This window comes from Emydura macquarii, unplaced genomic scaffold (genome assembly GCF_026122565.2).
Source record: "Emydura macquarii macquarii isolate MOO-44397 ecotype Brisbane River unplaced genomic scaffold, CSIRO-AGI_Emac_v2 contig_2246, whole genome shotgun sequence".
In the NCBI taxonomy this organism is placed as follows: Eukaryota; Metazoa; Chordata; order Testudines; family Chelidae; genus Emydura; species Emydura macquarii.
In genome coordinates, this window is record NW_027132383.1 from 3,120,208 (window position 1) to 3,181,669 (window position 61,462).

Sequence of the window (61,462 nt, forward strand, 5' to 3'; positions counted from 1 at the left end):
GCTAGGCTGTTCTCAGTGGTGGCAGATGACAGAACAAGGAGCAACGGTCTCAAGTTGCAGTTGGGGAGGTATAGGTTGGACATTAGGAAAAAGTTTTTCACTAGGAGGATGGTGAAGCACTGGAATGGGTTACCTAGGGAGGTGGTGGAATCTCCATCTTTAGAGGTTTTTAAGCGGAGGCTTGACCAAGCCCTGGCTGGGATGATATAGCTGAGGTTAGTCCTGCTTTGAGCAGGGGGTTGGACTAGATACCTGCTGAGGTCCCTTCCAACTCTAATATTCTATGATTCTATGATCATCTCTCTAAGGCAGAAGTTCTCACTGGTTGGGTCAGGCCGTGGCGAGGCGCCTACACTGGAGTGAGGGGTGCTGGGACCTGGCCCTCGGACCCTGCAGTCCCTGCAGCGTGATCTGAGCAAATGACGCCATCTGCACCGCGCCTGGCCCGGTAGCACTATGCCAGGGCCGGGTGGCTGGACAAGGCCGGCTGTGTTGCAGTTTGAGCATTTGCCCGCTGTCTCCTGAACACTGGCCGTGTGGGGGGCAGCATCCGTCTGGCTGTGGTGGGGCGGGAGGGCTCCACGTCAAACCACACACCAAGGCAGGGGTGAGCAGAGTCTCTGCTCCAGGGAAGGGCAGTCACAAGTCATTGAAAAACCTGGCTCCAGCCATGCCCTGTAGCTAACGTGCCGGGGAGCTCCCTGCAGTGCCGTGCCAGGGCCTGCTCCAGGCCGGGATGGAGACTGCCCTGCCCTGCCCTATCCCCGATGGGGACCCCAGAAGGAACAGGCTGGGCCCTGGAGCTCGCAGGCGTGCAGCTAGAGATCAGCCTTCCCTGCCCAGCAATGCTTGGGGAAGGGCAGAGCTGGGCACCAGGGGCACCGGCGGCTCCTGGGTCCTCCCTGGCTAGATTCCACCCCTTCCCCTGCTTCCATGCAGTCCACGGCTGGGATCCCCAGGCTGACCTGCTCCTGCCTCGAACAGGCCTGAGAACTGTGACCCAGCTCTTAGCCGGCCAGCCTGGCTTTCAGCGTTGCCAGCCCCGGAAAATCCACCCCAGCCCTGGGGAAACTGTCACCTTCTGTCCAGTCTGTGTCTGGCTGATGTTCGCCCTTCCCCCGGCAGACGGGTGAGCCCTTTCCTCCACACTTCCAGACGGTCACTGGCTCCTTGGGCAGCTCCCTGGCCTGGCTGTGGGACGGGCCTGGCATGCCAAGCCCCTGGGCCTGCTCTGGATGCTAGTGGGGGCTCTGCTGGGCTGGGGCTCCCCGGCTGTTCCCCCCGGCCAGTCATGTGCGGCGTGGCTGTGCAGATGCCACGCTGAGTGGCCCTAGCCTGTGTGAGGACACGGGGCTGGATGGAGCACAGCTCTGACCCAGGCTGGCTGTTCTTACGTTCCACACGTAGCTTGCAGCAGCCTGGCCGGGAGCAGTGCACGGACGCCAGTGCCAGGCGATGCACAGCACGCCTGGGAGCAAGCCCTGGGCAGCTGTTTGCCTGCAGCTGCTCTTTGCTCTGGGTGGAGCAGGCCAGAGTGCTCCCCCGGGCACTGCCCCCCCCCCGCACACAGACGCACCCTCGGCAGATGGCCCTGCCGCTGCCCTGCAGTCCCGGGGGTGGGGTGAAGAAAGAATTCATGGCACAGCATTGTTTCTCTTGTACTGAACTAGTAGCAGACACCACTTCTTCTTTTACTGACAGAAATCCTCTTTACAGAGTTTGTCTTTGGAGTAACTCCTTTTCTTAACGCTTTGAATTGCTTGTCCTCTGACACTGACCCTGTAACAAGCTCCCTTTGGAACAGCACACCCCCTTTCGCATTAACCGGTCTAGGTCGTGCTGTGACTTCGTCTAGGTGTGCGTCATTTCATTCAGAGGTGTGAGGGGATCAGGCTCCGGAGCCAGCCATCAGCCTGTCCTGATGATCAAACACCAGCACCACCTGATGGCTGAAGAATGCAGCCAGCCCCCTGCAAAAGCAAGAAGAATCCACCCCTGAACAAAGAATAAAGTCCCATTAAGAAGAAGGAAGTCCCATCTGTGACCGCCTGGTGACCAGTGATCACACAGAATCCCGGGGCAGCATGACGCAGCAGAACCCAGAGACTCCCATTCAAACTAAAACCTATGAACAGATGGGGAAGGATGGAAAAGCTTTGGGTAACGTTCTGCATGGCATCAAAGAGCATCGGCGCGCGCCCGACAGAGACCCCCTCTCCCTCGTGCCTGGCGTACCTGGCCAGGGAACCGCCACGAGCTGTGAACACCAGCAATGATCAGGACTGGTAACTGAACCTGCCGTGCTGCAGAACGCCCGGCATGCGCTACGAGATATTAGCTATTAACGGAGCTGTGTTTTCTCATAATAAATGTGGCACGTTGCCTTGTCCCCCAAAAAGATTCCGTGTATTTTATAAGCATAACACGTGCAGGAAAGCTCCCTGCAGCCGGCCCCCCACAGCCAGCCCTCCACCGCCTCCCTGCAGAGCTCTGGGGCTCGAAGCTAGACGGAATCAACATGCAAGTCAGTCCAACATGCAAACAGGGTCAGGTTAGGTACACAGGGAGCTCGGCCTGCTGGGCTCCATGGCAAACACCCCGTTAAAGAGCCGCCCAGCCTGCCTGTATGGTGGGAAGAGAAGGAAAGTCAGCTGGGCGTTTGCCACGGCAGGAGCTAAAGTCAGGCTGGCGTCGGTCGGAGCAGCGCCCTTGTTCCCGTCCCCTCCAGCAGGAGGCAGTTTTCAGAAGGAAGGTGCAGAGGTGGTGATACCCAGCCCTAGGGGGCAGAGACGGCAGCAGAGGGGGCTGCAGCTGGCGTGTTGTGGCTGTTGGTGTTAAAGTCCGGTCCCGTTTCCACAAGACAGAACTGGACAAACACACCCGGGGGGTGGGGGGATGAGAGCAGCAAAGATCGAACACGCAGTGTCCGCCTCTGGTGCTGCCTCTCGCTGGAGAAAGACAGGCGCAGCGCACAGCTCGTCAGCCACGCCGGGACCTGGCACACTCGTGCCAGCCGCGGGCTGTTCGGGGCGCTGAAGTAGCTGCTGCTCCGTTCACAGGCTCGCGGCGATGCTGCGCAATAGTCTTGGCCGGCTCAGCCAGACACTTACTGCACAGAAGGAGAAGGAGAAGAAGGGGAAAGGGAAGAAACAGGACCCGTGGGGTGGGATTTAGCCTAACCTGGCGGCGGTGGGGATGCCACCCGGGTCCCACTCCCGGGCCTGGGCTGGTCAGGCCGTCTCTCAGGATGGGGGGATGAAGGCCAGGCTCCCAGGAGGCGGTGGGGTGGCAGCCGGGACGGTGAAGCCTGTTCCTGTAGCCAATTTGTGTCAATGCTGCTTTCTTTACGGCCCCTACAGCGAGCGATGGGACAAGCCCAGCCTCCAGTTCGACCCACGGTCCAAGGAGGCAAGCCAACACTGGGCCCTTCATCTCCGCCTCTCGCCTGCCGCTCGCCTGGTACCATCTCCACGTGGCCTCCGAGGGCTCCGGGGCTGCCGGTCTGCACCGGCTCCGGCTCCCTTCTCCCAGCACCCTCGGCTGGCCCCGGTGACGGGACGTGAAGCAGCTTTAGCAGCTTTCACCCGCGCACGGCGGAGCTCGCAGCTATGACAATGATCACAGGAGAGCCCCGCGCCCCGCCTCTGACACAGCCCCCTGGGCCCCCGGCACCACCCCCACGTCCCTGCACCCCCAGCACCGCCCCCACGTCCCTGCACCCCCCAGCACCGCCCCCACGTCCCTGCACCCCTGGGCCCCCGGCACGTCCCTGCACCCCCAGCACCGCCCACACGTCCCTGCACCCCTGGGCCCCCGGCACCACCCCCCACGTCCCTGCACCCCCAGCACCGCCCCCACGTCCCTGCACCCCCCGGCACAGCCCCCGCAGCATGCCCACGGGCGGGGGGTGGGACGCGCTGAGGTCACGGACCAGAGACACCATCTGCGAACCCGGCCCCGCCCCGGCGCTGAGATCTCCCCGGAGCCCCGCCCCCGGGCACGCGCTGCCGATCCCTTGGCCCCGCCGCTGCCGGGAAGGGGGCGGGGCGGGGCCGGGCAGGGGGCGGGGCCATGGGGAGGGCAAGGGTTGGGGGCGGGGCCGGGAAGGGGGCGGGGCCACGGGGAGGGCAAGGGTTGGGGGCGGGGCCGGGCAGGGGGCGGGGCCATGGGGTGAGCAAGGGTTGGGGGCGGGGCCGGGCAGGGGGCGGGCCATGGGGTGAGCAAGGGTTGGGGGCGGGGCCGGGCAGGGGGCGTGGCTCTCAAGTTTCGGTTTCTTTTCCGGGGCCGCCCTGGGCCAGCAGCAGGTGGGGCTGGGTGAGTTTGGGGGGCGAGGACAGGCTGGGGAGGGGAGAGTGTGGGGGGCGGGCTGGGGCCCTTGGGGGGCAGGGAGTGTGGGGGGGGGCTATGGGCTGGGAGCTCCCTGCCGTGTGGGGGGCGGGCTGGGGCCCTTGGGGGCACAGGGTTGGGCGCCCTGCGGGGGGCTGGGAGACCGGGGGGCTGGGGGAGTCCTGCCGTGTGGGGGGCGGGCTGGGTGCCCTGCGGGGGCAGGGGGAAGGGGTGTGGGGGGCTGGGGGTGCCCTGCCGTGTGGGGGTGGGTTGGGTGCCCTGTGGGGGGCAGGGGGTGTGGGGGGCTGGGAGTGTGGGGGGCTGGGGTGCCCTGCTGTTTGGGGGGGGTAGGTTGGGTGCCCTGTGGGGGGCTGGGGGTGCCCTGTCCCGTCCCGTCCCATCTGGGGGGCAGGCTGGAGGCACCCTGCCCCTGCCCCCGGCGGTGGGTGGGCGCCCGGCAGGGCTGAGCAGGGTCCGGTGCCCGTGCAGGATGGCAGAGGTGGCGGTGGACGTGGACGTGGAGGCGGACGTGGCGGCGGTGCGGGCGCTGGAGGTGCTGCGCGTCCCCCCGGAGCTGGAGGAGGAGCTGCTGGTGCTGTACTTCGAGAGCAGGCGGCGCTCGGGGGGCGGCCCGGTGCTGGACTGCCGGCGCCAGGGCAGCAGCGTCATCCTGACCTTCCAGAGCGCCGAGGGTGAGTGCAGGGCCCGAGCGGGATAGGCCTGCCGGCCGGGGGGCTTAGCCCTCCTCTTCCTCCCCCCCCCCCCCACACTTCCCCTCTGGCCTCTGTGGGGTGGGGGGCACCTCCTTGTCCTGGCCCAAGCTGGTGCCATGGGCGCCGGGGGAGCCGGGCTGCTGGCCTGCAGGAGGGGCAGTCCGTCCCCGTGGCCACGCTTGGCAGGACGGGGTGACCCACGGTGCCCGTCTCTCCGCCCCAGATGCGCAGAGGGTCCTCGCCAAGCCCAGCCACACCTTGCAGGACGTGGGGCTGGCCGTTCGCCCAGCTGCCCCGTGGGATTATGGGAAGGTGCTTTTCCGGGGCCTGAACCCCCAAACTGACGGCAGCCTGCTGGAGCTCTACGTGGAGTACGTGCTGAACTGCGAGAGCACCGCCATCCACCGCAGCCCAGCCGGGGACCAAGCCTTGGTGCAGCTGGCAGAGCCGCTCGGGGACGCAGGTAGGGGCTGGCTGGTCTGGGGGTGATCTGGGGCCCTCGGGGAGCTTAGGGCAAGGAGGCAGCAGGTGTGGGGGGGACGAGAGGGGCCCGAGCGCAGTTTGGAGAGCCAAGAGCTGAAGGTGTAAAACAACCAAACAGATGTTTTGTGGGTCTGTCAGCAGCCTGAAATGGGTCTGCGGGGCCACCAGCGAAGCCAAGGACTTTGCTGAGAAGCGAAGGGATTTCTTTACTCAGTCCTCACTGCAGAGCAAGTTGGGAAGATTTCTTCCCTAGGCCTGCTCTGCCCCTAAGATGTAAGTCGCCTTCGCCGCGTTGCTCAGGGCTCTGGAAAATGCCCTGCCCTGCGTGACGTTGTTAGTTGACCGAACCCCGTACATCCATCGACGGAAGACTTCGTAGTGGTGCTGTCGCGGGGCGGCTGTAATGTAGACATGCCCCCGGTAGCAAAGATGAGGTGCTCTGAGATCTGGCTGTCAGGGGAGCTGCTGGAGCAAACGGATCATCTAAAAAGCGCTAAGCTCCTGGACCCAGCTGGGCCAGTCGAGTCCTGAAAGAGTTGAAGGCTGAAGTAGCTGAGCTGCTAAAAAATATACAACCTCACCCAAACCAGCCACTGTCCCAGAGGGCTGACAGCAGGGCAGCACGTCTGGTACTTCTGCTTCGACAGGGCGCTAGACGAGATTCCGGCTGTGAGCCTCACGTCTGGCCTGGCGAGCTGGCTGCGGGTATCAGAAATAGAATAACGGCCCCGGGAAGGTCTCGCCAGCACAGATCCTGCGAGTGGAAATAGTGTCTGGTTGGTCTCCTCGAACTCCTGGCATGTCTCAGTAAAGCCGTGACTAAAGGGGACACGTTTGACGTGCTTCCACTCAGCGTTTCTAATGGCCTTCGCCAAGTCCTGCACAAGAGGCTACCTGCCCCCCCAGCCAACTGCCCCAAGAAGTTAAACCGCCCATTTGGATCATGGCCTAAGGTTAACAGCAGGAGCTTTAAGGTTCGGGCCCTGAGGTGTTCGGTAGAGCTGGGCAGGAGTTTTCCATTGGAAATTCACTTCCACAAAACCGTTTTCTGTTGGAAAATCATTCCCATCTCTGCAGCTCCCTTGGCAGCCGGCCAGGCGGGCTGTCCGGAGCCGGGGCTCTCCGGCACTGCAGGCAGCCCAGGGAGATGCCGAAACCTTTTGAAAGCCCAAAACGAAATGGCCTTTGGACTTGTTCCGAAGCAGACGGCGCGGCTCCTGCTGCGCGGTATGCTGCCAGCTTTGTGCCATTCCGAGTCAGGTTTGGGGAGTCCTAGGGGAGGGGGATATGGGTCTCCAGCCAGCTCTGCCATTTGTGAGACCTGAGCAAGCCAGGCGAGGTCAGCCGGGTTCAGGAGGGGCCAGGCTGGGTCAGGGGCAGAGGAGCATCCCGAGTTAGGGCAGGAATGCTGACGCCCGATTTGGAGGGGAGGTGAAACACGCTGCGCTGGGTTTAGTCCCATGGCTGTCTGCTAGCCCCCAGGCTCACTGAATGAGGGGCCGCTTAGCTCACCTCTGCACCAGCGGCGTTCTTGCACCTTCCTTGGCAGCCGCTGGTGCTGCTGCTTCAGAGACAGGACCCAGGGTTGGCTGGACCTCGGCTCTGATGCAGTCTGGCTGTTCCTACATTCCCCCATCCGCGGATCCGCACCCCAGATCCCCACCCGCTCTCCTCCAGCTGCAGCCTCAGCTCCGGGAAGGCAGCCCGCAGTTCCTGCAGGGTCAGGCTGGACTGCAGCGGTGCTGCATCCCCAACGCTCACGCAGATCGCCTGGGTCCCGCCATCCACCACTGCTGCCTCCCGCGGGTGACGGGAGCGACCCCTTCCCAGCGGCTGTTGGCTCCTGCCATGGCATGACCGGGGCCTGGGAGGGAGCTAGTCGCTGCTGCTGTCTCTCCAGCTCCCGCAGCCGCCCTGGGGAAGCCTGAGGTGAGCACAGCCGCTGGCTGGAGTCGGCCCTCTCCTGGCACTGGCCCCGCTGCACTGCAGGGGGGTGTTGGTCCCTTTTGGCTCAGGAGGGAGCTTGTGGCAGAAGTGAGAGCTTGCGGCGCCTCTGAGAATCAGACTCCTGGTCTCTGCCCGTGGCTGAGCTGAGCTGTCCTGGCCAGGCGTTCCTGATCGCAGTGGGTATGTGGGGTGACCTGGCGCCTGGCCAGGAGCCTCCCCACAGCCCCTTCTCCACACACACCCCCCGGGAATCCGGAGGGGCATTGCTTCCTCTCTGCCCTTGGCCGGGGTGAGTGTCTCTCTGCCCTTTGCCGGTCCGCCCATGTGGGGCTGCGGGAGGGGTGTGTCTGCCCTCGGCCAGTCCGTGATGTGGGGCTGCAGGAAGGGTGTGTCTGCCCTGGGCTGGGGGCTGTGGGAGGGGTGTGTCTGCCCTCTGCCAGTCTGGGCCAGGGGGCTGGCGGTGGCAGGCTCACTGCTCTCTTTGCCCCGCAGAGTTCCTGGGCTTGGAGGAGCGTGTGTGCCGCCGGCTGCTGGACGGGATGCCCGTGACCGTGGAATGGATGCAGCAGACAGACAGCATCCTGGTGCGGAGCCAGGGCCCCAGGCTCAGCAGGGACCTGCTGGAGCTGTACTTTGAGAGCAAGCGGAGTGGCGGCGGGAGCGTGCAGGCCGTGAGGCTGCTGGCAGGGGGCAGGGCGGCCGTCGTCTCCTTCCAGGACCGGGCAGGTGCGTGGGGCCAGGGGCGGGACAGGGTCGTCCGTCGCTGCAGCACCAGCTCGGGGTGCAGCGCTCAGCTGTCGGCCACGGCTCTGGAGCTGGAGGACGTATGGAGGCTGTTCTGGTCGGGCGTGGATGGGTATCTGCTGCGAATGCAGGCGGGTGCCTCCAGCCTGGCACCGGTGCGAGGCCTAGGTCACACAGGCCCAAGCGCTGCCGGCAGAGAGGCAGGAGACCCCTGCTGCTGGCCCCCAGCCCACAGTCGGGAGCCGCCCTTCTGCCCGGGGCAGAGGCAGGGAGCCGTGCCGGATCTGGGTGGGGTTTGCTGGGGCAGCGTGGCACAGCACGGCACCCCTCGCTGGGCACTCTGGGTGCGTCTGTCTCCCCGGGGCAGCTCTCTAACCCGGGTGCCCGTTTCCCTGCCCTGCAGCTGTGCAGCGGGTGCTAGAGAAGCCCCACCGGCTACAGGAGAGCGACCTGGAGGTCTCCCCCTGCTACGACTTCCTGGAGCCCCCGGACGATGCCCCGGAGGGGGACGCCGAGGCCCCGCAAGGGGAGGCAGCAGTGGTGGATGGCGGGACCCAGGCGATCTGCGTGAGCGTTGGGGATGCAGCAACGCTGCAGCTGCTGGAGTCCAGCCTGGCCCTGCAGGACCTGCGGGCTGCCTTCCCGGAGCTGCAGCTGCGGCTGGAGGACAGCGGGGCGTGGATCTCGGGTGGGGATGCAGCCCGGCGGCAGCAGTTACAGGAACGGCTCATGGAAACCCTGCACGGGATGGCCCAGGAGCTCCTGCCCCTCCCGGCCCAGTCCCTGGACTTCCTGCAGCGCGGTGACGTGCAGGAGGAGGTGGCGCGGCTGCTGGCCAGCCAGGGCGTGCCAGCCCGCTACGCACCCAGCGGGGGCGCACTCAGAGTGACGGCGCTGAGCCCTGCGGCCGCCCGAGAGGCCGTCTCCTTGCTGAGCATGGCCCTGAGCCCCTTCTGCCTGGCGGTGTCGGCGCAGCACCGGCACGCCCTGGGCTCCCCGCGCTGGCAGCAGCTCCAGGCCTCGCTGCGCTGCTGCACCGTGTGCCTGGCCCCGGGCGGTGACCACCTGCAGGCCCTGACTCTGCGCAGCCTGGAGCAGGAGAACAGGGAGAAGCTGCAGGGCTTTCTGCAGGACACGGCCCTGGACGAGCGGCTGGTGGCCATGGAGCCGGGGATGCTGCGCTACCTGCAGCTCTACTACCAGGAGCTGCTGGCCGGCATCGCGGAGGTCACCCTCCTGCCGCTGGAGGGCACCGACGTCACCGGCTTCAGGGTGAGGCTGGGGCGGGGGACCAGGTGTGTGGGGCTGGAGGGGGGAGGCAGCTCTGGGCCCCCGTCCTTGGGCAGCCTGCGGGCTCCTCCCTGTGGGTCCTGCTTAGGGAGATGCAGCCGGTGGGACTACAGGTCCCAGCAGCCAGTGCAGCCAGGTCACATGGTGCGTGGCTGAGCATTGCATTCTGGGAGCTGTAGTCCGCCTGGCGCTCAGCACAGGTTTGACGGGTGGGTGTTGCAGCCAGCTGCATTCACAGTGACCCTGGCTGCCCCCCTCACCCCACATGACCCACGGGTGGAGCTGGCGCTGAGGGTCCTTCTGCCAGACATGTGCAGAGTCTGCCGGTGCCTCACGCCGTCTCTTCTCCTCTCTTGCAGCTGAGCGGGGAGGCAAGCGCGTGCCAGGCGGCTGCCGAGTTCCTGCAGAGCCTGCTGAGCACCATCAGCGCTCAGCCGCTGACCCTGCACCACCCTGGTGTTGCTCGCTTCCTGCTGGACGAGCGAGGCCAGAGCATCCTCCGGGAGCTGGAGAGCCGCTTCCAGTGCGTGATTGGGCTGGAGAAGGTCCACTGGAGCCCCCCGTACGCACAGGTACGGCCACGGGGCAGGGGCGCCGGCTGGGACCCAGCTGTTCCCAGGGCCAGCTGTGGCGGAACCAGCACAGCTCATGCCCTGCACCTCCACCCTGCCTTCCAGGCTGAGCTGTGGCCATTGGGGGGGCTGGGACAGCCACTGCCAGGTGGGGGGGCTGGACAGTGGGACTGGACGGGGGGTGCAGCTCTCTGGGGGGTCTCCAGGCAGGTGGGGCAGGCGTAGGGGGCAGCCAGCTGAGGGGGGTTGGGGCCGGAGGCTGTTAGCGGTTGGTTGCTGGCAGCAGCATCTGTGGACAGGGAGCCGGGTCCGTGGCAGGCGTCTGCAGTGCTGACTCTGTCCTGCCTGGCTGTGTCCCAGCAGGGGCTGGAGGTGCCCAAGGAGCCCATCCCACTGAGCTGCCGCCGTGACTCTCTGCCCACCGCCGAGCTGCCGGACGGCGCCAACACTGACTGGGCTGCCACCAACCTAGGTAGGGACTCGGACCCCAGCGGGCTCTGCCCTGAGCCCTCTGCCCGGGGGAGGGGGCAGGGACTGGGGGCCCCCCGCCCTGCTGGAGCCCTGGTTAAAGGCCTGGAACTTGCTGGCTCTGCGTGGCTAATGGGGGTGGGGCAGAGACAGTATTGCTCAGGGGCCCGATCCTGCAGCCCCCCGTGGGGCCGGCCAGCGCTGTTAGCCTGCAGTCACGTCCATTCTCCTGCGCTTGCCGTGGGGCCCCACGCGCTGCCACGGAGGCTGCTACGCCGTGCCTCTCCGGGGCAGCCTGTGCCATGGCCCTCCCTGGCGCTGCGGGCTCTGGCCCCGCTGGCAAACCTTCCCCCTGCTCAGCTGTGCAGAATGGGCCCAGGGCAGAGGTGAGGCCCTAGGCCCCATCTCTCTCCTCCCCGGGCTGCTGCATGAGCCGGGCACTGCCTGTCTGACCTGCCATCCCTCTGCAGAGGAGATCAAAGGCCTGCTCGCCACCCTGGAGCCTGGAGACGTGGCGGAGGTTCCCCCGCTGGCTGCCCCTGCCGCCGGGCAGGCCCCGCACTCGGTCACAGGCGGCTCGGAGACGGAGGTGGAGGCGAACTTGGACCTGTACACGGAGCCTGAGGAGGCCCCTGGCACCGCTGAGGGTGCGGCAGAGGGGGCGGCAGTGACGGCGGAGCGCAGCGTGGAGGAGGAGGCGCAGCTGCTGCTGGCCATCCAGCAGTCCATGGACAGCCAGCGGTGGGAGGAGGAGGAGCTGCAGCGTGCCACAGAGCTGTCCCTGCGCTCTTACCAGCAGGAGCAGCACCAAGCCTCGGCGGAGCCCGCGCCCGACCGCAGCCTGCAGGTCGCCCTGGAGGAGTCCCTGGAGGAGGCTCTGTGTGTGGCTGGCTCAGCCCAGCTCACCATCTACTCGGCCTTCGAGCAGGACGTGAGTGCGCTGCCCGGGCAGCTGGAGCAGGCGCTGCGGGCGCAGCAGTGCCAGCAGGAGGTGCTGAGTGAGGGCCTGCGGGGCCTGCCGTCACGCTGCCGCGGGTACCTGGCCCAGCTGCAGCGCCAGCATGCGGTGCGCATCTCCCTGCAGGGCGTCACGGCCACCGTGCACGGCTTCGCCGACTACACCGCCCGCGCCGCCCGCGACCTCAGCCTGCTCCTCGACCGGCTGCTGCAGGCCCCGTGCCCGCTTACGGAGCCAGCAGCGCGCTGGGTGCGTTGGGACCCCCCCGGCACCGCCGCCCCCTACTCCTCAGAGGCCTGCGCCCTGCTGGAGCACGCCTGGCGCCAGCAGCAGAAGCGGCTGGACGTGCTCTTTGACGGCAGGCCCTTCACCATAGACTTTGAGCGCATGGAGGAGTACGACATTGGCAGCGCCTGCACCCTGGCCATCGCCCGCACCGAGCCCCAGGCCCCTGGCACTGGCAGCCCCACAGGTGAGTGCGCCTGCGGCCCTGGGGACAGAGGGGCGCTCAGCACTGTCCCACCGAGCCCACCCGGCTGCTTCTCTAGCCTGCGTGGTGCAGGCGGCTGGTGCATGTCCGCTGGGGCGCTGGGACCTCCAGGGGTGGAATCCGAGGGTAAGGTGAGACAGGACCAGTGGGTTGTCCAGTCTGCCCTCCTGTATGTTGCAGCCTTCCCCCCTTCCCCTCCCCCCCCCCCCTTCCGGCCTGCATGCTAAGCTGGTGTGTGCCACAGGCCGAGAATGGGAGGGACCGAGGACCCCGCAATGGCAGGGAAAGGATGATGTGAGAGACACCCAGATAATCCTGGCAAGGGACACGCACCCCACGCTGCAGAGTAAGGCAAAACCCCCCAAGGTCCCTGCCAGTCTAAGCTGGGGAAACCTAAGAACGGCCACGCTGGGTCAGACCAATGGTCCAGCTAGCCCAGTGGCCAGGCCAGGTGCTTCAGAGGGAACAAACAGAACAGATAATCAATCATCCAGTGATCCATCCCGTCAGCCATTCCCAGCCCCTGGCAAGCAGCAATCCCTGCCTATCCTGGCTAATAGCCATCAATGGACCTAACCTCCATGAACTTATCTAGTTCTTTTTTGAACCCTGTTATAGTCTTGGCCTTCACAACATCCTCTGGCAAGGAGTTCCATAAGTTGACTGCGTTGTGTGAAGAAATACTTCCTTTTGTTCCTTTTAAACCTGCTGCCTATTAATTTCATTGGGTGACCCTAGTTCTTGTGTCACGAGACGCAGTAAATAACATGTCCTTTCTCTACCCCAGTCCTGATTTCATAGACCTCTGCCATATCCCCCGTAGTCATCTCTGTTCCAAGCTGAAAAGTCCCAGTCCCATTAATCTCTTCTCAGAGGGAAGCTGTTCCATGCCCCTCGTCACTTTTGTTGCCTTTTCTGTATCTTTTCCAATATATCGTTTTTGAGACGGGGCGACCAGCTCTGCAGGCAGTGTTCAAGGTGTGGGCGTGCCATGGATTTATATAGAGGCAATGTGATATTTTCTGTCTTATCTGTCCCTTTCCTAACAATTCCCAACATCCTGTTAACTTTTGTGGCTGCTGCTGCACATTGAATGGATGTTTTCAGAGAACTGTCCACAGTGACTTCAAGATCTTTCTTGAGTGGTAACAGCTAATTTAGACCCCATCGTTGTATATGTACAGTGGGAATGATGTTTTCCAATGTGCATTACTTTGCATTTGTCAACACTGAATTTCATCTGCCAGTTTGCTGCCCAGTCACCCAGGTTTGTGAGATCCCTTTGTAACTCTTCGCTGTCTGCTTTGGACTGAACTATCCTGAGCAGTTTTGTATCATCTGCAAATTTTGCCACCTCACTGTTTACCCTCTTTGCCAGATCATTTGAGTATGTTGAACAGTTCTGGTCCCAGTACAGATCCCGGGGACACACCACTGTTTACCTCTCCCCATTCTGAAAACTCACCATTTATTCCTACTCTTTTTTCCCTCTCTTTTAACCAATCACTGATCCCTGAGAGGACCTTTCCTCTTACCCCATGACAGTTTACTTCGCTTAGGAGCCTTTGGTGAGGGACCTTGTCAAAGGCTTTCTGAAAATCTAAGTACACTATATCCACTGCATCACCCTTGTCCACATGCTCATTGACCCCCCTCAAAGAAGTCTAGTAGATTGGTGAGGCATGATTTCCCTTTACAAAACCCATGCTGACTTTTCCCCAACAAATCGCGTCCATCTGTGTGTCTGATCATTCTAGTCTTTACTATAGTTTCAACCAATGTGCCTGGTCCTGAAGTTAGGCCGACCAGCCTGTCATTGCCAGGATCACCTCTGGAGCCTTTTTTAAAAATTAGCGTCACATTAGCTATCCTCCTGTCATCTGGTACAGAAGCTGATTTAAATGCTAGGTTACACACCACAGTTAGTAGTTCTGCAATTTCACATTTGAATTCCTTCAGAACTCTTGGGTGGATCACATCTGGTCCTGGTGAATTATTACTGTTTAATTTATCAATTTGTTCCAAAATCTCCTCTAATGACACCTCAACCTGGGACAGTTCCTCAGATTTGTCACCTAAAAAGAATGGCTCCGGCTTAGGAATCTCCCTCACATCCTCAGCCGTGAGGACCGATGCACAAATTAATTAATTTGCTCCGCAATGGCCTGATCTTCCTTGAGTGCTGCTTTAGCACCTCCGTCACATAGTGCCCCCACTGCTTGTTTAGCCGCTTCCTGCTTCTGATGTACTTAAAAAAATTTTGCTGTTGTTTTTTGAGTCTTTGCCTAGCTGTTCTTCAAATTCTTTTTTGGCCTCCTAATTCTGTTTACACTTTTCCTGACAGAGTTTGTGCTCCTTTCTATTTTCCTCAATAAGATTTAACTTCCACTTTTTGAAGAATGTCTTTTGCCTGTAACTGCTTCTTTTACTTTGTTTAGCCATGGTGGCGCTTCTTTGGTCCTCTTCCTGTGTGTGTTAATGTGGGATGTACATTTCAAATAGAGCCTCTATCATGGTGTCTTTAAAAAGTTGCCTGTGGTGCAGGGATTTCACTTTTGGCACTGCCTTTTTAATTTCTGTGGGAAATTCCTGCCCACCCCACATGGCAATCGGCCAGCCCCTGAGCGTGTGAGCAAGAACCAGCCTGCCACGCACCTGGAGGATGCTCAGTGCCACGTCAGAGCCCTGGCTCGTCCCATCCAATGCCCCATCTCCATCTGTGGCCAACTCTGACACTTCAGAGGGAGGAGATGATAGAGAACAAAACCCAGACCTCACGGGGGGAGGGCTCCCTTCCTGACTCCTGCCGGTGGCCAGCGAAGGCCCTGAAGCATGAGCCGATAAACTGAAAGCAAGCCCCTGCCCCGCCATCACAAGCCGCCCCTTCCTACGACCCCCGTCGAGAAATTGTCCAGCTCTCCTGAAAGTAATGACACCATTTGCCCTTACGACTCTGGGTGGGGGCTGCTCCAGAACCTCCCCCCTTGGGTGCTTAGAAACCTTCCCATTTCCAGCCTGAACTTGGTCATGGCAAGTTTATCCCTATTTCTCCTTGTGCCAGCATTGTCCTGGAGCGTCAGTACAGCTTCACCTCCCTGGGATTGATTTCTGCAGAGCAATCCGATCCCTTCGTAAGCTAGGCTGAACAAGCCAACCTCTTCTGGTCTGTTCTCATCCGATCGGCCCTCCGAGGCCATATAAGAATCCAGAGAGCTCTGCTCTGCACCTGCTCCTCTTCCTGAACATGGGTGACCTCAGCTGGACACAGAATTCCTAAGGCACTCATCCCTGCCTTGTTCAATGGCATTAATACTCCCCTCCCTCCGTCTCTCCTCTGTTGCATCCAACTGATAAGCCGCTGCGCCCCCCCTTCCCCCCCCAGCTTGTCGGAGAAATTGTTATTATTAGATCCTAAGTGCTCGCACTTCATACTATTGAATTTCATCCCATTCCTGCCACTCCAATCTTCAAGGTCAGCCAGACCTTCATAGAAGGTCAGGGTTGGAAGGGACCCCGGGAGGTATCTAGTCCAACCCTCTGCTCAGAGCAGGACTAACCTCCGCTAAACCATCCCAGCCAGGGCTTTGTCAAGCCTCAGCTTAAAAACCTCTAAAGATGGAGATTCCCCCACCTCCCTAGGTGTAACCTTCCTATATAATAGTCCATCCCCCTCTGTATTGATGTATCCTCCCAACTTTATATCATCAGCACATTTCAGTAGCACGTGCCTACTTTTTGGGCCAAGCTCGTTAGTAAAAATATCGAATCAGATCCATCCCAGGACCGATTTCCTCCAGGACGGTGTTTCTCAACCTTTGAAGTAGCAAGTACCCCCTAACTTCTGAAAATTGTAAGAAGTACCCAACACCCAATTTTCCACGGGATTGTATGTTTACAGATTAACGTGAGCCACATGTTGGAAGAAGGGCTGAGTATATAAGGCTGTGATAGGACTGATGTCAGGTCTAGTGTGGGTAGGGTTACCACCTTTACCCTACTGGTCTGAACACTGCTGAGCTCAGAGGAACAGCTCTGGAACTGCCCAGATCACCTGCTTTCCCTTTCTTAAATGCACGTCCCACGTTAGCCCATCTCTAGTCCCACGGCTCCACCCCACACCCAGAGCCAGGTTTGTGGCAGATCTTAGCTACCTCCTGTGCCAGTTCTGCCAGCACTCGGGGTGGAGATTAGCCAGGAGCCCCGAGCTGAGCACATGAAGCTCTTGACGTGTTTCTTCCACTTCAGATATCATCGTCATTCCCATTTCTGCACACGCTTTTCCATCAGCCCCATGTGCCTGGGCCACATTGTCGGCCTTGTTGGAAACCGAGGCACAATATTCAGAGAGTTTTGGGCCAGACCTAGAGTAGCGTTAATCTCCTCCCCGGCCATGCTGCATGGTGGCCCAGCCACCGCCTGCCTTAGTCGCTTTTTATTGATGGGACTGAACAGCCTCTTCCTGTTTCTTTTAATTCCTTGGCAGGAGCTAGTTCAGTTTGACGTCGAGCAATTCGCAGTTTGTCCCTACGTTTCCCAGCCTCCGTGACGTTGCCTTCTTTGCTGATCTGCCCCTTTTTCCGTTCCACGTCGGCTCTCTGCTCACTCCTCATCGCCTTTGGAGGTGGTTATTCATCATGCTGGGTCTGGAGCCTTCCCACAAATTTCTCTCCTTTACTTGGTCTGCAAATTGCCAATGGCAGGGTTTGCACAGCTGATTGGAAGAAATTCCAAGCCTCCTCCACAATTAATCCCTTGTGCTCTTCAGTCCTGCTGGCTCCTTTAACTCATCCCCTTAGTTTCCTAGCGTCTGCCCTTTCGAAATAAAAACCGTAGCTGATGAGCTGGTTTTGATCGTTTTTCCCTTTCATTTAAACGAAAACAGCCCGTGGTCACTCGACTCAAGGTTATTTTTCTCTCCTGCCCTCCCTGCTTACCAGAGTGGGATGCAAAACGGCATCCCCCCTCCTTGGTTCAGCAATGATTTGATGTAGAACTCTGTCCTCTGTCACAGCCGGGAATAAGTGGAACTTACCATTGTTCAGAACATAAAAACAGGCAGACTGGGTCAGATTCATGGTCCATCCGGCCCAGGGTCCTGTCTGCCCACAGTGGCCGGTGCCAGGAGCTTCACAGAGAGTGACCAGAACAGGGCAATTGTCGGCTGATCCATCTCCTGTTGTCCAGTCCCAGTTTCTGGCAGTCAGAGGTTCAGGGGCACCCAGAGCATGGGGCTGTGTCCCTGACTGTCTTGGCTAATAGCCATTGATGGACCTATCTTCCATGAACTTATTTGACTCTTTTTTTGAACCAAGTTATACTTTTGGCCTTCACAACATCCCCTGGCAGGGAGTTCCACAGGTTGACTGTGCGCTGGGTGAGGAAGAACTGCCTTTTGTTTGTGTTTGTTACTAGCATTTACCCTCCAATTTGTATCTGGGAAGTGAGTCTGCCACTGGGACACAATTCCCCAAAGTGTTTCTCTCTCATGAATTAAGGAGATCTCTGCCTGTACCCAGGGCTGATCCTGGGGTCTGTAGTAGACCCGAACACTGTCCCCACAGAACCTCTTCTACACTCCTTCCCCAAAGTGATTTGACCCAAACACCCTCTGGTTTTCCATTTCGTGTTTCCTGGTGTACAATGCGGCCCCGCCACCTTTATTTCTTCTCTCCTAAGCAGCACGTGCCCTCAGCGCAGTATCCCTCTCCCACGGGCACTCCGCCAGCTTTCGCTGTTCCCTCTAGCATCCGGTGTGGTCTCCTGCACCAGAACTTCCAGATCTTCCACGTTATCGCCCAGCCTCCTGGCATGCCCGTACAGACATCTCAGCTGTTCCCTTGGGCCCCGCTCCCACAGCTGCTTAGCCAGATTAGGTAGAGTCCTTGCCCCCGGTCTCCTACTGCAGTCCGCTGTGATGCCTCCGTTCTCCATGCTGCCCTTGTTCCCCCCTCGCCCCACTCTAGCCTGTTAGCCCACTTGCCTCCTCCTCGTACTCAGGCCAGGCGTGGGAGGTTTCCCGGGTCTCTCCCGTCTCATCGGTTGTGGAGCTGCCCCATCGCTGCACGTCAGCGCTGCCAGCCTCACTGGTCTCCAGCATGGAGAAGCCTCTGGAGTTTTTTGTCAGCTCTGAGGCTGTTTTACTCTTGGTTAATGTGAGAGGTGGGGTCGTGACACTGTCACTAACAAAGGGCCCCCCCCAAAAGGCTGAGAACCCTGGGCTAGGTTGTGATGGGTCCTTCTGCAGCCGTCTGTGACCCCAGTGCATGGCTGGGGGCTGTGCTGCAGGCAGCGAGGTGGGGGCTCGATGCAGTGCGTGGGCGGGTGAGCTGGTAGAAGCCCGAGCGAATGGGAGTCCTGTGCCCCCAGGTACGGAAGAGAAGGGCCTCGAGCTGGGCCTGGACGAGGAGGTGAAGCTGGTGCAGGTGGCCGAGGGCTCCGAGGAGTTCCGCGAAACCGTGCGCAGGTTCTACGACACGCTGGAGGACTTCCACAGCAAGATCCGCATTGTGAAGGTAGGCGGGGGCCAGCGCGGGCAGCACAGACGGCCCCATGGCTCTGGCCAGCCACCGGGGGCCGGCTGTTGGATTTTGTTCGCCCACGACCCAGCGTGCGGCAGGGGAGCCGGTGCCCGGGAGGACGTTGGTGCCGTTTATGGATGGTCCCCAGCCTGTGGGGGTGGGCACAGAGCTTTGTCCATCCAGTGCAGGCTGCAGCACCAGCAGCAGCACAGCCATTCCAGACTGACGGAGGTGGGGCCGCTCAGCCTGCGGGACTCCCTGCCACTTGGTGCTGGCGGGGCAGGAGCACAGCCTGATTCCGAAGAGAGGGGCTATGCCTGGCGCCCGCGTCCATGAGGCTCCCCAGCTGCTCTAGCCACCCTGAGGTGGTGGTTCCCTGGCTCACCAGTGCTGGGGGGTCTGAGGAAGACATCGCCTGAGCAGGGCTGCAAGCTGGCCTCTAGGGCACCCCCAGCCAAACTCCTGGGGAGCCGCTGGCCACGCTGGCCCAGGAGGCCATGAGCCCAGCCTCGTGGATTATCCCGTCTGCCCATTCGGGGTGCCTGGCCCTGCCCCGTTACAGAAGGGCCTGGGCTGGCGGGGCCCTGGGTGACCCATGTCCCTGCTGCAGGTGGAGAAGCTGATCCACCCGCTGCTCTACAAGCAGTACCAGCTGAAGAAGGTCTGTATGGAGAAGGCATGTGGCCACGAGGCCGTGGAGCGGATCCTTTTCCACGGCACCACGGAGGAAGCCAGCCGGGAGATCTGCCAGCACGGCTTCAACCGCAGCTTCTGCGGCAAGAACGGTGAGCGGCCTGCAGCGGGCGGTGCGTGGGCTGGAGCTGGGCGTGTGGCAGGAGTCGCACCGGGAAGGGGCCAGGCCCAGGCACTCGTGGAACTCGCGGTCCCCAGGACTCAGCCTCCTGCATAGCAGAGAATGAAAATGTTTATGGAATCGACTCTGCCTGGCAGGGTCTATCCCTGCTCTAGGCCTCCACTGGCTCTGGAGTCTTCTCCCGGAGCCGGGGATAGAACCCAGGAGTCTGGGCTCGCAGCCACTCCCCCTCCCCCCGTAACCACTGGACCCCGCTGCCCTCCCGGAGCCGGGGACAGAACCCAGGAGTCCGGGCTCGCAGCCGCTCCCCCTGTAACCACTAGACCCCACTGCCCTCCTGGAGCTGGGGATAGAACCCAGGAGTCCGGGCTTGCAGCTGCTCCCCCTTCCCCCTGTAACCACTAGACCCCACTGCCCTCCCGGAGCCGGGGACAGAACCCAGGAGTCCGGGCTCGCAGCCGCTCCCCCTGTAACCACCGGACCCCACTGCCCTCCTGGAGCTGGGGATAGAACCCACGAGCCCGGGCTTGCAGCTGCTCCCCCTTCCCCCCGTAACCACTAGACCCTACTGCCCTCCCGGAGCCGGGGATAGAACCCAGGAGTCCGGACTGCCAGGGCCCTGCCCTTCCTAGGTGCAAGTGTTGCCCTGGAGCAGGTGCTAGCCTGCCCCCCACCCCCGCTGTTCTGTGGGGGCTGGAGCCCGGAGCCCGCTGCGCTAACCCTGTCCCCCTGCCCCCCAGCCACGCTCTACGGACAGGGGGTCTACTTTGCGGTGAATGCTGTGGTGTCAGTGCAGGAGCAGTACTCGCCCCGCAGTGCTGACGGCAACAAGTACATCTTCGTGGCCAAGATCCTGACCGGGGACTACACGGCGGGCACCCGGGACATGCGGGCGCCGCCCCTCAAGGAGGCGGCCGAGGTGCCGCTGCGCTATGACAGCGTGGTCGACAACCCCAAGAAGCCGGCCATCTTCGTCATCTTCAACGACACGCAGGCCTATCCCCAGCACCTCATCACCTGCCAGCTCTCCAAGCCGCCCGTGCCACGCTGACCCCCCCGGGCCTGGCCCTGCTCCGGCCTGCGGCCAGCCTTGTCCCCAGCTGCTGCCGTCGGGTTCAGTGCCCTAGCTCCAGCCTGCCCTAATGCGCAACTTGGCTGCTCTGTGCCCCAGCTCTCAGCCCCCCACACCCCGCCCCACACCTTCCCTGGGAGGGCATGGCTGGGCTCCTTGGCTGAGCTCTGCCCCATGGTGCGGGCAAGGATCAGCCCCTGCCCTGGAAGCTTATCCTGGCCTGACTTGGTGCTGGCACGGCTAGGCCCACGGGCTCGACAGAGCTGGGCCCCTCCCCCTGCAGCTCCCTGCCTCTTGCACGGGGTACAGCCCCTCACTCAGCATCTGCACAGGGCGCTCACGGCCATGGTGGAGGTATGGGGGGCCTGGCAACTAGCCCCGGAATAAAGAGAAACTGAACTTCTACCTCTGCGTGCCTGGGCTGCGGGGGGCAGGCAGGGGCATCCCCCCTTGGTGCAGCTGTAACGCCAGCTCCAGGAGCTGTGCCTGCCTTCCTTGCTTGCGGGAGGTGGGGATCAGCGCCTGCTGCTACCAGTGGCGCAGCGCCCTGGCCTGGCTGAGGGGCTGTGCTGGTGTGATGGAGTCCCACGGGCGCGGGGCTCTGCAACCACTCGGGTGAAGCCAGACACAACTCGAGGGGAGTGGTTCTTCACACCAGTGCAGCCATCTCCTCTATCTGGCCTCAGAGGGTCCAGCCCCCTGCTCCACCGTGAGCCCCACGGGGGGGGGGGATTCTGGGGAGCCCTACACATCCCCCAAGGGGCCATGCACCTGCCTTGCAATCAGAAGCAATTCACAACCAGCACAGTGAGCAGCAGGGTTTATTTGCTCTCCAGAACCCAGCGTTACAGCAACGACCACGGCCCCAGGGGCTCCTGGCCGTTGTCTGGGCAGGTGCAGCTAGAGGAAAGTCCACCTGGCCTGCAATCATCTCTGCAATGATCACACACCCTGCTCCCATCACTGAAACACCTGAGTAACACATGGGGAAACCGAGGCACACAGTATTCCAAGAAAACATTAAGCCTATCTCCACGTGGCCACAGCTGGGGCAGGGGAGGGTCCCACAGTCGCTCCCGCTGGCGATGGGAAAGGGGAGCGTTTCCCTGAGCCTGGACACGGTGCTGGCAGGTGGGAGGCAGGTGGCTGCAGCTCTGGTCCTGCCTAGCTCCCTGGGTAAGGCCGGAAGAACGGGGCTGGCTCAGCAGGGTAATAGGAGCCACCCCAGGGAGATTTCTCCTCCCTCCCACCCCCCAATGTCTGGCCTGTGGGGCTGGACGTCAGCACCACGACTCCTGGATCCAGGGGTTTGGGGCCAGATGGGATTCCCAGGAAGGCCCCTCAGCCCCGCGGAGAGCCTTGGGCTCTTGACGGGGAGGGGGCAGCCTTGAGGGAACAGCCCGGGGGGGGAGGGGGGGTGTCGGGCAGCTGGAGAGGGGTGGGAAGAGGCTGCTGTGACCATCCTTCCAGCCCCTGCCGCGCCGGCTCTGCTCTGAGCACAGGCGCTGCGGGGCAGAGACCTAGCTCTGTGCGGGGTGCAGGCTGGGCGAGCGACGTCCCTGCCCTGGCTGCGAGGAAGCGCCTGTGTGACCTGCCGCGGACGGGGGGCCTGTGTAAAGCCGGAGCTCACCTCAGCCAGGCCGGGAGTGTGCGGAGTCGCAGCGCTAGTGAGCAGGGCTCTGGATACGCCTCTAGGCTGACGCAGGTCCCAGTGCACACTTGGAACACGGGCCCCCTCCCACACACACGCCCTGTAGGGGTTGCAGCCTGGGCCGGGCCCCTCTGGGCCCCGGTAAAGTGTATCCCTTCCCCCGCCCCAGTGGGGGTCCTGGCTGCAGGCTGTGACGATAGCTGGGCTGAAACCTTCCAGTGCTGAACGCTCACAGCTCTGGGGGGCAGCTAGTGCAGATGTTTAACGTGACCTGTATTTATATGTAGCCAGCGTGGGTTCGACAGCCAGCACTGAGAGGGGAGTGGGGTCTAGTGGTTAGTGTGGGGGGGGGCTGGGAGCCAGGACTCCTGGGTTGTAGGCCTGGCTCTGGCAGCGGAGTGGGGGCTCCTGGGTTCTGGGCTCAGCTCTGAACCTGATCCTGGGGTGACTGAAGTAGAGTGGCCCCGTGCCCCCAGCCCCAGGTGCGGTTCTTGGGTCCATGTGAGGCACTTGGTCTACATGGGCCAGTGATTTCTGAGAGCGGCCAGCTCGTGACTGGGCCGGCTCAAGGTAGGCCTGGCCCAGTGGCCTGACGCTGGGGCTGCGCAGACTGGCCAGCCCTGGGGCTAATGTGTGTCTGGAGCAGCACAGCCGGAGTCTCCATCGCCCCAGGCCGGACACCTCTAGCCCAAAGCCGGGTGCCCTGGGGGGGTGGGAGCTTCTGGCCATGGGGCCCTCGGGGCCCGGGGCTCCCTGCTCCTTCTAGTGGTGCAAAGCGGAGAGTGTGGCCCGGCAGCTTCATTTGCATAGGCTGTGACCCACAATTCCTTTAGTGCCCCGGCAGGGGTCACCCTACGGGGACATGCGCTTGGCTTGCGGGACGGGGGGGAGGCTGGCAGCCAGGGGGTGCATGGCTCTCTTGTGCCGGGGAGGGGGCTGCAAAGAGATTCATGGGCGCGGGTGCGGTGCCTCCGTGCTGCAGCGGGGCTGTGAGGCTGTGGCGCTCGCTGGGCTGATCGTGTCGATTTTCAATAACTCCCGGCGCCCTGGGCACGTTGCAGGGAAGCGGCAGAAAGCGACTGCGGGGCCCGCCTGTAGAGAGGGCAGACAGGATGAGCTGGGCGATTTCACGCCTGGCAGCCTGACTTCGATCTCGGGCGAGATAATGGAGTGGCTGAGACGGGCCTCGATGAATGAATTGAGGGCAGCAGATTAATGCCAGGCAGGAGGGGCTGGTTGAAAGGCGGGGCAGGCGGCGTGGGGTGCGCTGACGGGTGCGGTCGGTAGAGGCAATGTCCCGCTCTGCTCAGCGCGGGGGAGCTGGGTCCCGGTCCGGCCCTGCACCTTCGGAAAGCTGTGGATAATTGGGGAGAGTCAGGCGGCCCGCCTGCTGCGGGGCTACCCCAACGCCACCGGGGGGTGGGAGTTTTGCCTGAGCTGCTGGGGCGACTAGATCATCAGGCCGGGCCCGTCTGGCCTTACAATCTGTGAGACCAACAAACAAACCGAGGAACGGGTCAGAGCCCCCGAGCTGAGGGAAGGTTCAGCAACGGGGACCCCTTTAGTCTTGAGACAAGCAGCCTGAGGGGAGCGGAGCCAGCCCCCCAAGGCGAGGACGGGGCTGGGTGGTTCTGTCTCCACGCCAGCGAGAAGACGTAGCGTGCAGCCAGGGAGGCTCAGGTCAGAGCTTAGGAAAAACCTGTCCCGCGCGCGGGAGCTCGGCTCTGGCTGCCCGGGCGGGGGGCTGCGGGGGCCCCGCGTGGCAGGGCTTCAGGAACGGGGGGACAAGCAGCAGCCAGGGCTGGCCCCGGGTCACTTGGTCCTGGCACTGCAGGGGCTGCCGTGAGGGCCCTTCCAGCCCCATTTCTCCACGGCTCGGTAACCACGCAGGGGCTGGGCCCCGTGCGCTGGCTGGCGGACAGGAGCTCTGGGAACGCGGGGCGGTTCCCACGGGGGCGGGAAGGCAGCGAGGTGGACGGCTGCCAGAGTTCCTGGGGGTGTGTGTGTGTTTTACTCCGCTCTCGCATGTACGCGGGGCGTTGTTTCCCTTTGCACAGCCCTGCAGTGCTGGGCCGTGGGGCGCTGCTGCCTGCCAGGGACCCCGCTGTGGGGGCAGGTCTCGGGAGGGGGGCGGGCGGGTTTGGCTCTTTGCCGAGGGGTGCTAGGTGCACCGAGCCCAGCCTGGGCCTGTCCCCGCCAGAGCGCCCCAGACAATCTCCCTGCCTGCCCTGGAAATGGCTCTGCTCTTCCTGGTTCCTGGCACTAGAGGGGGCCCCGGCCCCGCTGCAGCAGGACCCCCCCCCGCCCCATTGCCATGTGCCAGGCCCGGTCTGGCCTGCTGCCCGCGTGTGGGGCTGGGCTGGAGCCAGCCCTGGCAGCTCCATGCGGGCGGCATTTCCGCCCCTTTGTGTGGCTGCGCCGTGGGGCCCGGAGGGGGAATGTTCCAGCAGAGCCCAATGGGGCGTGGCCCCCCCTCCCTGCACGTGTGGGGCTGCTCGGCCTGGGCGGGGGGAGGGGGCCTCAGGCTCACCCCCCAGCACAACAGGGGCCTCGGGTACAGGAGAAGGGGGGACTTTGCCAGCGGGATCCCTGGGAGGGCGGGGGCAGCTCTGGGGGGGGGGGGGATGCTCATGAGGGCAGGTCCCTGGGCTCAGGGAGACGGTGTGCTGGGGGGACGCGGCCGCCAGCCCGTGGGGAAGGGGCAGCGAGGGGCTGCCGTGGGGCCGGGAGGTTGATGGGGTTGCAATGCAGAGGGCAGTGCCGGGGGGGCAGGGAGGGGGGTTGCCTTGGGTGGAGAGGACGGAAGCTGGGGTGGGGCTGGCGATCCTGGGGAAGTGTCTCAGGAAACTTGGCCTCAGCCCTGACTCTGAATCAGAGCAAGACGGCATCCAGGCTCGTCTGTGTCCAACGCGTCCTGCCTCCTGGCCACAAAGCGGGGCGCTGCCAGCGGGGCCCGGGCTGGGCTAGCAGGGGCTGCGGGGCGGGGCTGAGGGGCACCGGCAGAGCTGGGCGGGGGGTGGCAGAGGGCAAGAGAACAAGCGACACGTGACAGCCGTGGGTCACGTTGCTCAGGGCACGACTGGCAGGCGCCCAGACACCAGGGGGATGAGCACAGCATCGACCCACACAGGCCGGAGCTGGCTGCGGCTCAGAGGAGTCCAGGGCGGCGGGAGCAGGGGGCTGCAGGGCGGGAGGGGGGCAGCGCAGAGCCCGGGGCTGCAGGGCAGGAGGGGGGGCAGCGCAGAGCCCGGGGCTGCAGTCTGCCCAGCTCCCGTCCCTCGCGCACCGGCTCGCTCAGACCCGCAGTTTCACAGGCACCACACCGGCCGTGAGTAACTGGCTGCAAAAGTTGTTCAAGTTTGCGCAGCCTGAGCCGAAGCCCCGGCCCCCATCCCTCCCTCTGCCTGCACCCGCGGCCGGGGCTGGGGGCGCCGTGGCTCCAAGTGGCGGGGCCAGCGCTGCCCCTGCCAGGGCTGTGGTTTGGCGCTGGAGCCGCTCTTCGTGCTGGAAAGGAGACGAAGCCGTTTGGAACATTCCTTCCCTGCAGCCTGGAGCGGCTGGCTCGGAGCCGGGGCTTAACTCTGCCTGTGCCGCGGCCCAGCGCCGCCTGGCCAGGGACCCCCGGCCGTGCGGGGGAGTCCGTCCAGCCCAGGCCCCGGGCGGCTGGCAGCTCCTCCACGCCCGCCCGCAGGTGCCCCTGGCCTGAGCCTGGCTGGAGCGCAGCAGGCCGGAGGGGCTGTGTGTCTGTCCCAGGGCTGTGTGTCTGTCCCAGGGCCGGGCCCCTTGTCACTGGCTCTAAGCGAACTCATGGCATGGCTCAGCCTGGCGTGGAGACCCGCCTTTGTCTGCAGAGTTACTGTGCGCGCCCCAGACATGTCCTGTGCACGCACAGCTGGGCTTGCCCTGCGCAGGCCACAGCCCCCCCACCCAGGGGCCGTGCAGCCAAGCCTGGCTGGCGCTGCGACACCCCCCCGCCGTGCCAGCCACAAGGCCACGCAGCTCAGGGGCCTCTCAAAGTGGGCGCGTGGCGACGGTGCATGCCAGGCGTAATGCGCCGAGGGCTGCTCAGACCCAGCACAGAGCTGGGCCCTGCCCCAGAGAGCCTCCAGTCTGTGTCTGCGCCAGGCGGCGCCCTGGCAGGCAGAGCAGCGGGCGGGGGCGCAAGGACGCAAGGGGACGATATCGTCCAATAGACCAGGCAGCCCATGGCAGCCGAGAGCAAGGGGTGGAGCAAACGGCCCCGGGGCCCGGGGAGAAAGGCAGGGCTCTGCACTCCTGCCTGCACTGTGCACAGGCTCCGGGGTCCCTGCTTCAGTGCTGGCGGCTCTGGCTGGCCACTCCACGTTTCTCCCCGGGGGAGCTAACGCTCCTGGGGCCTGGGCAGGGGCACGTTAGCCGGCACGTGGGCAGGACAGACCTTTCCCTAGTGCAGACAAGGCCTGTGGGCGTCTCCCTCCCCCACGCCCACACGGTGCCACGCCAGCAGAGCAGCGCTGCGCCGACCCCCTTCCCAGCGAGGGGCAGCCCCCCGCCGCAGAACGCTGGCCACGGGCGGGCAGCACTCCTGGACATGGCCCCCGCAGCCCGGCCCCTGTGGAGCAGAGACCTGGCCCGGCCTGGCAGGGGCTGGCTGGCGGCTGTAAGACCGGCTGGACTGGGTCACCCCCCAGCCCATCCAGCCCAGGGTCCCGCCTGCTGCCAGCAGCCGGTGCCAGGTGCTTCAGCGGGAGCGACGTGAACAGGGCGATTATCGCGTGATCCAGCCCGTGGGCCAGGCCCGGCGTCTGTCAGTCAGAGGTTGAGGGACACCCAGGGCAGGGGGCTGCGTCCCTGCCCATCCTGGCTCGTAGCCGCTGATGGACCTACCCTCCAGGAACGTATCTAGCCCTTTTTGGAGCCTAGTTATACTTTTGGCCTTCCCCACAGCGCTGGCGGCAGTTGCACAGGCTGACTGGGCGCTGGGCGAGGAAAGAACTGCCGGGTTTGTGTGAAACCTGCTGTTCGCTCCGTCGGTGCCCCTGGGGCTGCTGTGAGGGGAAGGAGTAAACAACACGTCCTTAGTCATTTCCCTTCACCAGTCACCATTTCAGAGACCTCCAGGCCTGCCAATGGGCGGGGAAGCAAGTGCCCACGGGCTCAGAGATTTTAAACGGGCCCAGGGCCATGGGGGGGGTGAAGCTTCCCCTGGAGGAGGCTAGTTCGCCGTCCCCCCCCCCCCCAGTCTACCCCTGCTCCACCCAGGCCCCACCCTTGTCCCACTCAGCCCGCTCGCTGCTGGGTCCCTCCCACCAGCCCCCTTCCCGCGCAGCCCCCCAGCTGTCATCTGCTGCCTGGGGGTGGGGGACCGAGGGATGGGGGGAGGGATGCAGCCGGGAGCAGACTGAGCTGGGGAGGGGCGGGGCCTGGGGAGCAGAGGCGGGGTCTGGGGCGGACTGTGGGCGTGGCCATGGGTGGAAGAGGCGGAGCAGGACTGTTCTGCCCTGGGCCCTGGAATTCCTGTTGGCGGCCTGGGACCCTCTGTGTTATCCCGCTTCAGTCACCTCTGGTCTCAGCTGGACACTCCCCGGCTTTGTAACCCTCCCACCGCAGCCGTTCCAGCCCCCCACACGTGTCCCCCTTGCTGGACCACAGCTCTGTTGTGAGATGGGGCGTCCAGACCTGCCGCAGCATCGCCATGCGGGCGTGCCACGGTGTGTACACAGGCACCGCGCTATTGTCTGAGCCTGTCCCCAGGACGCCAGCAGCCTGGCAGCTTTTCTGAGAGCCGCTGCCCACGGAGGGGCTGTTGTCAGAGGGCTGTGCACAGCAACCCCACGAGCGTTCCTGGGTGTAACAGCTAATCCAGCCCCAGCAGTCTGTGTGTGTGGCCGGGCTGGTGTTCTCCACCCTGCAGCACTTCGCACTGATCAGCACTGACTGGCAGCTGCTCTGCTGGTGCCCGGTGCCCAGGGTTGTGAGGTCCCCTGCAACTCTTTGCAGTTTGCTTTGGCCTTAACTGTCCTGAGGGGTTTTGTCTTGGCTGCAGCCTTTGCCACCCCCCAGAGTCCAGTAGCCCAGTGGTGGTGCCGGCTCTGGTAGCCGCCCGCTCACCCCAAGGCATGGCAGAGGCTCTTGCCAAGGGCACCCAGGCTGGGGCCGCAGAGATTGGTGCCGGGCGACTCTGGACAGCCCCGAGGGCAGGGTGGGACCCGCATCGCCGAGCAGCCGGCCTGGCTGCGTGGGGGAATAGTTGCCTGTGGTTTTCTGGCAGGACTGCCACGGGCTTTGTCTGCGCTAGGCAAAGGGGTGTCCTTGCTAAGGGGGGGCTAAGGGGGGCTCCCCCTGTGTTTACCTTGGCCTGTCCCACATGGGAACTTCACCCCCCGCCCCCATGTCCGTCACCCCCAGCTGGGAAGCCAGCTTCTATCCCTGTGTACTCGCACTCTCTGCCCGCCCAGCTTGGCTTCTGACAGATGCTGAGAACGAAAATAATGAAGGACCCAAAGGGCGCGAAGAGAAGAAATTCCTGACTTGCCTCTATTGCACGGCTGGGAGCCGGGCAGCAAAGCAGCCAAATTGGAGCGGAGCAGAAATCCGCTGGAGCTGGCGGGACAGAGACCTGGCGGGACGATTCCCCTGACGGGAAAGTTACGGTCGATGGCTCCAGCCTGTTTAGGAAGGATCGAGAGGGCCGGCGGGGTGGGGGCATGGCAGAAATGTCTCTCTCTGTACAGCAAAAACGGCATTGCCTGTTTCAAAGTCACTAACTCAGAAGAAAATGATATTGAATAAGATGGGGTGTTAGCGAGTGGCTCCTACAGAGCTCCCACTCCCCAATCCCGTGGGGAACAGGCCAACCGGCTCCCTGCACCCCTCGCTGCGAAGTGTACGAAGAAAAGCGGTGTGGTCATGGAGCGCTCCTGTCTGAGTGACACATGCTGGAGGCCTCGGGATGTCACTCCTAACACAAGCTGGGAATTTCTAGACATTACAGATGCCAATTTCTTAACTCAGAAAATGTTGCAACCAACACCGGGGAATTCTGCCTTCAACTTTGTCTCGACAGCGAGGGAGAAACTGATCACAGAACTAAAAGATAACGGTGACTTGATACAACTGACCATGGCTTGATCAATGTATAATGTGCAAATGGAATGAAGTCCAGACCAGTAAGATATACACTCGGTGCTTTGAAAAGGCCAATTTCCCAAAGCTGAAAATATTATGTTCCAAATTAGCTGTGAGGAAGAATTTAATAAAAAAAATGTGAATGATAATCGGGACTTAGAATCACAGAAGATGAGGGCTGGCAGGGAGCTCAGGAGGTATCTAGTCCAACCCCTGCTCAAAGCAGGACCAACCCCAACTAAACCATCCCAGCCAGGGCTTTGTCAAGCCGGGCCTTACAAACCTCTAAGGATGCAGATTCCACCACCTCCCTAGGTAACCCATTCCAGTGCTTCACCACCCGCCTAGTGAAAAACTTTTTCCTAATGTCCAACCTAGATCTCCCCCACTGCATCTTGAGACCATTGCTCCTTGTTCTGTCATCTGCCACCACCGAGAACACCTAGCTCCATCCTCCCTGGAACCCCCTTTCAGGTAGTTAAAGGCTGCTATCAAATCCCCCCTCATTCTTCTCTTCTGCAGACTAAACAAGCCCAGTTTCCTCAGCTCTCCTCCTAAGTCTTGTGCTCCAGCCCCCTCATCATTTTTGTTGCCCTCCGCTGGACTCTCTCCAACTTGTCCATATCCTTCCTGTAGGGGTGGGCCCAAAACTGGACACAATACTCCAAATGTGGCCTCACCAGTGCCGAATAGAGGGGAATAATCACTGCCCTCCATCTGCTGGCAATGCTCCTACTAATGCAGCCCAATATGCTATTAGCCTTCTTGGCAACCAGGGCACACTGCTGACTCATATCCAGCTTTTTATCCACTGTAACCCCCAGGTCCTTTTCTGCAGAACTGCTGCCTAGCCCGTCGGTCCCCAGTCTGTATTTGTGCATGGGATTCTTCCTTCCTAAGTGCAGGACTCTGCACTTGTCCTTGTTGAACCTCATCAGATTTCTTTTGGCCCGACCCTCCAGTTTGACTTGTTTAGTCTCTGACTTGTTTAAGCACACTGTACTAGATGTCCAAAAAGCCACAATCTCACGCTGGAGGAAGAAAGCATGTTGGTTAAAAAGCTGATCTGATTTAGAGGGGACGAGAAGGCAGCTATAACAACACTAACAGTATATAACAGATGGAAGAAAGCAGAAGTTGCTATCAATGAATCTAAATCATAAGCGAGGAACTGCAGAAAATGGGTAAGAAAAGCAAAGGGACACATGGAGCAACTGATGGTCAGCAGAGTTAAGGACAATAACATGGACGTTTTAAGGAATATTACAAACAAACAAACAAAACCCTAACACCGGCCGAGTGCTAAATGGAATTGGTAGAATTATCAATAATGATGCAGAAAAGGCAGGTGTGTTCAATAAATAGTTCTGTTCTGTATTTGGGGAAAACCAGACAATATAACCATCTCATAGAAGGCTCTTGCCATGCCTCTAGCATCTCAGGAGGGTGTTAAACTACAGCTGCTAAAGCTAAAAATGTTTAAATCAACAGATCCAGAGAACTTACATCCAAGAGTTTGAAAAGAGCTGCCTCAAGACTTACTCAACAATGAATGTGGAGCGCTGAAGAAGTTCCAGAAAACTGGAAGGAAAATGTCGTGCCAATATTTTAAAAGAAGAAACTGGATGAGCTGGGTAATTACAGGCCTGTCAGCCTGCCATTGATCCCGGGCAAGATAACGGAGCGGCTGATGTGGGAACTAAAGGAGGTGTGATGGGGTGTCTGCCCCACACTGGCATTTAAGGGTTAAAAGCAGCCCTAGGTAGGCTGTGTGGGAGACAGCCAATAGGAGAGAGGCTGGGAGGAGCAGCCAGTCACAGACCAGCAGGCCCATATAAAAGGAGCTGCAAGGCAGGGCAGAGCAGAGCAGTTGCTGCCTGGAGCTCAGGGGGAAGATTGGGTCTCTTTCAGGCTGAGAGGCCTGTGGCAGCTGAGACAGTGTTACTGCTGGAAGTGGGTGGTAGGAGGCCCTGAGGATGGCCAGAGAAGGTGCTAGGGCTGGGGGATTTTCCAGGGAGATAGCAACAGGGAAAGAAGTTTAAGGTGCAGCAGCAGACTGCGATCCACAGGATCCCTGGGCTGGGACCCAGAGTAGTGGGTGGGCCTGGGTCCCTCCCCACTAGCCACTGGGGAAGTGGCAGAATAAGTGACTGCAGGAGCCACTGAAGAAGTGGTGGGATTGAGAAACTGCAGTGGCCACTGAGAAAGTGGCTGGACTCCTGAGGTGCCAAACTTCCCCCAGAAGAGGGGAACATGGATTGTGGCTTGGCTGGAGGGCTGAGTCACAAGGAAGATGCTGCAGGTCCCAACAGCTGCAGGAAGGGCCACAGGTGAACTGGGAGGCAGAGTGATGGTGTGCAGACTGGGGACATGGGTGTTGGCTCCAGCTAATCCCCAGACAACCAGCAGGAGGCACCAGTCCGGCGGTGAGCGATGCAGATCTGGCACAGGAGGGCCATGTGATTAATGCTAACGAACTTGGGTTTCTGGACATAGAACCTCTCAAACGCACTCGATATCTCTTTTAACGAGGGTGGTCGGCACAGGTAACAGGCTGATGTAATTAACTCAGATTTCTGGTGTTGGACGTGGTGCCACAGGACACTGATTAAAATACTAGCATGACATAAAATGAACACAGCCCACATTAAACAGATTAGAAACTGGCCAACTGATAGATCTGAGACTGTAACTGGGGAATCATCATCAAGCAGGTACATTTCTAGTGGGGTCCTGCAGGAATTGATTCAAGTTCAATGTCTAGCTGGCAGCCGGTCACAAGCGGGGTGCCCCAGGGGTCGGTCCTGGGGCCGGTTCTGTTCACCATCTTCAGCAATGATCTGGAGGATGGGGTGGATTGCACCGGCAGCAAGTTTGCAGATGACACTTGTCACACTGTATGAATGAGGGGGGCCGTTGGGGTGTATTCAGGAGCTCCGATTGCTCCCTTCTACACCAATCTTGTGTTGGGGGTGTCGTGCTGCTTAGATTTTGGGGGAGGGACATTTAATATATCGGTTAACATCAGTGTGTCAAAATCATAACGATTCATGTGAGATGTGCCAGGCCAGGTCCTGTTAGAAAGGCTGTGATGTGCTAAGTCAGATGATGATGTTTATGTTCAGGTGTTGTGTGTAATGGAAGTTATGGATGTATTTGAGATAGCTGTATTTCAAATTGTGCAGTCTGAGTCACACCCCAGACAGGATGGCGGCAGGACAACAGCCTGCTTAATGGCCCATTGAGACATTCCCCGGTGCAAGGGGCCCAGGGGAAGAAGCCGGAGATACACCTGATGAGTCACAGGACCTGCCCATGTGACTCTGGATTCCCTTTTGGTTCCTGTGAAATTCCACGAGCAGCATGGCTGATGAGGCACCAGGACTGGCCCATGGGGCTCTGGACTCCATTTTAGTTCCTGTAAAACTCTACAGACCGCAGGGCCAGGGCCAGAGGGTATATAAGGCAGAGGCCTTGGGAATCCATTTTGTCTTCAGCCAGGACTCAGCTTCAGGTACCAACCTACCTCTGGATCAGCTCATCAACAACTAAACTGAACTGAAGCTGTGAAACAAAGGACTGAGACCCACCCAGAGATTGGGTGCACACCAGAGGAACTATATAAGCCTGCAACTCCCCAATGCTTCTAGAAACCTGACATATATGGACTTTCAATCATTTGTATGTATCTGATTTGCTCTGACCCTTTCACATTTCTCTCACGGTTTATTTCTTTTTACAATAGACCTTTAGTTTAGTTACTAAAGGATTGGCTGGCAGCGTGGTATTTTAGGTAAGGTCCAAACTTATACTGATCTGGTGCTGTGGCTGACCCCTTGGGGTCAGAGGGAATCTTTGTAGTAAAGAGCAGAGAGTTTAAATAACTGGTCTCTTTACTGGACCTAGTGGCTGATTGGGAGCCGGAGGCTGAAATGCAGTAAAGGGGGCTGTGTGTATTTGTATACTGGCTTCTGTGGGGATTCAGAAACCCAGTTTGTGGCTGGTTGGGAAGTCTGGCTTCAGTGCCACCCACCAGTGCTGGGAGAATCTGCTCTGCTTTTGCAGCCTGCCCTGACCTTGGCATTTTCAGGTGGCGACCCTGGGCACGGGATGGGTCACAACACTAAGCTGGGGGGAGTGGTAGATACCCTGGAGGGTAGGGATAGGATACAGAGGGTCCTAGACAAACTGGAGGATTGGGCCAAAAGAAATCTGATGAGGTTCAACAAGGACAAGTGCAGAGTCCTGCACTTAGGACAGAAGAATCCCATGCACAGCTACAGACTGGGGACCGACGAGCTAGGCAGCAGTTCTGCAGAAAAGGACCTGGGGGTAACAGTGGATAAAAAGCTGGATATGAGTCAGCAGTGTGCCCTGGTTGCCAAGAAGGCTAATAGCATATTGGGCTGCATTAGGAGGAGCATTGCCAGCAGGTCGCGGGAAGTGATTATTCCCCTCTATTCGGCATTGGTGAGGCCGCATCTGGAGTATTGTGTCCAGTTTTGGGCCCCCCACTACAAAAAGGATGTGGACAAGTTGGAGAGAGTGCAGCGGAGGGCAACAAAAATGATGAGGGGGCTGGAGCACAAGACTTATGAGGAGAGTTTGAGGCAACTAGACTTGTTTAGTCTGCAGAAGAGAAGAATGAGGGGGGATTTGATAGCAGCCTTTAACTACCTGAAAGGGGGTTCCAGGGAGGATGGAGCTAGGCTGTTCTCAGTGGTGGCAGATGACAGAACAAGGAGCAATGGTCTCAAGTTGCAGTGGGGGAGGTCTAGGTTGGACATTAGGAAAACATTTTTCACTAGGAGGGTGGTGAAGCACTGGGATGGGTTACCTAGGGAGATGGTGGAATCTCCATCCTTAGAGGTTTTTAAGGCCTGGCTTGACCAAGCCCTGGCTGGGCTGATTTAGCTGAGGTTGGTCCTGCTTTGAGCAGGGGGTTGGACTAGATACCTCCTGAGCTCCCTTCCAACCGTCTTCTATGGGTTTATGACACTGGCCAACGCACTGTGAGGTTGGGGTTGCTTGTGGTCACCTGCTTTTTAATGTGGTTGTGGTGCTTTCTCAGACTAACGTTTGGTTCCCTTTTAATAAAAGTTCTCTTCTGTTCTACACAGATTCAGTGCTTGCGAGAGGGGAAGTGTTGCCTCTTAGAGATGCTTGCGGTGGTGGCTAGCTTCCCCAGATTACTGGATCAGAGCTCCAGCCGGTTCTGTTTTTTTGGTGTTAAGAGGAACCCCCAGATATTCATAGAATCATAGAAATTGAGGGCTGGAAGGGACCTCAGGAGGTCACATCTAGTCCAACCCCCTGCTCAAAGCAGGACTAACCTCTGCTATATCATCCCAGCCAGGGCTTTGTCAAGCCTCAGCTTAAAAACCTCTAAAGATGGAGATTCCACCACCTCCCTAGGTAACCTATTCCAGGCCTTCACCACCCTCCTAGTGAAAAACTTTTTCCTAATGTCCAACCTAGACCTCCCGCCCTGCAACTTGAGACCGTTGCTCCTTGTTCGGTCATCTGCCACCACTGAGAACAGCCTAGCTCCATCCTCCCTGGAACCCCCTTTCACGTAGTTAAAGGCCGCTATCAAATCCCCCCTCACTCTTCTCTTTTGCAGACTAAACAAGCCCAGTTCCCTCAGCCTCCCCTCATAAGTCCTGTGCTCCAGCCCCCTAATCATTTTCAGTGCCCTCCGCTGGACTCTCTCCAACTTGTCCACATCCTTGTTGTAGTGGAGGGCCCAAAACCAGACACAATACTCCAAATGCGGCCTCACCAATGCCGAATAGAGGGGAATAATCACTGCCCTCCATCTGCTGGCAATGCTCCTACTAATGCAGCCCAATATGCTATTAGCCTTCTTGGCAACCAGGGCACACTGCTGACTCATATCCAGCTTTTTATCCACTGTAACCCCCAGGTCCTTTTCTGCAGAGCTGCTGCCTAGCTCGTCAGTCCCCAGTCTGTAGCTGTGCATGGGATTCTTCGGTCCTAAGTGCAGGACTCTGCACTTGTCCTTGTTGAACCTCATCAGATTTCTTTTGGCCCAATCCTCCAGTTTGTTTAGGTCACTCTGTATCCTATCCCTACCTTCCAGGGTATCTACCACTCCCCCCAGCTTAGTGTCATCTGCAAACTTGCTGAGGGTGCAATCTACCCCATCCTCCAGATCATTAATGAAGATGTTGAACAAAACCGGCCCCAGGACCGATCCCTGGGGCACTCCACTTGTGACCGGCTGCCAGCTAGACATGGAGCCATTGATCACTACCCATTGAGCCCGATGCTCTAGCCAGTTCACTATCCATTTTATAGTCCATTCATCCAGCCCATACTGCTGAAACTTGCTGATAAGAATACTGTGGGAGACAGTATCAAAAGCTTTGCTAAAGTCGAGGTATTGAACCCGGCACTGGCTGCTCCGACTCCACCTGGCAGAAGGGTTGCACCGACCTGCCCTGGAGAACAAATATTTGATCCTAGCCGAGGCAGAGCGTAACAGGAGCCGATGGCTGGCAGCTGAAGCTATGCAAATTCAGGCTGGAAATAAGATGTGAATTTTCAACAGTGCGAGTAACTAAGCGTGGGAACCCGTTCCCCCGGCTCTGGGTGGATTCTCCATCCCTTGGCTCCTCTTCTCACCGATCTGGCCTAGGACTGATGTGGGGGCAGTTTCCAGGCCCACTCTGCCCCCAGCCCTAGTGCCAGTCCCAGCCGCCACTGCCCCAGCTCTGGTGCCAGCCCCTGGCCCGACCCACGGCCCCTGCTCTCAGCTCCCAGCCTCCTCCACAGCCCCTGGCTCGGCTGGAACTCTAGCCCTGGTCCATGGGGCACAGAGAGTCTGTTGCTGGCAAGGGGGGTGAGAGGACAAGTGTGGGGACCACTGGCCCAGATGAAGGTAACGGCCCCTTCTGGCCTTGGAGTCCATGGTCTGCTCTGCACCGTAAACACAGGCTGGCCTGTCTCCGTCCTGCGAACGGCCAGGCTGGCTCCGACCAAGGGCCAGCGAGCCCAGGATCCTGTTGCCCCTGGCACCGGCCGCTGTGGGGCTTCAGAGGGAATGAGGAGAACCGGCAATCAGCGAGGTGCCAGGCAAACCTCCCGCGGGGCAGGGGCAGATGCTGCCCCACAGCACTGTGCTTAGATCAATCCCCCTCGCCCCCGTGGACACAGCAGGGTCGACGAAGACCTGCCGCTACTGGATTCACTGACGCGCTGGGAAAACCCCATCCTCCGCTACCGTGACCGTCTACACTAGGGCGCTGCAGCTGTGCTGCTGGCAGCATCGACACACCCTCCCCCCATGAAGGCGGACCGCTGGAGCCCCCCCACGGCAACCCCCACTGGGAGAGGCTGGGGCTGGGGTAGCCGGGAGATCCACCCCACAGCCAGGGCTCCTGCCCTGCCGCCCACAGCGCCCCCCGCTGGGAATAGGGAGACAGCCCGGCCTGCCTGTATTGGGGGCCCGTGGAGCCCCTGCCAGGCGGGGAAGGTGAGGGGGGAGGGCTGGAGCCGTGGAGAGGGGTGGGTGGATCTGAGGGCTGGGGGCTGTGCTGGCAGCTGTCCGAAACCATGCACCCTGCTGGCCTGCCCCCATGGAGTTGGGGTGTGACCCCCGCCCCCGGCTGACGCGTCCCCACTGAGGCTCCCTGGCTCTGCATGGGGCCCTGCTGTAGAGGGGGGCTTGGAGCAGTGCCTGGGCTCTGCTAGCGCGGCCCCCCCCTCGGTCACCATAGTGAGTCACAGGGAGGGGCTGGAGCACATCTGGAACACAGCTGGCCTCTGCAGCTGTGCGGGGCTGGCAGGGTTAAGGGGGCCGGCTCTGCACACACTCAGCCACTCCGCCGCGCCGGGCAGCGCCTTAGCATGTCCCCCCGGGGCCCGTGGGGGCCGAGGGATCCCGCGTGGCTACTCCTGGCCTGGGTCGCGGCGCTCGGGCTGGGCCCCGTCTGCATCTGGGTCCTCTTTCTGGTGTGCTCCCGGCGGGGCCGGCAGCCGGCCTGTCCCGGGGCCCTGCCGCTGGCAGGTAGGTGCATGGGGGGCCCTCACCCTGCCCCCGGCCTGGTGCTGCCCCGGCAGGTGTTTGGTCCTGGCCTGGGCCAGGGGCTCGTTGCATCCCCGTGTCACCAGCACAGGCAATGCGGTGCGCCTGGCCCAGCCCCATGGGGAACGCCCCTCCCCCCGTGCAGGCTGGCCCTAGAGACACGGTCTGGGCCTGACCCCAGCCAGCCTTGTGTCAAGGGGGGGCCTTTTCCTGGACAGTGCCGCCTGGACAGAATCAGGCCCTTGGGGGGGCTTGTTGGCGTGAGGGTTTGTGCACGTTACCCAAACCATCTATGATGCCGGACCCGGCCCGCGTCACCCCCCAGCCTGGCCCCCTCACCCCGCCCCCAGCCCAGTCCCTCCAACTCCCCCCAATTGGGACCCCCTCACCCTGCCCCCAGCCCAGCCCTGTCACCCGCAGCCCGCCCGTGGCCCGGCACTCCATTTCCTCTCAGCCCCTACCCCTTACGATGTCCCCATCAGGATCGGGCCCTGCCACGCCAGGCACCACAGGCGCCCACAGACCATCCCCAGCGAGCTCACCACTACCTTCAGACACGGTGTAAGACACACGTGTGCCAAGAACGGCGGCGGGGGGAGGTTGTGTGCGGGGGGGTGTGTGTGAGAGTGAGCGAGAGCCTGACTCAGGCGCCGAGACACAAGGCGAGTGTGAGAGCAGCACCGCCTGTTACCGGGGGGGGGGGGGGGAGGTCTCCCCACAGCACTGCCTGTTACTGGGGGGGGGGGGAGGTCTCCCCACAGCACTGCCTGTTACCTGGGGGGGGGTCTCTGCTCAGCACCGCCTGTTAGAATCCTAGATCAGGGATGGCAGGAGCTCAGCAGGTATCTAGTCCAACCCCTGCTCAAAGCAGGACTAACCTCAGCTAAACCATCCCAGCCAGGGCTGTCAAGCCTCAGCTTAAACACCTCTAAGGATGGAGATTCCACCACCTCCCTAGGTAACCCATTCCAGTGCTTCACCACCCTCCTAGTGAAAAACTTTTTCCTAATGTCCAACCTAGACCTCCTGCCCTGCAACTTGAGACCATTGCTCCTTGTTCTGTCATCTGCCACCACTGAGAACAGCCTAGCCCCATCCTCCCTGGAACCCCCTTTCAGGTAGTTAAAGGCTGCTATCAAATCCCCCCTCACTCTTCTCTTTTGCAGACTGAACAAGCCTAGTTCATAGAATCATAGAGTTGGAAGGGACCTCAGGAGGTCATCTAGTCCAACCCCCTGCTCAAAGCAGGTCTAACCTCAGCCTCTCCTCATAAGTCTTGTGCTCCAGCCCCCTCATCATTTTTGTTGCCCTCCGCTGGACTCTCTCTAACTTCTCCACGTCCTTTCTGTAGTGGGGGGCCCAAAACTGGACACAATACTCCAGATGCGGCCTCACCAATGCCGAATAGAGGGGAATAATCACTTCCCTCCATCTGCTGGCAATGCTCCTACTAATGCAGCCCAATATACCATTAGCCTTCTTGGCAGTCAGGGCACACTGCTGACTCATATCCAGCTTCTTGTCCACTGTAACCCCCAGGTCCTTTTCTGCAGAACTGCTGCCTAGCTCGTCGGTCCCCAGTCTGTAGCTGTGCATGGGATTCTTCCGTCCTAAGTGCAGGACTCTGCACTTGTCCTTGTTGAACATCATCAGATTTCTTTTGGCCCAATCCTCCAATTTGTCTAGATCACTCTGTATCCTATCCCTGCCCTCCAGGGTATCTACCACTCCCCCCAGCTTAGTGTCATCCACAAACTTGCTGAGGGTGCAATCTACCCCATCCTCCAGATCATTAATGAAGATGTTGAACAAAACCGGCCCCAGGACCGACCCCTGGGGCACTCCGCTTGTGACCGGCTGCCAGCTAGACATGGAGCCACTGATCACTGCCCTTCGAGCCCGATGATCTAGTCAGTTCTCTGTCCATTTTATAGTCCATTCATCCAGCCCACACTTCATCTTGCTGCTGCCGTGGGGGGATCCCCGCTCAGCAGCGCCTGTGCCAGTGGGGTCCCACAGGGCTCGGCTCTTGGCCATGCCCTATTTAATATCTTTATGAGTGTCATTTGGGGAAACCATAAAATCAGCCCTGATAAAGTTTGCAGCTGACACACAAATGGGGGGTGTGGTAAGTGATGAGAGGACACGTCACTCTGCTTCTCTTGGTAAACTGGGCACAAACAAACACTGTGTATTGTCATAGGGCTCACTAGAAATGTGTCCATCTAGGACCAGCAACCGTCAGCCACACTTACCCGGGGGGCGGCTCTGTCCTGGGAAGCAGGGACTCTGGAAAAGCTCTGGGTGTGGCGGTGGAGAGTCCGCTGAACATGCGCTCCCGGTGTGACGCTGGGTCAAAAGGGCCAGTGCGTTCGCTCCTGGGATGCATGAGCAGGAGACTGTGGAGTAGGAGCCGGGAGGCTATTTTACTGCTGGATTTGGCACTGGCGTGACCATCACGGGCACCCTGGGGCCAGTTCTGGTGCCCGCAATCCAGGAAGGTTTTGAAACGTTGGAGGGGTCAGAGAAAAGCCAGGAGAGTGATTAAAGAATTAGAAAACCTGCCCTAGGGTGCTAGACGCCAGGAGCTGAGTCTGTTTAGCCTAAGGAGGCGCAGGTTAAGAGGTGACGATGACAGTCTGCAAGGACCTCGCTGGGGAACAACTAGGTAATAATGGCTCTAGCCGGGCCAGGCTTATCACCATCCGGTGGGTAGAAGCTGAAGCTAGACGGGTGCAGACAGAATTCCTGGCGTTGCATTTCTCGCAGGGAGGTAATTAAGCCCTGGAACAACTTAGCCAGGGCTGTGGTGGATTCTCCAGCCCGGGTAATTTTAGACTCAAGACAGGCTGTTTTCTGCTCTAGTTCCACCGCAGGACGCAGGATTGAAGCAGTTACTTCGCTGACTTGCAGATGATATTGCTGGGGCGGGGGGCAGGAAGCCTGCAGTGGTGCGAGGCGGCAGGGCGAGGAGCTGTGCTGGGTTATCTTTGCTTTCCCAGCCTGGCTCCAGGGCCCTGCCCCGCCCTCCCCAGCTACACAGCAGGCGGTGGCACCTGGCCAGGCCTCACTTGGTGCCAAGTTTATGCCCGCTTGGCACAGCACCTGGGGTGCTCAGAACACCCCATTCCCCAGGCAGAGGGACCAGTCTGCCCCAGCCCAGCCCAGCCCCCCTCTGGCTGAGCCCAGCTTTAACGTCTGTATAGCAGTGGGCTCGGGGGCAGAGACAGCCCCTTTGCACTCCTCCCCGCCCGAGGGGGCTTGTGCGCTTGTGTTCCGCCACCCGCCACCGGCCAGAGCGACAGCTTTCCACACCGCCGGCTCCAGCACTGCACCCGGGCACCGGGCCAGCACCAGCTCCGAGGGGACGGTCGCCACCCCTCCTCCCGCAGTGCCCTGGCTCCTAGCCACACGCGGCACCAGGTGCCATGGCTGCAGGCTGCGCCACGCCCAGCTGAGATCACACCTGGGAGCCGGCACCTCAGCCCAAGCCAGCCCCCCGCTGCGGCACCCTCGCCGCGCGACGTGCCGAACAGCGACACAGCGGTCTGTCTGCTCACCAAGTGCAGCCGGCAGCGCTTCCACGCAGACCCTCCTTCCTGCAGGACAGCTTGCTGCGGGACGGGTGTGTATGGTGCTGAGCCGTGGGGGGAGGACACCGGCGTGGCAGCACGCCCTGTCAGCGCAGGCACCGTTCCCTGTTTGTCCCGTGCCGGAGCAGCGAGCGACGGTTCCCTGCAAGGCTGGGCGCTGCCCCCCGACTGGGCGCGCTGGGAGAGCAGCACGCGCCGCCTTTGAGAGTAGGAGCAGCCAGACCCGGAGGGTGCTGCGGGCGGCTGACTCTGCTAGCGCCTCTGCTCCCGGGCGTTAGTGTCTGCGGCTGCTTATCTGCGTTCACAGCGCGCCCGGCTTCCGTCCCAGCGCGCCCTGCTGCTCTGCCGCCCAAAGACTAACGCAGCAGCTCAGGGCCGCCAGACACAGCCTCCGGCCAGCCGGCCAGGGAGAGTCCGGACCAGCACAGGGCCATGGGACTGCGCTCTGAGCCCAGGGCGCAGTGTGAATCCAGGGTGAGTCCGGATCCACTCCGGTGTTCCTGAGAGCAGAATCGGCTCATTGGTGCAAGGGCAGGAGAGACCATGGCGGGCTCTGCTCAGTGCCGGCGCCTGCAGGGCCACAAGCACGCACGTGGGCACCGGCTGGCACACGCACACACTCGTGTGGGCACACGCACACACTCGCATGGGCACTGGTTGGCACACACACACACACACACTCGCGTGGGCGCTGGCTGGCACATGCACACACTCGCATGGGCACTGGTTGACACACAGACACACACACACACACTGGTGTGGGCACTGGCTGACACACACACACACACACACACACACACTCTTAGACCGGGGCTCGCAGGGGGATGCTGCCGCAAACAAAGCCCTACAGAGGCATCTGGTGCTGGGGCAGGGCGGGGTGAGCGCGTCTGTGCCCCACGCCGGGGGGACCCTGCCTGTCAGCCGGGGCCGGAATTCAGAGACGCGCCAGCGTGAGGAAGGGGCGAGTTGGGGACCTGGGGACTCTGAGTGGGCAGTGCACTGGGTGGTGGGGGGGGGTGTGCGTGCGGCAGTGCGACGTGTGGGGGGGTGTGGGGCGGTGTGATGTGTGGGGGGTGGGGGAGTATGTGGGGGCGGTGTGATGTGTGGGGGGTGGGGCATGGTGTGCTCTGTGGGCAGTGGGGGGTGTGGGAGGTGGGGGGGGTGTGTGTGGGGCAGTGCAACGTGGGAGGGTGGGGCACGGTGTCCTGTGTGGGCAGTGGGGGGGTGTGGGCAGTGGGGGGTGTGTGTGTGTGGCGCAGTGCGATGTGTGGGGGGGATGGCGTGGTGTGATGTGTGGGCGGTGGTGGGGTGTGGGGCAGTGCGATGTGTGGGGCCCAGTGCATGGGGTGGTGTGATGTGTGGGCAGTGGGGGGTGTGTGTGTGGGGCAGTGCGATGTGTGGGGGGGTGTGGTGTGGGGTGTGTGGTGTGTGGGGCAGTGCGATGTGTGGGGGGGTGTGGCGTGGTGTGATGTGTGGGCGGTGGGGGGGGCAGTGCGATGTGTGGGGGGTGTGGTGTGGGGTGTGTGGTGTGTGGGGCAGTGCGATGTGTGGTGTGTGGGGGGGGCAGTGCGATGTGGGGGGTGTGGTGTGGGGTGTGTGGTGTGTGGGGCAGTGCGATGTGTGGGGTGTGTGGTGTGTGGGGCAGTGCGATGTGTGGGGGGTGTGGTGTGGGGTGTGTGGGGCAGTGCGATGTGTGGGGGGTGTGGTGTGGGGGGTGTGGTGTGTGGGGCAGTGCGATGTGTGGGGCCCAGTGCATGGGGTGGTGCGGTGCCATTGCTGGGACTCTAACGTTTGGCTCTGTCGTCCCCGCCTCCCCCAATACCGCCAGCGTGCGTGTCTGTCTGTCTGTCTGTGCAGCCCCTGACGCCGTGTTCGCCTCTGTTCCAGGCACGCAGCCGGCAGGTCGGCGCTCTCAGGCCAGGTCGGAGGTGAGTCGTGCCCCGCTCGCACTGCTGGGGTCCCGGCCCTGGGTCCCGGCTCTGGGTGTCCCGCTCCCGCCCAGCCTTGGCCCCTCACTAATGATGAGAGCAAAGAAGCCGGCAGGTTCCCCCGGCCCCTGGGTGCGCCCCCCAGCTGTCCTGGGCAGCCGTTCCCCGCCCGCCGCGTCTCACCAGCGCCGGGTCCCGCGTGTGAGCCCATTGATAAAGAACCCAGCCACGGAGGCGGTGCAGAGGAACCCGGCCCCAGTCCCTGCCACGCGCGCTCGCTCGCTCTCTCGTCCCCATCTGCACCCCGCTGCGGTGTCCCCAGGAGCCGCCCGTGGCCTGTCTGCTCAGCGCCCCGGCCGGCCAGCCTGCAGGCACCCCCGAAGCCCGGTGCCCTGCCCCGGCAGGTCTGTGCCATCGCAGGCCGGGCGCTGAGCGGAGAGCCTGGCCCGTGCCACGTGTGCTGGGACCTTTGTCCCCGCTGCAGGGGCCCACTCACAGGCAGCGGGGCAGGGCCGAGCCGTGAAAGGCGCCTATTGTCTGGCCTGCTAACGAGGGAAGTCACTTCACTGTCGCTTAATCACGGCCAGAGCGGCTGGGCCGGCACGAAGCCCTTCGCTGGCAGAGAGCGAGAGGCCAGCGCTCAGCCGCTCTCTGCAGCCGCAGCACCCGCTCGGCCTCCCGCTCTCCGCAGGGGGCGCTCTGGGAGTGGGGCAGGAGCCCGGGCTGGGGGGCAGCTCCCGGCTACCCCAGCGCCAGCCCCTCCCCGCAGAGCTCTGCCCAGGACGTGAGGGGGCCGTGCGCTGGGGGACCTGCCGGCCCAGGTTGTGCAGCAGGGCGGGCCGGGGGCGATGTCGCACTGGGGCAGGGTCAGCATGATCCCCGCCGGAGCCGGGCAGTAGCGCTGGGAAGGGAGGTGCCTGGGGGCTGGGGTGCGGCTTGGGCCTGGGCGGGGTGCCCGGGGCGTGCTCCCGGCTGGGACTGACAAGGCCCCTTTGCCTTGCTTTCTCAGAGGAGAAGGAAGAAGGGTGCGAAGCCGAATCCTGCTCCTAGCCGGCGGGAGCCGCCCCAGGGAGCACGGGGGGTGCTGCACGAGGAGCCCAGGAGGGCCGGCCCACACGTGGTAGCCCACGCACAGGTAGGAGCCCCCGGGGGATGCTGAGCAGCGTGGGGGCTGGGACCCCCGGCATGGGGCAGGCGAGGGCACCCTGGCACCCTGGGCAGGGTCCCACCCCCTCGGGCAGTGGCCCCCATGTCCCAGGCTCTCCAGGTCCTGCTCCAATGTGTCCCGGGGCCGGAGATGCTCCATGGCATGCAGGGTCAAAGGGCCGGGCCCCCGGCTCCTGGACGTTCCAGCACACACAGGGCCAGGGCTGTTCCCCCCACTGGGCCGGGGCCTCTCCTCCCACCCCCCGTGCCACAGGTCCCCATTCTCGGCTGGAGCTGAGCTGGGCTGGGGCTGGTGTGGGCAGCAGGGGCCCTAGACCTCGCAGCCAGGGGAGGGCGCGCGGGGATTGGGTGCGGATATTTGAGAGCCCCGGGCCTGCCCCCGTGTCTCTGACCGGCTGCGGCTGGGCGGCGGAGGTGGGAGAGCGGGCCGGATGACGCCGGCTCCTGCGCGGGCAGTGAGCAGCTGCAGCCGGACGTGTGGTGTCGAGGGGGCGGGCGGGAGCCCGGGGGGAGCCCAGCGCGGCTCTGTCAGATGCCCTGCGCCGTCCCATGCTGCGGAGCCCTTGGCTGCGGCCTCGTGTCTGTCTGGTGGGGAGCGTCTGCGCCTGGGGGCGGCCAGGCCTGCGCAGAGGTTGCAGCGGGAGAACTGTCAGCGACACGGTCCTAGCAGAACAAGCCCTGGCGTGGGCGCAGGGAGGGCGGTGTAACGGCGCATCCTAGTGCGGCTTGTTCCCTTCCCTCCGGGCAGAGCTGCCTGGGATAACAGCAGCATCGCACGAGGGGCTGCACCAGGTCAGCGTCACTGCTTAGCGCGGCCGGCAGAGGTCAGATCCTTTCCTTCGGGGGCGGAGACGAGCTTTCGAGGCCTGGGGAAGGCGCCCAGCGAGTCACAGCTACGCACGAGAGGGGACAGCTACGTTAGCACATCTTGTGAGGGCTCGTTCCAGGCGCAGGGCCCGTTAACTCCCTGGGGGGCTGCAGGTAGCTGGGATGAGCCGTGGAGCCAGGTCCTGGGTTCAGAGTCTAGCTGTTGTGGATGGAGGCGCCCAGCCCGGCCCGGCCCGGCTCAGGCCGGTGCTGTGCAGGTTTCCCGTGGGGCCAAGGGCTGGGAGGTGGGGCTGGAGCGATGGTGCAGGGGCTGTTCTTGTCCTCCTGTCGCTTTGCTGCGAGTCCCTGCGAGGGCGCGGTTATCAGTGCGCGGGAGGGGGCACACAACACCCGCCCGGTCTCTCCCGGGGCTGCCTGGGCCGGCACAGCCTGTCTCTGCGCTTCCAGCGCCAGCTCCCAGTGGGACCCACCTCCCTGCGGGGCAGCTGCTGGACTCTCCCCCTGCGCCCGCCCTCTGCATGCCCAGCTCCGGCCTCCCTGCCTGCGCGCGGGGATCAGAGCTGGGGCCGGGCCAGCCACTGCTTGTGCTCGCTCGGGCCATGGTCACAAGGGAGTCGCTGTCCTGTTCTGGCAGGCAGCGAGCAGCTTCCTGGCCAGGGTCTCTGGGGCTGGGTGCCTGCATGGCCTGTCCCACGATCACCAGCATCGCACCGACGGCTTCTTCCAGGCCAGGCCAGGCGTTTCCCTGCCCTCCGGGTACCTGCCAGGCTGTCTGTTAGGGAGCAGCTATTTGCTCAGAGCCCTTGGGACGGACGGTCCCTCTGCTCTTGGCCCAGCCCAGCCCTCCCCCCATGCCCGGGGGCTCCCTTCAGGCCCCCTTGCATAGCTGGGGGTGTTGGCGCTCAGCGCCCGCGGGTTCCTCTGCGGAGGTGCTGGTTGCTCGCTGCCCTGCGGGTGGCGCCGGCTCTGCCGACCTCCTTCCTGCCTCGGCTGGCGCGGCGCTAAATAAAGGGCGCGAGGGATCAGATGGGCCACCATCATTGGGCCTTGTCTAGGGCACCAGGCCTGCACCGCAGCCTCTCGGGCATGGCCTTGCTGGCAGGGTCTCAGTGGAGAAGCTGTTCCCCAGTGCGGGGAGGGGCGACCCACGTATCCTGCCTGTCTGTCTGCCTGTCTGTCTGTCTGCAGCAGCCTCTCGCCAAGGGCTCAGGGGCTGCCTCGCCGTTCTCCGGGCACGCTGGCTCCCAGCTCAAAGTGAGATCGGACGCTCCAGCGGGCAGTGTCCGTGTCTCGCCCGGGCTGTGCTGGGCAGCAATGGGCGCTGGTCTCTGGGAGCTACCACAGCTGAGCCACGACAGCCCCTTGGCCGCTGAGCCGTGGGCTGCGGTGACATTTAACGTAAGCAGGCTCCCTCAGGGCCCCGTCGGTGCCAGACCCGACTGGGTGTCCGGTGCGGGCAGCTCTGCCAGCCAACACCGTCTCGCCCTGTGACATCCAGCTGGGGCATTGTACCCACCGATGGCCGTGCCCAGCGCCCCCGGGAAGCCAGGCCGCTGGGGTGAGGTGGGCAGCCTGGGGCGTCGCACTCACACAATTCGCACTCCTACCTCAGCTGCACAGGGACAGGCTCCCTGCAGCCGTGTGTTGTGGTGAGGGGTGATTGTGAGGCAGTGTGCGGGTGCTGAAGTGGGGGTGTGCACAGGGGTTGCCGGGGGTGCAGTGGAGGGTGACTGAGCTGTGTGGGTGTCGGAGTGGAGGTGTGGGCGGGGGTTGCTGTGTGTTGTGGTGAAGGGTGATTGTGAGGCAGTGAGGGTGTCGGAGTGGAGATGTGCGCTGGAGTTGCCGTGTGTGCAGGGAGGTGGCGGTGGGCCTTGAGGCAGTGTGGCTGGGCAGGGCATTTCCTGGAGCACAGGGATGCACCAAGCAGCTGTCTCCGGGGTTGCTGGGGTAGGGACAGGAGAGCTTCTCCCCCGGCATAGCTTGTGTCCCTGGCAGAGATGGTTTTTGTGCTGACTGCAGAGCGTCCGCTGCAGCGCTGCTCATGTAGACAAACGTGCTGCCAACCGATACAAAAGGGAGTAAGGGTGACCCGGGGCACTACAGACCCGCCAGCTTCACTTCCATGCCCGGACAGAGAATGGAGCAGAGAATTAACACTCAGTCTGCAAACACCTAGACGACAACAAGGCGAAAAGCAACAGCCAGCCTGGATCTGTCAAGACCAAATCGTGTCAAACCAGCCGGCAGCTGTCTGCGTCGGGGTAGCAAGGCCAGCGGCCGGGGGGAGCGGTGCATGTCGTGTATCTTGACTTTAGTGAGGCTTTTGGTCCTGTCTCACGTGATCTCATAAACTAACTAGACAAATACAACCTAGAGATGGAGCTCCCATAACGTGGGCGCAGAACGGGTTGGAAAACCGTTCCCAGCGAGTAGCTCTCCGTGGTTCCCAGCCACGCTGGAAGGGCACTTTGAGCGGGGTCCCGCAGGGATCAGTTCTGGGTCCGGTTCTGTTCAATAGCTTCGTCAGTGGTTTGGATAACGGCACAGAGAGCACACTGGTAAAGTTTGCAGATGATACCAGGCTGGGAGGGGTGGCGAGTGCTTTGGAGGATAGGATGAAAATTCAGAATGAGCTGGACAAACTGGAGAAATGGCCTGCAGTAAATAGGATGAAATTCAACAAGGACAAATGCAAAGTGCTGCACGTAGGAAGGAGCAAGCAGCTGCACACATGGGGGAAATGACGGCCTAGGAAGCAGTGCTGCAGGAAAGGGATCTGGGGGTCACAGTGAATCACAAGCTAAATATGAGTCAACAGTGTCACACCGCTGCAAAAAAAGCAACCATCCTTCTGGGATGTATTAGCAGGAGTGTTGTAAGCAAGACACAAAAAGTAATTCTTGTCTGGAGGGTGCAGTGGGGGGTGGAGTATTAGTGTGGGGTGTGCAGTGGTTGGGGTGTGCGGTGTGTGTGTGGGTGTGTGAGATAGGGTGGGATGTATGCAGTGAGGTGGGGTGACGGGGTGCAGTGTCTGTGGAAGGTGCAGTATTAGGGTGTGGTCTACAGTGTGGGGGTGCAGTGTGGGGAATGCAGTGTGTGTGGGGGTGCGGTGTGTGGGAGGTGCAGTGTGTGTGTGGGGGTGCAGTGTGGGGGTGCAGTGGTTGGGGTGTGCAGTGTGTGTGTGGGGGTGCAGTGTGTGTGGGGTGCAGTGTGTGTGTGGGGGCAGCATCCGTAGACCATGTAGCTGTTCAGCTGCAGGCCCAGCGAGACTCGCAGGGAAGGCATCTCCCGCTGCCCCCTGCCACCCGGCCCCACCGCTCTGCTCTCCAGGCCCCCAACCCACCTGCTCTCGCTCTGTTCCCTGGCCTGGCTCCAGTGACTCAGGCAGGCCCGAGAGCTCGGTGCCCGGAGCCCGGCATGGGGAAGCTGCTGGGCCCTGCCCCTTGCTGGCCCTGGAAGGGGTCTGGGCTCCCCCTGCCCCTCCCACGGGTGGCACCAGCAGGGCCCCTGGATACCAGTAGATGGGCACGTCCCTGGGGCGTGGCTGGGAGCCCAGCCAGGGGAGGGCGCCTGCCTCAGTGTCTGGAGAGCCCAGGGGAGGGACGGTGCTGGGTGGGGCAGGCTATGCCCCAGCGAGGCCAGGAGGAGGGCAGAGGGCAGAGATCCCCACTTCCAGCCCCCAGCCAGGGGGGGGGTGCAGTGTGGGGGGGAGCAGGGGCTGGTCATGCCTCCACTCACGCTCCTGCCCCCTTTGAGCAGCCGGGCTCAGCCCCAGAGGCACCTGCCCCGAGGGCCGTTCTGGCCTCCTGGCTGGCAGCAGACTGCACAGACTCGGGGAGGGGGCGAGGGTGGCAGGGGTCAGGGATGGGACCGGAAGGGGGTCATGCTGGGGGTGCCAAGAGGGGTCATATGGGGGGCACAGGCAGGGGCTTGCCCTGGGGGGCACTGGCACGTGAGCCCTGCCCTAGTAACAAATGCTGGACTGTGGCTGGCTGGGACTCGGGATCTGTGGGTTCGTCCCCACCTCTGCCACTGACTCCCCGAGTGACCTTGGGCAGGTCCCTTGGGCCAACACTTCCCCGGTGCCCCTGGCTTAGGGTTCTTGGCCTGGGCTGGCTTGGAGCTGCTTTCTCTGGGCACCAGGAGCCTGCAGCTGTCACAGCCAGGCCGCCCGTGTCTGAGGGCGCACGCCTGGAAAGCCACTGTTGGCTTTGCTCTCTGTGTCCCCTTCTGCGAAATGGGGCTCGCGCCCCTCAGTAACGCTGGGCCAGGGGGCACTGAGACCGGGCGCTGGCCTGGGGTAATACACTACTGCTCGGCGGCTGTGCCGGGTGTTTAACCAAGATCAGGGCATGGGAACACGCACTGTGGTCTCTGCGTGCGGGCGATGGCTCCGCTGCTGCAGTGAGCATGGGGAAGGATCTGGCCCTGCAGGCTGCTCCAGGAGCTGGGTTCTAGCTGCAGTGTAAATCTGGAGTGACTTCTCTGAGTCGCGGGCATGACGTGCGCACTAATGCGGAGGCTCGGCCGTGGTCGGCTGCCCAGATTAGTGCAGGGCCCCCAAGCAGAGGGCTGTGACGGGGGCGGTGGGGAGGTGTCAGGTCAGAAGGGACCGTGAGATCTGCCAGCCCGGCCTCCTGCAGCCAGCCCCCAGCAGCTGGGCCAGCCAGGACACCCGGCTAGTTACTCTGGGCTAAAGATCTCCGCCTTCTCTCCAGTCTGACTTTGCCGAGCTTCAGCTCCCTACCCTTGGCTCTGTCCTGCCCTTTTCTGCCTGATGGAAGAGCCGCCCGCTGGCAGACGTCTTCTCCCCAGGTAGGCAGCTGCATAGGCTGGGTTTGAGTCACCTCTTAACCGGCTCCTGGCTGAACTCAGGACCAGGTGCAGCTCTCTACCCTCACTCCGAGCGGGTTTTCCAGCCTTTGAACCGTCCTCGGAGCTCGTCTCTGAACCCGCCCAGTTTGTCAACATCCCTGTTGGAGTGAGAACATCCGAGCTGGCCACGGCCTCACCTGGCAGTGCCGAGTGCCGGCAGCCTCTCCAGCCGCAGGCTGAGGAAGCAGAGACGATAGTGAATGGTGGGTGGGGGGCACACACCCCAGTGAGAGCAGAGCCGGTCCCCAGGGCAAAAGCTGGGCTCGCGCTTGGTGTGGGGGGGACCCAGCACCTGGGGCTAACCGCCGCATACCCGGGGAGTAGCTAATGGGCAGCAGTTGTGGCTGAGAGCGTTGGGGAGCGGGCCAGCCCTGATGCTACGGTGATGGGCCATAGGCGTGCATGGGAGTTTGTGCTGGCAGATTGTAGCTAACGAGGCTGCACGCACAGCAGCCTCCTGCAATAGGGCAAAGCCCTGGGCGTGACTGTAGGGGCAGCAGGGGCAGCAGGCTTCAGGGTGAGTCTCTCTGGGGGTTGGCACAGCCCCTCTCCCCCCACGGGACCTGGAGATGTCTGCTCAGCTGCCCTCCTGCTGCCCTAGGGGGTGAGTGCCTGGGCAGGCTTCGCCCAGCTCTGCGGCCTGTGCAGGGTTACCCTGGGGGGCGTCGGAGGGACCTGGGGGGCACGGGCAGGGTTAACTGCTGGGGTCCGGGTCCAGAAGGCTCTTTCCTCTCTGCCTGCGCGGCGCTGGCAGGGTTAACGCAACTTGGCGGCCCTGCCTGTCTGTGTACAAGTCCCATAGGGCCAGTTCTTCCGCCTGGCCACGGGCCAGGGCTCCTTTGTGTGCCGTGAATGGGAGCCACACAGCTGCCTGCCCGGGCCTGGTCAATAATTCACAGGGGGCTGGCACTGGGCGAATGTGGGGGAGAGACTGACGCCTCCCGCTGACTGACACCCCTCCAGCTACAGACACCCATACGCTGACACCCCCTGCTGACTGACAGACACCCGCTGACTGACGCCTCCCGCTGACTGACACCCCTCCAGCTACAGACACCCATACGCTGACACCCCCCGCTGACTGACATCCACCCGCTGACTGACGCCTCCCGCTGACTGACACCCCTCCAGCTACAGACACCCATACGCTGACACCCCCCGCTGACTGACAGACACCCTCCACTGACTGACACCCATACGCTGACACCCCCTGCTGACTGACAGACACCCCCAGATCCTGACTGACTCCCACACCCCACATCGACTGACAACGCCCCCGCCTGACACGCCCCGCACAGACACGCGGGGTAACCGAGGTGCACCCGCCCGCCCACGGCGCGCACAGACACGCGCACGGAGCCCGGCGCTCCGCGCACGGACGGACGGACCGACTCACTGACTGCAGGGCTGCAGCGCGCGGGGAGGGGCTTGGCCCGCCGGGCTCGGAGGGGAGGCGCAGCCCGGCCACCCCGCCCCGCCCCGCCTCGCCTCGCCTCGCCCCGCCGCCGGCGGGCCGCGCTGCGCTGCGCCCATCCCATCCCCGCCCATCCCCGCCCCGCGCGCTGCCCGCACTCGGACTCGGACTCGGCCGCGGTGAGTGGGCGCGGGCTGCGCTGCGCTGCGCTGCGCGGGGGGCCGGGGGCTGGGCCCGGCCCGGCTCCGACCTGGCACCTGCGGGGCCGCTGGGGCGGGGCGGGGCAGGTGCGTGGCGCAGCCGGGAGCGCCCCGGGGAGCCCGGCCAGGTCGCTCCGCCTCGCGGGGGCCGCCCCCAGCTGGGCCGGGCCGGGCCGGGCCGGGCCGGGCCGGGCCGGGCCGGGCCGGGCCGGGGGGGGGGAGGCTGCGCCGCCCCCGGGCCTCGAGTCGGGGGACGCCCACGTTGGGGGCGGTGAGGGGCTCGGCCCCGGCCGGGACTGGCCCGAGTCACGCTGCTGGGGCGCGCCGCGCCGCGTGGGGCCGGGCCGGGCCGGGCCGGAGGAGCCCTGGGGCGGGGAAGGGCCCCTGGGCTGGGGCCATCAGCGGGAGGCGGGCGGGCGGCCCCCCCCCCCCCCCCGCACTGGTCCCCGCCTGCCTGCGATTGGCGAGCCTGTCTCCAAGGCAACGGCGCGGTGCGGATCCGCTCATGGCTGGGGATGCGGATGGAGCTGGGGATGCAGATGGGGCTGGCACTGATGCAGCCCGGCGGCGTGGCCGATCCCAGCGACTCGCCAGGCTGAGCCACGCCAGGGCCCAGAGGGAGGTGCTGGGGGCCCGGCAGGGAAGTGGGGGGCCTGTGTGGGGTGAAGCCGGGGCCACATCCTCTGCTGCGTGGGGGTGTAGCTGTGCTGTGGGACTGCAGCGTCTGCCCCACGGGTGCTGGGGGGCAGCGGGGCCTGGCGGGTGCCCAGGTGTCTGGCGGGGTGAGCGCGGTGGCGAGGGAGCTGTGGCCAAGGGCCTCCCCCCCTCAGCGGGGGTCCGTGCGGTGACCCCTGCCCCTTGGCTCCGGCCTGGGAGAGGCCGTTTCTGTGTGGGTCGCAGTGATGGGGCCGGGAGCTCTGTCCCGGGGCACAGGACCAGCATCGTGGCCCGGCTTCGCAGACCGGGGCCTGCACTCGGTGACATCTCACCAGCCTCTCCTGGCCGGGCATCCTCTGCACCAGGGCTGAGCCGTGTGGACTGGAGGGAGCCCCTGGCCCGGGGATCCAGTGTCCGCGTGCTGGGGAGCTGCGGTGGGGAGGGGTACAAGGGTGCGTTGAGGCCCCTTTCTGGGGAGACGGGCTCTTCGTGGCAGCTGCGGTAATGCTGGAGAAAGCCTGCGAGCTCTGCGGCAGGCATCCCTGTGGGTGTCGGTGTGTGGATGTGGGTGCGGATAAGGGCGTGTGGGTGTCTGAGTGCGGGGAGCAGGGGTGCGGGTAGGGGTGCGTGGGTGGGCGCGTGGGGGGCTGGGTGGGTGCAGTGGGTGCGGGGAGCAGTGGATGTGGGTGGGCGCGTGGGGGGCTGGGTGCGGTGGGCTGTGGGTGCTCCTGTATCTGTAGCGATGGGGAGGTGCCCAGCTGTTTGTCGGGAAGCCATCAATGAGGTGTCTGTCCATGACACACGGCTGGGCCTCGGCCTGTGAGAGGGTCTGTCTCTGCCCCCTGGCTTGCTGTGCCTGTGGGGCCCTGGTACGGGGGTCGCTGATCGTTGCCGTGAGCGGTGGGCTCTCTGCCAGGTCCATCGCTAGCACACAGCAGCGGTGTCCGTCCCCTCCTGCCTGGGACGGGGGCAGAGTTACTGTCCTGAGCTGAGGGGATTGTGGGGCTGCCGGGGGCAGGGCTCACCCCAGATCTCATGACCCCTTGGGACAGAAGCCAGGGGTAGAGCCCGGACAGCCTGGTTCGTCTGTGCCTGAGTCACGATGCTGCTCTCCTCCCCCATGTGGGTGCATGTCTGTCTGTCTGTCTGTCCATCGCCCCAGAGCGACGTCCGTGTCAGCACGCCCCACACACAGGGTGGCTGCGGGATGAGACAGACCCTGTGCCCAGTGTGTGACCCACCCATGGAGACTCAACCCCATGCCGGGTGGGTGGCGTGTGGAGGGGCAGCTGCTGTTTCCTCCCCGCTCCCCGGCCTGGGTATAGCGCCTCCCGTGGGGACGCCCCTCCGGCTGAGCGGCTGGCCGTGGCGTAGCAGGGCCGTGGCCTGGACTCACGCCGCTGCGGCTGCCTCTGACCCGAGATCACAGCTTCTGAAAACAACAATCCATGGAATAGCCCCCCACGACACCTGCCCTTGGGGGGCAGCGTCTGTACCCACGGCACCCCCAGCCCCGACTGGCCTGCAGAGAGAGATCCCTGGGCCCCCTGCCCCGCGTGGCTTCCCAAGGAGAGTGTCCCCGTTCTCTCGCTTGTTCTCTTTGGAGCCAAGGGGGATGTGACTCGCGTGTTTGCGACTTTCCCAGACTGGCCCGAAGCGTCCCAGGGTGCACGTCTGCCTCCGGCTGAATGTTTTGGGAACGTTTCGGCTAAAAGGTTCCGCCGCTTCCGGGATGGGGTCTGGGGAGACAAGCTGGTTTGCCGTGTTCAGATCTTCTCGTGACTGTTCCTTTGAGACGCTGTAAAGCCTCCGTGCCTCGGGGCCGGGACTTGCCGTGTGGCCAGGGGGCGGCTGCGGTGTCAGCGATGCACCTTGTGCTGTTCCCGCTCAGATCGGTCCTTCACGAGCCTCGGGAAATCCCAGCATGCACGTGCTCAGTGGGGACGTCTTAGCGTTCGGCCGCTAAACTCTGGAGAGTCCCATCGGCTCTGAGCGTGCCCCAGCCTCTCTCAGCGCCTGCATCGCACTGGGCGGCGTGTGCTCCGTCCTGGGCAGCGACTTTCCCTGCCCTTGCTCTGTCCTCTCGGGGCTCCCGCTGGCACCCAGCAGCAGGGAGGAGGGAGAAGCTCGCCGGGAATGCGGAAGGGCGTGGAGCCGTGGGGAGATGGCAGAAAAGGCTGCAGCAGGGTGGGCAGAGACAGGCTGCGGGAAACGTGTGGGGTGGGGAGATGGGGCTGGCAGGGGGAACAGGGACCGTGGGGTCCGTACCCACTACCTCACGCGCCCCTCCAGAGCTTGGAATTGAACTCGGGATTCCTGCGTCTTAACACTCCTGTGGTGTCAGCAAATCCCTGAGCCCCGCTGGCAAAGTGCGTGTCTCGCCCCCTCTAGTGCTGGCCCACCCAGAGGATGACAACCTACTACTGCCCTCAATTACCCGGTAGCTCAGCTGGCGGAGGTCTGCGGTTTGCAGAGAATTATGAAGGCTGGTGGACGGGTGTGACACAGTGGAGATAATCTTGGGGTTTTCTCTGAGTGCTGTGTATGCCTCAGTTTCCCCCTATGTTAGCCGTGTATTTTGGTGATGGGACCTGAGTTGTGATCATTGCAGAGGCCGCTAGAGGGCGGATGGGCCTTCCCAGCCACTCGTAGGTACGCAGACCTGGCCAGGACCCCCTGCCCCGGCCCAACTAGTTGCAACAGGTTGTGGAGGTGGAGACCAAGGAGCGGCCACCTTGCCTGGGCAGACGACAAAGGAGCGGGGAGGGGCAAAGGGACAGCTCTGGGTGTGTGTGTGACGGGGCTGGAAGGCAGAGCCAGTGCCCGTGCAGGATTCGCAGGGGAGCAGAGCCCAAGGAGGGGGCTCTGGGGCTCCTGAGGTCGTCGCTGCTGTAACTCCTAATTAATCTGCTAACAAAGTCCTCCTGCGCTGGGATCCTGAGAACTAATAAACGCTCCTGACTCCCACGCTGGCTGGGAATCGCTTCTGACTGCACGGTGGGGAGCATGGCCCCTTTGGGGGCATGGAAGAACCCCCGAGGGTCCCATGCAGGGGGCCCCACAGGGGGAGTTCTGGCAGAGCAGGGTACTGGATCCTCCGAGGCCAGAGTCAGGAGGCGGCTGCATGGGTGTGTGGAGACCTGGGGGGAGGGGAGGCAGACTCCGAAGCACCAGAGCCCTGACTGGCTGTGTCCCGAGTGGTTCCAGGGCCCGGTTCCTGGGGACTCCGTCCCAAGGGGTAAATACTGATGCGGGGGGGCAGGGCAGTCATACAGTGCAGCCTGGATCTCTCAGTAAGAGGGTCTGTGTTTTAATGCAGGGGTATGCGTCTAGAACCAGGAGCGCAGGCCTGGCTCCGGAGAGCAGAGACTGAGCAGGACCCAGGGTCAGCGTGCACTAGCATCCAACGTGAGCGCCCCGTGCGATGCTGTGGCAAAAGGGGCTCGTGTGCTCCTGGGCTGTGTGACCGGGGGGGTGGGGGGGAGGTGATTTACCTCTGGCTGTGGCGCTGCTGAGACCGATGCCGGCTGCTGCGTCCAGTGCCAGGCTCCGCGTTTTAAAAGGATGTTGGAAAATCGGAGAGGTGCTGAAAAGAGCCACAGAAATGGTCCGAGGGCTGGAGAAAAGGCCCCAGCATCTGTGTGTCTTGTCGGTCGCCTGGGGGGTGACGTGATTGCGGTGGGTCAGGAGGTAGCGCTGGTACTAACGGCTCTCCGGTCTGCAGGGAGAGCCAGGGCAAGCTCCGCTGGCTGGCACGGTCCGTTAATACGTCACCCGGGGAGGCGATGAGCGAGGGGAACAGGCTCCATCGCGTGGTGTTTTTGGATTGGCCGGCTGCCTTTCTGGAAGACGCTTTGGCCAAGCGGCAGGTGCAAAGCGCTGGCTGCACGCAGGGGCAGCTGGGGGAAGTGCTGTAACTGTGCTGGACCCGGTATGCTGCTCCGCTCGGCCCTGGGAGCCTGGGTCTGTGGGTGGCTGAGACGTTCCCTGCCCCGCGGGTGACCCACGGCGGTGCCAAGGTGATGCCACATGAAAGAATTCCTGGTTTTCCAGTTTGGTTTTTTAAGCTCCCCATCCCAGAGCAGGCCCGTCCTGGTGCCGTGGGAACCACGCTGCAGGAAGGGCTGCCTCGTCGTGCAGGCGCGAGGGGCAGAGCGAAGGTTGTGCGCTCAGCTCTAATTCTGGCATTTCCTGGCTTCGGAGGCCTCACCTTTGCACCCTTGGTCGTGTTCTTCTGACCCAGCTTGGTGAGGAATTCTTGCATGTCTCCCTGAGATCATTCAGCCTGGGGCTGGGCCTTGTCCCGTGGGGTGTGGGGGGTGGGTACAGTCATACCCAGCCACTCAGGTGGGCCGTGGGTCCTGCCTGCTGGGGTTTGCTCGCTTGTCACAGGCAGAGCAGCAGGCACTGGGTCTGCGGGAGGCCTGGGGATTGGCTGTCTAGAGGGCAGTGGCAGGGAAGAGGAAGCGGAAGTGTGGAGAGGGGCGCAGGCTGGCGCTGTGGGCAGCACGGGGGGGGAGGGGGTGTGTGACAGGAGCCTGGGCTGAGGCACAAGCTGGGGTAGAGCACGGCTGATATTTCGGTACACAGCGCAGTGGGGATCCAGGGGCAGGACCTGGGAATGTGCAGAGACCGGGTCGTAACCGTGGTAAAAGGCAGAGGCTTTGAGTTGTCCTTGGTGGTGAGTGACAGGCTGTGTGGGTGCATGTGTGTCTCACGGACAGAGGAGTTGTGCACAGGCTGTGCTGGTGTGTTAGACAGCCAGACGTGTGTTGGGCGCTCGGGTGAAGGAGACACCGGGCAGACGGGTGTGCACAGAGGCTGGACTCCTGAAGGAGGGTCAGGCTTCGTGGCGCTTGTCACTGACACAGCGGGTGCAGAGGGCTGGCTGGTGCGTTGCACGGCTGCTGCAGCAGGGTTCCCAGGGCAGGGCAGGCCTGGGGACCCGGCTCTGATACTCTTCTCCTCTGCAGGAACTGATGTTTGTGGGCAGGAAGGAGAAGCTTAGGATGGCGGAGGAGAGCTCCAGTGGCAGCAGCAGCTCCCCCAGCCCTGGAGACACTCTGCCTTGGAACCTGGCCAAGCACCAGAGGACCAAGAGAACCAAGTCATCCTCGGGCAGCGGGACGGTGCTGGACCCGGCGGAGAGAGCCGTGATCCGGATCGCAGGTAGGGTGCTCCGGACGCTGGCGGAGGGTGGGATTGCGCCGTACGGGCAGAGGGCAGCAGTTCTCGCCCCTCTGAGGATGGTGAGGTGCAGACACTGTGTGAATGATGCAGATTGACTGACAGCTCGCCACCAGTCACCCTGGGGGTGTTTCTAGGGGTGTCCCACTGGGATCTGTTCTCAGCCCAGCGCCAGCCAGTATCTTTATCAGTCAGCTGGAAGAAAACACAAAACGAGGGCTGGTAAAACGTGCAAGGACACGGTCATTGGCGGTGTGGTGAATAACGGGACAGGGCAGTCGTGCAGCCCACTCTGGGTCGTTTTCTTCTGCACAACGTGTGCTAGTGGTGCAGGAACAAAGACCATCGATCTCATGTGTAGAATGGGGGCTGTAGCCTGCAATGCAGGACGCTGGGCCGGACGTAGGGCTCGTGCCTGGGAACCAACGGAACACGAGCTCCCAGCGCGATGCTGGGGCTGAGAAGGTGGATGTGATCCCTGGAACCGTGGAGTGGGAGCACAGAGGTGGGGTTACGTTGTGAGCTCATCCTGGGGCCTGTGCGCCCCTCTGGTGTCCGCACGTCAGCAGGGATGTTGGCGAGTTGGACAGGGCTCCGAGAATTGCTCCTGCCTCACCGTGAGAGAGCAAAGAAACTCAGTCTAGAGCTGACTCGATCTACGGGTACTTACAGAGCATGCGCTTTCTGATAGCGGGCACCTCGTTAGCCTGGCCAGGAAGGGCAGAAGGAGATTTGCTGTTGAGAAGCTGAAGCCAGACAAAGTCAGACTCGGAAGAAGGTGCAGTTTTCTATCAGTACGGGGAATTAAGCACTGCGACAACTCACGGGGGGACGTGGTCGGCTTATAAAACGTGTGCATGACACCAGGCTGGGAGGGGTTGCAAGCACTTTGGAGGGCAGGACAAATTGCAGGATTCGTCTGAACTCGGCAAGATAGCCAGGTGCAAAGTGCTTCGCTTCAGAAGGAAAAGTCAAATGGGAGTAAGTGGCTCGGTGGAGCGCGGCTGGAAAGGCTCTGGGGTTAGTGTATCACAAATGGAACAGGAGTTGTGAGTGTGATTGTGTTGATGTAGCTGTGCTGGTCCCAGGATATTCGAGAGAAGGTGGGTGAGGTAATGTCTCTTCCGGGGCCAACTTCTGTGGTAAAGAGGACAGTGATCAGCTGTTCTCCATGTGCACGGAAGGAGACGAGGCGATGGTGTAATAGCAGCGAGGGAGATTGAAGTCAGAGATTGGGAAAATCTTTCTAGCTCTCAGGGGAGCTGAGCTCTGGACCAGGCTTCCCAGAGGCTGTGGGGTTCCCGTCATTGGTGGTTGGACAAACCCCTGGCGGGGCCGATCCAGGGTTACTTGGTCCTGCCTCAGCGCAGGGGGCTGGACTGGATGACTTCTCTTGTTCCCTTCCAGCCCCTCGTTTCTGGGACTCTGTGAGGGTGGATTCTCCGTTGCTGGGAGCCTGTGACTGTAGACAGGATGTCCCTGCTGGGGCTCCGCCGGGGTTCTGGGCTTGCTGCAGGAGTCACTGGGTGAGGGGCTCTGTGCTGTGACCAAAAAGATTTGGGGGTCGCGGTGGCTAATCAGCTCCACACGAGCTCCCAGTGTGACGCTGGGGCTAAAAGGGCTAATGGAGTGCTGGGGTGCACAGACGGGAGGCTCTCGAGTAGGAGCTGGGAGGTTCTTTTACCTCTGTGTTTGGTGCTGCCGCAACAGCTGCTGGAATCCTGGGTCCAGTTCCGGTGCCCACAGTTCGAGGGATGTTGATTGACTAATTCAGAGAAGAGCCATGAGAATGGTTAAAGGGTTAGAAACCTGCCTTCCAGTGAGACTCCAGCTCAGGGGTTCCCCACCCATGGCCTGGGGTCCAGAAGTGGCCCCCGGGGTCTTTCAAAGTGACCCGCGGCTCCCCTCCCGCTGGCTGCCTACGGACCACGGCGGAGCGCACGGGGCTACAGGACGCGTGTGGTTTCCCTGCTGCAGCCTGGGGAATGGGAGATCAGCAGGGAGGGAGGCAGCCTGCTCGCCCGACTCCCTCTGCCTGGCTGCAGTGGGGGTAGGAGAGCAGCCAGGACCCCCCATGCTTGAGGAGGGGCAGGACTGTAAAATTAATCAGTGCCTTCCGGTTAGCTGCCAGGCCCCGTGCCTGTGTGGTGCCAGTCACTCAGCTACACGAGTGCTCTGTCTGTGAGCGTGTGCCGGACTGCCAGTGACGGGTAGGTGTAAAACAGTGACTGCAACAATGAGCGCAGCCGCATCGAACCGCTCACCTTGAACGTGCAGTGATTTGTTGTCCTCACTGTGCGCACGTCCACACGTGGGTTCGGCGTTGACAGGCCCTCCAGGGTTGTGTCAATGGTATTTGTGCCCTGGAGCCAGAAGCGTTGGGACCCCTGCTGCAGCTGCACAGAGCAGGTTGAGGGGGACCTGATCACGGTCTGCAGGCACCTACCGGGGAGCAAAGCTTTGCAATGGGCTCTTCCGCCTGGCAAAGGGCGGACCGGCTGCGGTGGCGGGACGTGGGAGCTAGACACGTTCAGGCGGGGAATAAGGTGTGTGTGTGTTTCCAGCAGGGTGGGTAATTACAGGTTCCCACGGGCCGTGCCGCAGACCGGCTGGTTTTCTGCACCGTCTGCTCTAGAAGTGACTTGGCGCCCGGCTCTGGCCTGTGTTACAGGCTCACAATGCGCTCTCCTGGCCTTGGGATCTCTGCGTCTGTGACATGGGGTCAGACTGGATGATCCACGGCCCTTCTGGACTTAAACTGCATGGCTAGAATCTGTAAATATCTGTGCCTCAGTGTAGGAACGTATGAGCCGCCACGCTGCATCAGAGTGCTGTCCATCTGGCCCACTCTCCCGTCTCCAGACGTAGTCTGTAGCAGAGCTTCGGGGGAGTGAACGGAACAGGGCAGTTAAGGAGTGATCCACCCTGGTCTTCCACTCCCAGCTTCTGTCCGTCCGAGGATGAGGGTCATCCCAAGCATGGGGTTTCATCCCTGACCATCTGATCCATCACAGCCTCCTGCAGCAATGAGTTCCACGGGTTAATCGTGCATCGAGTGACAAAACATTTCCTCTTGTTTGTATTAAACCTGTCGCCTGTTAATTTTGTCTGGTTTTTGTGTCGTGGGAAAGGGTAAAGAACTCTTCTCGAGTCACTTCCTCCAGCCAGTCGTGATTTTACACGCCTCTGCCATCTCCCCCTTAGTCCTCTCTTTGCTAAACGGACAGTCCCGTTTTCTGTGGTCTCTCCTTGTGTGGAAGCTGTTCCATGCTCTTCAGCATCTTCGCTGCCCTTCGCTGAACCGTGTCCAGCCTCGCTGTGTCCTCTCTGAGATGAGGCGACCTGCACACAGTATTCCGGGGTGGGCGTGCCATGGATTTATGCAGGGACGGGATGATCTTTTCAGTTGTATTTTCTATTCCTTTACTAGTGGCTCCTACCATTCTGCTGGCCTCTTTGCCTGCCGCTGCCCACGGAGGGGTTGTTTTCAGAGAACTGTCCACAGCGACTCCTGGGTGGTAACAGCTAATCCCGCCCCCATCGCTGTGTATGTGGAGTTGGGATTCTGGTCTGCAATGTGCATAGCTTTGCAGTTATCAACACTGAATTTCCTCTGCCATTTTGTCACCCCCCCCACCCCCCCCCCCGTCTTGAGACCCTTTGGAACAGGGGAGTCTCCAAATGGGCAGGGGGGACCCACCCTGCACAGAGCCCCTGGAGCAGTGTCGCCCCTTCCCTGCATAGACGCAGCAGCCCCCGGGTGCCGGCTCTGTGGCGGGGCGAGGCTGCATTGATGGGCGGGGGGGTCTGTTGTGGGGTGGGGCAGTGGGGCATCACTGCACTGGGGGGGGGGGGTGACTCTGGGGAGCTGCACCTGCTCTGTGGCTCGCACCCCCTCCCCCTGCTGGGAGCGCCCGCCAGGCCGCCGGGCAGTTGCTGTAGGGCGGGTACGGGGAGGGTGGGACAGGGCTGTGGGGAACCCGTCGGAGCCCATGCAGCCGCCAGCGATGTACTTCCCCATCCCAGCCAGGGCCCTCTCTGGGGGGAGCTTCTGGCTGGCGTTCCCCGGGGCGGGTGGGGGGTGTCTGTCTAGGGAGGGGCCCACAGGTGGGGAGAGACAGCGAGCGTAGAGGGACAGAGCAGGGTGAGCCGTGGGGGGAGGAGTCAGTGCCCTGGCTCCTGTGGAGAGGGCCCCCCTCCCCCCCCCGCTGCAGCTCCCGCTGCAAGGGACAGCTGGGGAAAGCCGCTCCCAGGGGTGCCGAGGGGGGATGTCGCTTGTCCCCCCACCCCGCCATGGGCTGGGGTTTGCCCTGGGCTCCTGCTGCAGTGACAGCAGCTGCCATTAGGGGGCCTCCTGGCCCCGAGCACGGTGGGTCCTGGCTCCTGGCCCCGGGTCGCGTCTGCCGGCCA

At 62.3% G+C, this 61,462-nt stretch overlaps 1 protein-coding gene and 1 long non-coding RNA gene across 2 annotated transcripts; one reads left to right on the forward strand and one right to left on the reverse strand.

Moving 5' to 3' along the window:
- Positions 1 to 1,459: 1,459 nt before the first annotated feature.
- LOC137161116 (uncharacterized) lies at positions 1,460 to 3,660 on the reverse strand. Its single transcript, XR_010922037.1, has 2 exons — positions 3,181 to 3,660; positions 1,460 to 1,970 (listed from the first exon to the last, which is right to left on the reverse strand). It is a non-coding gene; the product is annotated as an uncharacterized lncRNA (long non-coding RNA).
- Positions 3,661 to 4,266: 606 nt separating this feature from the next.
- PARP10 (poly(ADP-ribose) polymerase family member 10) lies at positions 4,267 to 21,097 on the forward strand. Its single transcript, XM_067560135.1, has 11 exons — positions 4,267 to 4,314; positions 4,816 to 5,018; positions 5,263 to 5,502; positions 7,962 to 8,195; positions 8,617 to 9,485; positions 9,863 to 10,075; positions 10,436 to 10,547; positions 11,014 to 11,973; positions 18,358 to 18,503; positions 19,120 to 19,294; positions 20,064 to 21,097. Exons 2-11 carry the CDS (start codon positions 4,817 to 4,819, stop codon positions 20,372 to 20,374), a joined length of 3,462 nt encoding a protein of 1,153 aa, XP_067416236.1. The 5' UTR covers positions 4,267 to 4,314; position 4,816; the 3' UTR covers positions 20,375 to 21,097.
- The last annotated feature ends 40,365 nt before the right edge of the window (positions 21,098 to 61,462 follow it).

Bases quoted from the DNA above. Each gene is read 5' to 3' on its own strand.
- PARP10 (XM_067560135.1), top strand. From the start codon at position 4,817: ATGGCAGAGGTGGCGGTGGACGTGGACGTGGAGGCGGACGTGGCGGCG. The intron at 5,019-5,262 runs GTGAGTGCAGGG...TCTCCGCCCCAG, and splicing joins GACCTTCCAGAGCGCCGAGG to ATGCGCAGAGGGTCCTCGCC. The intron at 10,076-10,435 runs GTACGGCCACGG...GCTGTGTCCCAG, and splicing joins GGAGCCCCCCGTACGCACAG to CAGGGGCTGGAGGTGCCCAA.